The sequence below is a fragment of the Archocentrus centrarchus genome, unplaced genomic scaffold (assembly GCF_007364275.1).
Source record: "Archocentrus centrarchus isolate MPI-CPG fArcCen1 unplaced genomic scaffold, fArcCen1 scaffold_43_ctg1, whole genome shotgun sequence".
NCBI classification, from domain to species: domain Eukaryota; kingdom Metazoa; phylum Chordata; class Actinopteri; order Cichliformes; family Cichlidae; genus Archocentrus; species Archocentrus centrarchus.
Genome location: NW_022060269.1, coordinates 1445420 through 1517508, shown reverse-complemented (window position 1 = coordinate 1517508; position 72089 = coordinate 1445420). Strand labels below are relative to the sequence as shown.

Sequence of the window (72089 nt, the reverse complement as noted above, 5' to 3'; positions counted from 1 at the left end):
GATTAAATATATCCCCTTATTAAAAACAATAGAGAATGATCTCACACGTTGGAACAGTTTACCTATATCACTCATGGGGAGAGTTGCTGCCATTAAAATGATTCATTTACCAAAAATTAATTATCTATTTTCACTGATCCCTAATAAACCTTCTCTTCCTTGGTTTAAGTCACTAGATTCAAACATCTCAAAATTTTTATGGAAAAACAAACCATCAAGAATAAGCTTAAAAACTTTACAAAAGCCAAAACAAAGTGGAGGTCTGGAATTACCAAACTTTTATTACTATTTCTTAAGCAGTAGATTGCAGTATATTTCAAAGTGGATCAAATCCAGTTCATTAGACAACCCATGACTGGATCTAGAACAGGCGTTTTGTGGAAAAATCAAAATCTCGGATCTACCTTTCATTAGCCCTAGTATTAAACATCATAACTGCTATAAAAGCCTCAGTATAAATACCTCTCTGACAGGTTGGTGGGAATTTTTTAAAATAACTAAATCATCACTTATCCCCTGTATACTAACACCCATTTGGAACAATCCAGATATTTGTCAGAAAAAGAAAATGCTGAATTTTCCGTTATGGCGTGATAAGGGTGTAAATAATTTAGAACATATTATCCAAGATGGAAACCTTATTACATTCCAAGAACGTATGTCAAAATATAGAATTGGCAACGGTAGATTTCTGGAATATCAACAACTTAAGTCCATCTTACAGGGAAGATTTAACCATAATCAGTTGAATCTAGAAATGCCTACACGGGTAACAGAATTTCTTAACCTCTGTACCCCAAAATTGTTGTCAAAATTATATAAATTATTACTAAAAACTGATGATTCACTTTCCCTCCCAATTGCAAAATGGGAGCGTGATCTTTCTGTTAACCTGGATCAAAATTTATGGACAGAAATATGTTTAAATATCTTCAAAATGACTAAAAGACCCCAAGTACAACTTTTACAATATAAAATTCTCCATAGAACACACTATACTAGACAAAGGATGTTCCAAATGGGCCTTACACACTCAAACATATGCACCCACTGTACAAGCAATTCAGAGGAGAATTATCTACACGCTCTGTGGTCCTGTGTACCTGTTCAGAGATTTTGGCAGAGGATATGCGAAGACCTATCCACATGGTTTAGCTGTCATGTGCCAACTTCCCCCAGACTATGCATCTTAGGTGACATCAGTGAATTAGTAATGTAGTCACATATATCACACATAGTTCTTACCGCCTTGTGCATCGCTAAGAAAACTATCCTCATGAATTGGAAGTCAAAAAATAAACTATGTATTACTCAATACAGAAATTTATTAGTAGATCATGTTAGTTTAGAGAGAATGTCTGCTTCATCTAAAGATCAATTGGAGGAATTTGACTCTCTTTGGTTCCCACTGATCAGCTCCATTACTTAGTGGGGGTGGTTGGCTGTTGGTTCTGCTCCTGATGTGCTTAGTAGGTGGTCGGGTGAGGACTCTGGGGGCCCGTGTAGCTGGTGGCCTCCTGAGACTGGAGTCCTGGGGTGACCTTCTGGTGATGTCTGTGTACCTGTTCTAGTTGATGGTGGTGAGGCCTTGGATGGTGCTGCCTTACGGTCCTGGGGTGTGGGCCGGGGTGCTTGGAGTGGTGGTGCCGGCCCTCGGTCGGTTGGCTGGTCTTCCCTGTGTGGCTTGGGGGCTGGGCCCTGGGGCCCGGGCCCCGGGGCTGTGCCGGCTCCCGGTGGGTCCCCCCTGGCGCTGGGGGGGTCTCTGCTGTCCCGGGCGCGCCACCAGGTGGGGTGGGTTGACCTGACCTACGTCGGGATGTCCGGTCTGCGCTTTTGGGGCCCTGGGGTGCCTGCGCTGCGGGGGGGTGGGGTAGGGTGGGGGGTGGGGGCCGCGGTGGAGTGGTTGGTGGGGACGGGGCACTGTATTTCCAACTCAGGCCAGCATGTCCTGTCGCTTGTTTGTGTCTATTGTTGAGTGAATGGACGTCTATTTTGAGTGGGCTACCCTCTGCGGTGGGGGTGTTGGCGCCAGTCTCAGGTGCTGCAGTGCTCTGGGATGCTGTCACCGCGGCCCCGGGCTCACCCCTCCCTGCCCTGTGCTGGGGTGTGGGAGGTCGGGGTGCCTATTGAGCCAGTGGACAGCTGGCTCTCTTCTTCCAGGTTGGGTGGGTTTTTTTTTTTTTTTTTTTTTTTTCTCCCCCCCTTCCTGGTCATATCTCCCCCCCCTCCACACACAGTTTCTCACACACACACACACACACGTAGGGTGGAGAGGCTACGTGCAGAGCCACGCGGCCACTTGCCTCTCTTTTTTTAATTGCACTATAGTCATTATAATTCACAACACATACACACATACTACACGATATACATAGGACTTTTGGGGCAGGCATGTTACATAGAGGTTGATGAGATGGGGCCGCTGGCCCCATTCAGATCCTCTTTACTGTCTGTCCCCAAATTTTATTTGCACTTTAGACATGGAGGGTTTTGGGGGGGCAGTGTGGGCGAGCACTGACGTCCAACAGTTAGTGCTTGTGGCACAACTGCCCCCTCAATTTTAACTACACCCTATACACCTCATTCATTCACAACATAAACACATACACTTACAAGTTGGGCGGGGAGAGGGGGGGTGGGTCATCTCACACCCCGATTTCTTACACCTTGCCCGGGGTGGGGGTCGGGTGGTTCCTTAGGGCCGGGCTGGCGGCATCTTGGGGTCACTGTTGGCCCTGGGGTGGTTTCCACTCGCCCCATCCTCAGAGGGTGGGTAGCTATGGATGAATGTGTGTCTTTGTATTTGTCACAGTCTTCGTGAGTATGGGTGGGCGAGTGGATGTGTACGTATGGTGTATCTATGTTTATATGTGTGTGGGTGAGTGTGTTTGTGCATAAGTGCATAAATGTGCTTGCGGGTGTGCGTGTGTTTGTATGCTTGGCTGGACCTGGGTCTGGGCCTGTGCCTTACCTCCTGGCCGCTCCTTGCTGGTTGCCCCCCCCCCCCCCCCCCCCTGCCCCCCTGGGGTGTGGGTACCTCCGGGTTCCTGGGTGGGGCTGGATGTTCTGATGTGGGTGGTGACCTGCTTCCCTGGGGGCTGCGGCGCGGGGCTGCATTGGCTTCTTCGGCGTAGGGGGGGGCTCTGTGGGGGCTTGGGCGGCCCTCAGGTGCCGGGGGCCCTGGGGCCCTGCTGCCAGCCATGCAGGGGGGCTGGCCGCTGGGGGGGGCTGGCTTCTCGTTGCCTCTGGTGTCCTTGCTCCTTGACTGTGGGGACTCCGTCTGAGACCTCCCTCCCCCGTCTGCTGGGAGGGGTGTACGGTTGTCTTTAGAATGAGTGGCCGCGGGTCTTCGTAGGTCTTGATGGGCTGCTGGTGGCCTGTGCTACCTGGGGTTCTCTTTGCCTGCCTCTAGCTTCTGGTGGGCGGGGCTGAGGCTTTCTGCCTTCATTGGTAAGCACATTTCATGACACAAATACATACACCCACATAATAACAAATGGTTGGTTTGTGTAACTATGCTTATTCTTTTATTTTGTTTTCGCCATACAATCTTTAATTTTGCAAATATTGTCAATATCTTGTTTAACAAGTGACGAACTATTTGGTTTACCTACTTGCACTCTTTCCTGTTTATTTTTTCTATTTTTCCCCCCTTTTTTCTCTTTTTCCCTCTTTTCCTTTCTCTTTTCTTTCTTTTCTCTTTTCTGTTTCTTAAGCCTGTCATTTCTGGCACAATTTGTTAAACAGCATGTTAAAAATAATTCAAATAAAATAAAGGGTCACACAGTAACAAGAGGAGCCTATAGAGAACCTATAGAGCTCATCTTGAAATAGCAAATATGTTTGGCACAACAATGCATTCAGATCACAGTTCTGTTTGCAAGATCTGCCAGACATGACAGGCTAAAAAAAAAAAAAAAAAAAAAAAAAAAAAAAAAGCACTTAGCTTAGTAAACATGGAAGTGCTTGTATGAATGGGAGTGCATGGGTGAATGTAAAACGTGTTGTATAAGCGCTTTGAGTGCTCATACTGAGTAGAAAAGCGCTATATGAGAACTAGTCCATTTACCATTCACTGTTCTACATGACAGGCTGTGGCATCTTCTGCCTGAGGGTAGGAGAGAGAACAGTTTGTGGCAGGGATGATTGGGGTGTCCAATGGGTGGCAGCATGACCCCAATAATTTTTATCGCTGATTTAACCAGTCTCCTCAGTGCCTTCCTGTCTGAGCCACTGCTGCTTTCATGCCACAGAGAGATGCTACTGGTGAGCACACTCTCAATGGTGCCCCTGTAGAAGGCAGTGGGGATCAATGGACTAAGGTGTGCTCTCTTTTGCCTGCTCAAGAAGTGCAGGTGCTGTTGGGCCTTTTTGACAGTGGAGTTGATGTGCAGCGACCAGGTGAGAGAGTCTGCCACATGGACCCCAGGGAATTTGATGTGTGGGACTATCTCCACAGCAGTGTTCTTGATGTAGAGTGGGGTATGCACATACCATTTCCTCCTGAAGTCATTTACCAGGTCTTTCGTTTTTTCCACATTCAGAAACAAGTTGTTGTTGCTGCGCAATAAAGTTTCATCTCCTCTCCGTAGTACTTCTCTTCACTTCCCTGGATGAGACCCACTTCCCTGGATGAGACCCACCACTGTTGTGTCGTCCGCATACTTAGAGTAATTTGTATTGCACTTGGCACAGCAGTTGTAGGTCATCAAGGTGTAAAGTAGGGGACCGAGAACACATCCCTGAGGGGAGCCTGTGCTCAGCATAATTGTGTCCAACCTGTTATTTTCTCCCTGTACCTGTCTGTTAAAAAATCCAGTATCCAGTTTCGCAGGGGAGTGGACAATCCAAGTTGGCCCAGTTTGTTAATCAGATGCTGTGCAATTATAGTATTAAATGCTGAGCTAAAATCCAGGAACAGCATCTGGACCAATGCGTTCTTTTCCAGGTGTCTCGGGGTCAGATGGAGTGCAGTGGATAGGGCATCTTCAGTTGAGCAGTTTGGGTGGTATGCAAATTGAAATGGATCAAGTGAAGGGGGAAGGCTGGAGATGATGTGACCTTTGACCAGCCTTTCAAAGCACTTCATAATTATGGGTGTTAGTGCTACTGGGCGATAGTCATTCAGAGATGTTACTGTGGGTTTCTTAGGAACCGGGATGATTGCTGAGGCTTTGTAGCTAGATGGTACAACTGCTTGATGCAGGGAGATGTTGAATATCTCTGTCAGGACATGGGTCAGTTGTTCAGCACACTCCCTCAGGACACAGCCTGGGATCTGGTCAGGACCAGCAGCTTTTCTTGGATCGATTCCCTTTAGGGTCCGGAGAACTTCACCTGGGTCAAGACAAAGTACCTGTTCCTCGTCATGTGGAGTGGCCTTCACCGCAGGCGTGTTGTTAAGGGCCTCAAATTAAAAGTTTTGAGTTGGTTCAGGAAGTCAAAGTTCGCATCACAGGAATGGGAAGTGGTCTTGTAGTCAGTGACAGATTTAATTCCCTGCCACAGTCTCCTGCTGTTCCTGTGGTCCTGAAAGTGATCCTGAATTTTGTGACCATAGTCCCTTTTAGCCGGTCTGACTGCTTTATTCAGCCTGGCTCTTGCTGTCCTGAGGGCAGTTGTATCTCCACATTTGAAGGCAGAGTCTCTCGATCTCAGAAGGGCTTGCACCTCCGTAGTCATCCAAGGTTTCTCATTTCCCCTTACTATGATGTGTTTTATTGCACAGACATCTTCAATGCATTTCTGAATGTAACTTGATACAGTCATAGCATATTCCTCGGTGTCAACCTCCTGGTCCTTAGTGGCAGCCTCTTTAAACATGGACCACTCAGTGCTTTCAAAGCAGCCCTGCAATGCTGTCATGGCTCCTGTAGGCCATACCCTCACCAGTTTTGAGGAGGGCCTTGTTCTGGTAAGCATAGGTCTGTATGCTGGTGTTAACATAACAGAAATATGGTCTGATGAGCCTAGGTAAGGGTGAGGGGCTGCACTGAATGCTGGCTTAATATTCATGTATGCATGATCCAGTATGTTGTTACCCCTGGTCGCAAAGTCCACATGTTGGTAAAAATGGGGGAGAACCTTGTTCATGTTTGCCTGGTTGAAATCCCCAGCAACAATGAAAACTCCCTCAGGATAGGTGTTTTGCAGGTCATTCATATAGTGATAGAGGATATCCAAGGATATTTTTGTATTTGCATCAGGAGGAACATAAACAGCAATTATGAAAATGACTGAAAATTCCCATGGGAGGTAGAAGGGGCGGAATTTAACTGACAGAACCTCAGTATCGGGTGAACAATGTGTATCGGGTGAACAATGTGAGAAGGTCGTTTTTGTGTCCTTGCACCATCTATTATTGCTGTAGATGCATAAACCCCCACCTCGTGTCTTACCACTGAGAGCGCTGCTCCAATCAGCAAGGTGGGTTGTTAGTCCTGCAATGTTAATGGTGTCCTCCGAAACTGTCGTTCAACCAAGTCTCAGTAAAGACTAATGTGCAGCAGTCTCTCACCTCTCTTTTTGATGTAATGTCCAGCCTGACGTAATCCAGTTTGTTCTCTAATGAGCGAGTATTTGACAGCAGAACTGAAGGGAGTAGAGTTCTGCGAGGGTTAGCTTTAGCCCCGCCGCGAGCACCCCACATCTGTTTCCGCATAGACCGCCGCCTCCGTCTCCTCTGGAAGCGTGCACCACTGGTGACGGTTGCTGGCGCAAAACAGGCCTCACCCCGTGTGCACAGTAGACCAAGGGCTTCCAATAAATCCGTGGTGTTCGAGTTTATAAAATCCATTTTGCGTTCAGTATTTATTTACAGAAGGCTGTGCCAATCATACATCCTCTTTTCTCTGCTGATCCGTTTATCGCTGTTATTGTCGTGAGCCCATGCAGCCGCTGCCAACACGGGCGCCGCCATTAATCCATTATTATTCTAAATTGCCTTAATTGGAGGGGAAGGCGAAATGTCAAAAAAGTAACTTAAAGGGCCAAACTGTATGTCATTTTTGACATAAATTCGCGGACTGGAAGTGGGCGGGGCCGGATGCGGCCCACGGGCCGCAAGTTTGGAGACCCCTGGTGTATAGCATATAGTGTGAATTACCTTTTATTCTCCTTATTTATATGTGTAAATGTATATATGGCTGCAGGTACAAAATACATTTCACTGTGCATTGTACTGTGTATAATTGCGCATGTGACAAACACTATCTTATCTTATCTCTGGAAAACATCATCTCTGGTTCCTGTGCAAAAGAAAGTGTGCCCCAGCTTACTCACTGACTTCGGGCTGATTGCTGTAACATCGCACATGGTATGTCTCCTCCTACATTTACTCAAACCCAGGTTAAACATGCACTGGACCCCCTGCAGTTTGCCAATCAGAAGAAGGTGATGTGGAGGATGCTATCCTCTAACTTTTCCACCAGACTTATTCCTACCTTGACAAGGAGAGTGTCATGGTCAGGGGCTGTGTGCGGGAAGGGGAAGGACACAAATGCAGGACATACGCAGACTTAACCTAAAACTGTTTTATTTACAGGAACTCGAATAATACAAAACACAAAAGCTTGAAATCTCCACCAGGGCAAAAAGAAACCGGAAGCCTGGGAGAAAGCAAAAAAAACCCCACACAGCTAAGAGGGAAACACTGGGGAAAACAATGATGACGACGCAACAATGAACAGAGGAAAACTAAGGGCTTAAATACACACAAGGGGATTAGGGCAAGTGAAAACAACAGGGGACAGGTGAACCAAATGAACCTAATGACAAAGGGGAAGCAAAACTAACCACAAAGCACAGGGAACACGAGACTGTCAAAATAAAACAGGAACTGACTAAACATAGCAGACGCAGACCTAACACTGAAAACTTAACAAAGGGAACATTACACAAAAACAACAAGGGAAACTAAACAGCATACTCAAACAACAATATAGCTATAAACTATAAGAAACATAACCTGAAAAGTACAACAAAAGAAAGCTACACAAAAGAAACTCAAAACGCTGGGCCACCGGCCCAGGACCATGACAGAGAGTGGCACTGAGGATTTTGTTTTTTGATTTCTCCAGTGTCTTCAATACTATAGAGCCCCCTCTACAGAGAGACAAGCTGAACAGGATGCAAGTTAACCCCCACCTGGTGACCTGGGTTATGGATTACCTCACCGGCAGACCGCTGTACGTAGGGCTGAGGGACTATACATCTGAGACTGGGATTAGCAGTACCAATGCACCACAGGGGACTGTCATCTCTCCTTTCTTGTTCACACTGTACACATCTGACTTCCAGTACAACTGTGTGATGTGTCATATGCAGAAATTCTCAGATGACACGGCCATTGTTGGGTATGTCAGGAGTGGACAGGAGGATGAGTACAGGAGACTGGAGGATGACTTTGTGGAATGGTGCCAACTGAAGTAACCGCTGCTGAACACGGCCAAGACGAAGGAGATGGTAGTGGACTTCTGTAGGTCTGGACCACCCCCACAGCCAGTCTTCATTGGGGGGACTGATGTGGAGATGGTGAGGACCTACAATTACACCGGTCTGCAGCTGGACAACTGGACTGGTCAGTACGCACAGACACACTGTACAGGAAGGGGCAGCGCTGGCTTTACTTCCTGAGGAGATTGGGGTCCTTCAACATCTGCAGAGAACTATTGCAGATGTTTTACCAGTCTATAATTGCCAGCATCCTCTTCTATGTGGTGGTGTGCCGGGGAGGCAGCATTAGAAAGAGAGACGCGCTGAGGCTGGATAAGTTGGTCGGGTGGGCTGGGTCAAAGGTCGGAGTGGAGCTGGACTCTCTGACTACAGTGGCAGAGTGAAGGACACTGGACAAACTGCTCTCTATCATGGAGAATGACAGTCACCCATTACACAGCAGAATAATGAAACAGAGGAGTATGTTCAGTGGAAGGCTGCTCTCACAGAACTGCTCAATGGACAGATTTAAGAAATCATTTGACTCTTTAATGCTTCACTTGGGGGACGATAACATATAATCATAACATCATTACATGTGTTGATATTTGGCACTCTATGAAACAGACACTTTATCACTTTACTACTGTATATCACTGTACTGCATTGTTTTCACGTCTGCCTCTGTGCATTTATATACTGGACTCATTCAAATCCCTGTATTATTTGTTTTGTTTCCTTATCTCAAAGTACTAAGCCCCTGTACAGCTTAGTATAGTTTGTATAATAGTATAGTTTGTATACTTAGTATAGTTTGTATAGTTAGTATAGTTAGTCTGCATTGTTAGTATTGGTTGTATAATTTTTTACCTCCATTGTTTGGATTCTATTTATTGTGCGTATTAAGCTGCTGGATGCCCTAATTTCCTTCAGGATCAATAAAGTATCTATCTGATCTGATCCACTGCAGCAATGATGTGGATGGACTGCTCATCACCATTGCAGCAGTGCAATATATACACCAGGTAATTAGGAAGATAGGACTCACCAGGACACAGCTGAACAAAATCTACCTAACAGGACAAAGGAAACAAAACAAAATGCAAAGCAGATTACACTTAAATGCAATTAAATGTTTTGCCTTACATTCACATCTTCAGCCAATTTAGAATCACCACTTTGCCTAATATTCACGTTTTTAGAGTGTGAGAGGAACCCAGAGTGCCTAGAGAAAACTCTGTAAGCATTTCCACATTGTAAAGACTAGTGACCAGGAGATTTCAACCCTGTGCTGATCACAGCACAGCTAAGACCCCTATACTGTGAATTCTGCAGATTAAACACTATCCTTAAACTTGCACTGAGAGCAGTCATTTTGTATGAGGCATCATCTATGGAAAGATCTAAAAAAACTATGGTGCTGCAGAAAATGGTCCAGAGGTGTATGAGAAGATGACATGATTGGGGGACTGACCAAATTTTAAATTGGGTAAGGTTTTAAACTTTTATAGGCACATTCCTGGAACTTTATTACACCTCATATTCATTGTTATTTTCTCTTGGAAACCAGCTGGATATTGTCTATACTGCAGGCATTCTGATAGCTAAGTCTGACAACAGGTATTTAGCACCCCCAATAAAATGCAAATTAGAAAAACAAATGTATATCCTTGCTTAGGTTCTCATTTGGAAACCATAGACAAAGTTTTGTACTGCTGTCATTTAGCTGTCAGCTTTACTTGCTTTTCTCTTTTCTTGTTCTTTTAAGCCGTTGCATTTTCATTAATCTGCATAGTCATGCTATAACTGGCTCACTGCACCCTTTGCTTATTTTTAGAGTTTATGGTTCACAGAAAAGAATCAGATATATTCCTGGAGTGTAAATGTCCCTTCCTTTCCTCATTTTTCATTGACCCTTTCTTTAACAGCTGATGAACCAATTTATTTCCAGTATGCTTACAGATGCCTGCTCCCTTGCAGACACCTGCTCCCTTTGCATCAGTGGCCATAATATTTTTTTTCTTTGACATTTGGGCCATTATTGTGTCCTGTTCCTCCTCAAACTAGTGAATCACTGTGAAAATGTGCTGTACGTTTTCTTTTGTTTAATGAGAGAATATATTATTCCTCTTCATCTTGGTTAACTCAGGCTAATTTTTAAGTCATTGCTGCTGTGATAACATAAAACATGTAGTCTGAATCAACCACATTCTTTTGCTGTCTTAGTGTTAATACTGAAGCTGGAGTATATTAGATGATATTTGAGCTCCATCTAGTGTTGATTATCAGGGGTTAAAGTGGGCTGGACAGCGTTCCGGTACCTTCAATAAAGGAGTAATTATTCTGATAGTCAGGGTAATGCATAATACTGTAAAAATAGAGATCATTTTTCATCTGTTGCAGCCTGACAATGCTTACAGCTGACAGCATTGAGATAAAAGTAATAAGAAAACAATCATATCATGTGATTTGCTTACAGCACTACAGAAGAGCAGCCAGTATAAATGGATTAACTTTTTAAAGAGGCAGGTAATTTCAAATTCATCTTTTCAAACATCTTTGTGCAGTTTGTAACATGTCTTGGTAGCTAGCTGTGCAATTCCTGTATTTCCCAAAGAAAAAAATGCTAATGTGTGATGCTCTCAGAGATGGACAAAGATGTGGGAAAGACAGGACAGGCAAGGAAGAGAAGTGATTTTTTTTTTCAGCGGTAACTGCTCAACAAGTGACATTTGATAAACTGGTATTTTGCTTACTTGCAAAATCCTAATAAATTTCATTTTTTTGTTTGTTTAATTGGATATTGACACCATACATTATGTGTTGCTGAATTATGTTTTGTGTCTTGCAAAACAATTTGAAGCAGAATGATTTTGTGTTATTCAAAAGTTGCATGAAAAACCAGACAGTTTATTACTGGCTAAAGTGATTAGTTTGCAGGATTGTGGTAATGGGCTATATGTGACTGGTGCAGTGGTCAGTGTTGGGTTACATCCAGGGCAGCAGACATGTATATATTTAAGGTGATTATGCTTTATACGGTCTAGGGGTTGGAAATCAGCTGTGATAGTGCATGAAACAAATTCTTATATACTGTTAAACTCAGTTGGCTAAAGCCACAAAGAGCAATGATGATCAGAGTAGCAGCACATGTCAAGTGATCACAACTTATAGAGAAATTAAAATCTACTGAATCTTATTATATGACTTATTTATATGGGCTTTTTTTTCTCTCACACTGCAATCTCACACTGCAATATTATATATATATATATATATATATATCTCATGTGCTTAGTGAGTACCTCAGGCAGCAGAAACCCAAGAAAGAAGTGGAGGAAGAACAGGAACCATCATGCAAGGACAGGCCTCTGCATGGCATGTACCACCAGCAGATTGAAGAAGTGGCTGGTGTAGAGAAATCCTACCAATGGCTGGACAAAGCTGGACTAACAGACAGCACAGAGGTACCAATCATGGCAGCACAAGAACAAGCTCTAAGCACAAGATCGATAGAGGCTGAGGTTTACCACACCAGGAAAGACCCCAGGTGCAGGGTGTGCAGAAATGCCCCTGAGACAATTCAGCACATAACAGCAGGGTGCAAGATGCTAGCAGGCAGGGCATACATGGAACGTCATAACCAAGTGGTGGCCATAGTATACAGGAACATCTGTGCCAAGTATGATCTGGAAGTCCCGAGGTCAAAATGGGACACGCCCCCAAGGGTGGTCGAGAACAACAGACCTAGGATCCTGTGGGACTTGCAGATACAGACAGACAAACTTGTGGTGCTAACCAACCAGACATCGTAGTGGTGGACAAAGGAACAAAGTCATGGTGATAGATGTTGCAATACCAAGTGATGGGAACATCAAGAAGAAGGAACACAAGAAGTTCGACAAATACCAAACGGCTCAGAGAGGAGCTGGAAAGGATGTGGAAGATGAAGGTAACAGTGGTCCCCGTGGTAATCAGAACACTCGGGGCAGTGATCCCCAAACTGGGAGAGTGGCTTCAACAGATTCCTGGAACAACATCTGAGATCCCTGTCCAGAAGAGCGCAATACTGGGAACAGCTAAGATACTGCGCAGGACCCTCAAGATCCCAGGCCTTTGGTAGAGGACCCGAACTTAGAGGGCAAAATAGACTGCCCGTAGGGGCGAGCTGGGATTTATATATATATATATATATATATATATATATATATATATATATATATATATATATATATATATATATATATATATATATATATGTATATATATGTATATATATATATAAATGTATATATGGGGCTGGGTCCTTCGAAGGATGCCGCCCCTGAATTTGGACACAGCTACGGAGATGACGGAAGAGACTATGGGAAATTTAAATACAAGAAACTTCCAGATGGAAGTACAAACAAAAATGCTGAGATTGCTTATCACAGGAGCACTTCCACCCTTTATTAGTCTGTGTAGTAGACTGGTGGGAAAATAAACAAGATTTTGTGTAAGTGTAAGCTTATGTATATTGATTCATTCATCAATCAAACTTAAATTAATATTTCTCATGTTAAATATTGAAATGTGATTAAAATGCGATTAATTTCGATTAATTAATTACAAAGCTTTTGATTAATTAGATTAATTTTTTTAATCGAGTCCCACCCCTAATATTTACATAACCTTTTACATGTTTACCATGGTTACATAACCAAATTCAAGCTTTTTGGCAACAGAAGAGAGGAAGGAAAAGAAATCCTTCTCTTCCGTTGAAGGAAGAGAAATCCTAAGATTGACCCAAAGAACACCATCCCCACAGTCAAGCACAGAGAGGGAAACATGCTTTGGGGCTATTTTTCTGCTAAAGGTACAGAATGATGCATTGAGGGGCCAGTGTACTGGGCCATGCACCATAAAATCTTTGACAAAAGCCTCCTTCCCTCATCCAGAACACTGAAGATGGGTTGTGCATGGGTCTTCCAGTATGACAATGACCCAAAACATGATGCCAAGGCAACAAAGCAGTGGCTAAAGAAGATGCGCATAAGGTCCTGGAGAGGCCTAGCCAGTCTCCATACCTCAGCCCTATAGAAAATCTGTGGAGGGAGCCAACGGCCAGCCAAGGAACCTAAAGGATTTAGAGAGTTTCTGTAAAGAGGAGTGGGCCAAAATCCCTCCTGAGATGTGTGCAAACCTGGCAACCAACTACAACAAATCTCTTAGCACTGTGCTTGCCAACAAGTACAGTACTAAATCATGTTTTGCTTGGAGATCAAATATTTATTTCACTCAATGATATGGAAATCAATTTAAAACTTTTATGTGATTTTTTATTTCAGGGGTTTTGGTTGATATTCTGTATCTTTCCATTAAAATAAAAGTTCTATAAAAAATTAGAGACTGTACTCTTCTTTGGAAATGAGCAAATTTACAAATTCAGCAGGGGGTCAAATAATTATTTTTCCCACTATAAATAAAATTTCATTGAATTCTTGGAATTTTTTGATGATATTATTGTACTGCAGATGATGAAATTCAAAGACTTTGCAATCTTACATTAAACAATATTATTCTGAAATCTTCCACAATTTGTAGATCCAGTTTTTGAATATTGGTGAATCTCTGCCCATCTTTATTTTTGATAAACTCTGCCTCGCTAAGATTCAAATTTTTACCCAGTCATTTTACCAGTTAAGCTAAGTAGCTGCAGAATGTTCCTCCAGCTGCTTCTTTTTAGTACCATACTGGGTTCTAGCTGGAAAAATTTTGCTAGCCTGTGCTATCAGTACCGATCGGACAAATCGGTACTGAGCACTTGGTAGTGCTAATGGCCACATTACTAGCTAACTGTGATGATAGTGATCCATTCTGTTAGCTAACAATGGAAATTCTCAGTCCAGCAAAGCAGAACCTCAGCATGGTGCAGTGGCAGGCAATCGGGCGGTAGCCAGAACCCTGCCACATTACTATTCCAGACTTTTGTTGAACCTGTCCCAAATATTTTAAGATGTGTTGCTGCCATCAAATTCGAACAGAGCTAATATTTTTCATGAAATCATAAAATATCTCTGTTTAAATGTTTGATCTGTTTCCTATAGTCTACTGTGAATAAAATATGGGTTTATGAAATTCTGTTTTTATTTACATTTTGGAGTCTGGTTTGGCAGCACAGTGGCATGGTGGTTGGCGCTGTTGCCTCACAGCAAAAAGGTACTGGTCTAAATCTACCTTGGCTGGGGGCTTTCTGTGTGGAGTTTGCATGTTTTCCTCATGTTTGCGTGGGTTTCCTCCCATTCCCACAGTCCAAAGACATGCACTTAGTGGAGTCAGGTTAACTAGTGATTCTAAATTTCCCATAGGTGTGAATGTGAGCGTGAATGGTTTTCTGTCTCTGTGTTAGCCCTGCAACAGGCTGGTGACCTGTCCAGGGTGTACCCTGCTTCTCATCCTATCAGAGCTGGGATTGGTCCCCCCCCCACGTCCCTGAAATCTACCTAGATATTATCTGCCATACTGAAAGGCACTGAGTAGTGGGGACAATGTTGTGCTTACAATTGAAATATGGACATCAAGAGCCACAGAGGCATATTTAACCTCCTGACATCTGAGCTCCTGTTTTCGATGAATTTTCAATTTCTCCTAGATATTTGTGATTAGATGGACCTGATATGTATATAAACTAAGCTTCCTCTTTGAACAGGAATTTGTATTTTGTTACATGGTTGTTACATAATTTTGTGAGAAAAAAGATGTCCTCAGATGTGGACACTGGGATTGTTTTATAGTATAACACAACAAAAACAAAATGACTTAAAGTATAAAATACTGGTAAATGGACTAGTTCTTATATAGCGCTTTTCTACTCAGTATGAGCACTCATACAACCTGTGCATTCACCCATGCACTCCCATTCATACAAGCACTTCCATTTATACGAAGCTAAATGCTTTTTAATTAACTAACATTCACAGGCATTCATACTCCGACAGAACGGTCGGAGAGCAACTTGGGGTTAAGTATCTTGCCCAAGGACACATTGGCATGTAGCCCGGAGTAGCCAGGATTCGAACCGCTGACCTTCCGATCAGTAGGTGACCTGCTCTACCTACTGAGCTACAGCCACCCCACTGAGCTACAGCCACCACAGCTACTATTGAGCACAATGAAGTATAAGGTGCAGCAAAGCCAAAATGTAATGTCCCCATATGTGGACGCAGGGTCTCAGGAGGTTAACAGTCTCATGCCACATCATGGGTGAAAACTGGCAAATGCTGGCATGTGTGCAAGAAATGTGCTCTTTTCCTGGACAACACTGCAGACAATATTTGTTCACAATTAACCAGAATCGTGGAAGAATGCAGCATAACAGACAAGATTCTGGCTGTAGTAACATGGTTGCTGTTGTGTGAAAAGCAGGTTGGGCACACTACCCATGTTTTTCACATACTTTGAAATTGGCGGTAAAAGACTCTTTCAAGGCTCACCCAGACTAACTTGAGATTCAGCAGAGAAGGAGTGCTATCGTTGCTTTCTTTCACCACAGCACTAAAGCTGCAGGCAAGCTCAAAGACATTCAGAAGCAACACAAGTTCCCTGAACACAAACTAATTCAAGCAGCTGAGGCATGGTAAAAGGAGGCAGTTACTACAGTCCTCTGTCTCCTTGGAAAGAGCTCACTTTGCTTAAGTGAGGAAGAATGGTCTGTCATCTGTCTCTCTATGAAAGCATTGAGACCATTTGAGGAAGTAACCAGGGACACAGCGACTGAAAAACATGTTTCAGTTCAAAAGTGATCCTCCTGGTGTCACTGCTTCTCAGAACCATTGCAACCTCTGAGATCCAATATAGCAAGCTGCACAATGTCACCGTTGTTTCAAGGGTATTGAATCTTTTTATGGTCTTGCTGTCAGCACTTACCTGGACATTAGATTTAAAAACCTGGGATTATGTGACTCTGCAAATGCTGAGCCTGTAACAGCTCGACTTGTCACCAAAATGTGAGTCAGACCTCGGCACCTTTATCATCTGCATCAACCCAAGCTCCCATCAGCTCTGCCCGAGCTCCTGCAACTACTTCTAGCTCGTCTGCTGCATCCCCACCTACAGCAAAAAGTGGGATATGAACAAAATTTGACTCTCAAGTCCTTGCATCTCAGCAGCATCAGACAACTGGCACTGATGCCTTAATTGAAATGCTCAGATACTAGGAAGGGAGGCCAATTCCTCTGAATCAGAGACCACTACTTTGGTGGAAAAACAGTGCACCAGAATTTCCCTCTCTGCTCAACCTTACCAAAAAAAAAAACACCTGGGAGTGGTTGCAACATCAGTGCCAGCTGAAAGGAATTTTTCAAATGCAATACTGATACTAAGACAGAGGCGATGTACAGTACAATTAAAGCGATATGGTCATTTTGAACTTTTTAAAATTTTGCAGTGTAATATCTTGGGTGCTATAAACCCTATGTAACTGTAGAACCTTGACTTTTCCTAAGTATGTGTACATTTTATTCTAACATTTTCATTTTATTAAAACTACAAGAAACAAGAGAGTTATGAATGTTTCGACCTAGAACTCCCATAGGTGGTCATTCTGACCACAATACATTATTTACATAAATTTATAATAAATAAATATATGTTTAAATATAATTTGCAATTCAATTCAATTGAATTTTATTTATATAGCACCAAATCACAACAAACACTCGCCTCAAGATGCTTCATATTGGAAGGTAAAGACCCTACAATAATTACAGAGAAAACCCAACAGTCAAAATGAGCAACTATTTGGCAACAGTAGGAAAATCAATAAAAGATCAAAGAATACATGGATCTGTAATGTTACCAATCAACTAAGGATGGTCGTGGCCATGGTCATAGCAGTCATATTAACCATATGCATATACAGCATAATTTGGTGAAATTGGATGCTCGGTTGGTAGAGCAGGTCGCCTACTAATCGAAAGGTTGGTGGTTCAATTCCCGGCTGCTCTGGGCTGCATGCCAAATTATCCTTGGGCAAGATACTGAACCCCAAGTTATTCTCCAACACAAGCGTTGGAGAGTGAATGTGTGTGAATGTTAGATAATAAGGACTTAGCTTATTTACATATGGAAGTGCTTGTATGAATGGGGTGTGAATGGGAGAATGCAAACATATTGTATAAGTGCTTTGAGTGCTCAATTAGAGTAGAAAAGTGCTATATAAGAACTAGTCCATTTACCATGTACTTCTGATAGCTACCAATTACTGCCTACTGTCAATGGGCAAAGTGTTGTTCCTGGTATTCTCAAGCACTTGAAAAAATGTGACTGCACTTTATTTAAACCTTAGTTTAGTTGTCTCCTTTGGAGGTGGTTGTTGACCCATTGTTCTTCATCATCATATGAGCCAAGGTGTGAAAAAAATGTGTGAGTCATTACCACTAAAGGTTTACTGTGAAACCACATTGAGACCTTTGAGACCTTGTTACATCAGGTGACCTCAATAGGTCACCTGAAGCAAGATGTGAGTTGGGTTTGAGGAACCTGGAAAGGAATCTCTGGGCTGTATTGTAGGACAGCTGTCATACAGTAAGCCACCACCTCTGTTCAATGATTTCACAGTGGACATAAATGGCCTTTTTCACTCCTCTTTCAAACCATCTTTGTTCTCGGTCCAAAATATGAACAGTGGCATCCTCAAAAGACGTGGTTATCCCAACTGGGCCTTCATCAAATCACTGAAGAGGCACAGGAAAGAAAGTCAGACACCAGCTAACATTATTGCTTATGTAGCAGGTTTGTCACAGAAATTCAGGAGAATTTTCTCCAAGGATGACATCTCAGGCACACTCTAAGACAAAAGCTGGTCCCAAGGACAAAACTTTCAAACACAAGCTAAGCAACATAGTGTATGCTGTGCAGTGGAGCACAGAGTCCTCAAGCCTCTACATTGGAGAAACTAAACAGCCACTCCACAAAGGCATGACATAACATAGAAGGGCCACCTCAGCACGACAAGACTCAGCTGTACTTCTGCACCTAAAGAATGAAGGACACTGTGAGGATGCCAGTGTTCACATTTTGGACCAGGAAGGTGGGATAATTTGAAAGAGGAGTAATAGAAGCCATCAATGTCCACTGTGAACAACCATCACTGAACAGAGATTGTAGCTTACACCAGTAAGCCTACAGTGTAGTGAGATCCATCCCCAGGTACCTCAGCCCCACTCACATCTGACAGCTGGGATAGGCTCCAGCCCCCCGCGACCCTATACAGGATAAGCGGAAAAGAATGGATGGATGGAATAAAATCTAGCTTGGATTTGAAGGCTCTGACATTTGTGTACATTTGATACACAAACTTGTCTTTCCCTTATAGCTTCATGTTCAGCTCATTCAGGTGTGTCAGTATGTCCACAGCAAAAGCTAAATAACAAAACCAATCTGTGTCACTCAGCTCAGGAAAATTGCCACCTTTCTCAAGTAGCTTCATAAATGAGATAATCTCCTGTTTGAACTCCCGCACTTGTAGACATACTTTCCCCAGCGGACATTAGAGTAGCAAAGCAAGTCCTGGTGATCAGTGTCAGTTTCTTCAAGAAACTTGATAAAATAACGATGTTGAAGTCCCCTCACTCGAATAAAGTTAATTAGTTTTTCAACTGGCTTCACTACATGGTCAAGCTGCAATACGAATTTACACAGTGCTTCTTGGTGGATTATGCAGTGTATGAAAATTAGCTCCTGCTCAGGGTTGTCCTCTTTCACCCTCTCCTGGATTCTTTTGACATTTCTTTCCAGTCAAATTTGGCGATTAATCTGTGGTAATGTTGGCAAGCATACTCCAATTTAGCTTGTGCCACTTGATGACCCCCAACACGCTGTCATACAAGTGTGCCTAATGCGCCACCTGGTGGAATGCCAGCCATTACAGGACAATTTGGTAGTAGTTGCTTTAAAGCAGGTGGGTACAGTGGCTTGTGTAAGGGACATGTTGAAAATGTCTGCAAAGACATCAGCTAACTCAGCTAAGCATGCTGAGAGCTTTTGTCCGGGGATGTTGTCCAGGACAGCTGCCTTGCGTGGCTTTATTTTTCTTGAGTCCTGCAGACTTTTGCCAATGAGACTGTGAATGGTGCGTTTTGTGTGCCCCTCTCAGTTAAAACACCTCTGTGTGTCTCAGTGTTGAGGGCTTCAAAGTGAGCATAGAAATCATTCAGTGCATCTGGTAGTGAATTGTGGAAGTTGATTTCCCTTGTCCTCTTGTTCTGATAATCTGTAATAGGTTGCCAAAAGCATCAAGTGTCAGCAGTGTTTTTAAAGCACTCCAGCCTTCATCTGTATTGCCTCTTATCTTCCTTGATAGCAGTGAGCAGGCCATACCTAGTCTCTTTGTATCCATCAGCATCACCAAAGACAAATGCAGATGACCTGGCTTGTAGCAGGGATTGAATTTCATGGTTTATCCACGACTTTTGGTTGGGATGTGTCCTGTGCCCGGTGTCCTGCAGGACACCGGGCCATGAGGCCTGGATTTGAGAACCACTGCTCTAGATCAACAGAGCAGTCCTCACACACAGCAGCAGCTTCAAAAACATCCTAGTCAGTACTATTAAAGCAGTCCTGTAACACCATGTCTGTGTGCTTGTTTTATATTTAAACATGTTTACTCATTGGGATGCTTGCTTGAGGACTTGTCTGTATGCTGGATAGAGGAACAAGGAGATGTGGTCAGACTGTCCAAAGTGGGGGCAGAGGGCAGCTTTGCAAGCATCCTTCATATTGGTGTACACATGATCCAATGTACATGTTGGTGGTACTGTGTTTTGGAAGGATGGATTTTAAACTGCAGAGATTGAAGTCACCAGCAACTATAAATACAGCATCTAGGTTTGTGTTTTCTTGTTTACTGATGACTTCATGCAGCAGCCCAAGCACGGACTTCAAATTTATGTGTGGCGGAATGTAAACAGCAAGTAGAAACACAGAAGTAAATTCCCTTGATAAATAAAAGGGTCTCCAAGAAAATAAATGCACAGCATTCTCTAATTTCTCATTGTGTTGTGATCATGGTCCTGAGCTCATCCAGCTTGTTTTCAAGTGAGCATACGTTCACCAATAGTAGGCTAGGTAGCACTGGCCTGCTAGCTCTAGCCTTTATCCTGACATGTAACCCACCTCTCTTTCCTGTCTTCTGCTTCTGTCATGCTCTCCCTTGTCGGCGATGTACACTGGATGCCAGTGCTACCGCACGTCGTTTGAGCGTATCCGATTGCAGTAAGTAGTCCAAGTCAGACAGACTGCCAGATGAACTAAAATCTGAAACTTTACTAATGGTTTTACCAATTTCCAGCAGTTTCTCTCTGCTGTACGTTATTAGTGTGGCCGTGTTCTCTACATTTAAAAATACGAATAGTACTAAAATAATATGAACAAAACGCTGGTTACATGAGACGTGTACACAGACATCTGCCACAGTGGGCACCATCTTATTCCAGAATTCATGTTTCTCTTCTGAGATCCAACCTGTAGGGCATACACACTGACAACATATTAGAAAGCATTGCATTAATTTTCATTGTTATTCAGATGATACTCAGCTTTATCTATCAATGAAGCCAGATGATGCACATCAATTAGTTAAACTGCAAGAATGTCTTATAGACATTAAGGCCTGGATGACCTCTAATTTCCTGCTTCTAAATTCAGATAAAACTGAAATTCTTGTACTTGGCCCCACAAATCTTAGAAACATGGTGTCAAACCAGATACTTACTCTGGATGGCATTACTTTGGCCTCCAGTAACACTGTGAGAAATCTTGGAGTCATTTTTGACCAGGATATGTCCTTCAATGCACATATTAAACAAATACGTAGGACCACTTTTTTGCATTTGCGCAATATTTCTAAAATTAGAAACATCCTTTCTCAGAGTGATGCTGAAAAGCTACATGGGTTGGACAATGAAACTGAAACACCTGTCATTTTAGTGTGGGAGGTTTCATGGCTAAATTGGACCAGCCTGGTGGCCAATATTCATTAATTGCACATTGCACCAGTAAGAGCAGAGTGGGAAGGTCCAATTAGCAGGGTAAGAGCACAGTTTTGCTCAAAATATTGCAATGCACAAAACATTATGGGTGACATACCAGAGTTCAAAAGAGGACAGATTTTGGTGCACGTCTTGCTGGTGCATCTGTGACCAAGACAGCAAGTCTCTGTGATGTATCAAGGGCCACGGTATCCAGGGTAATGTCAGCATACCACCAAGAAGGATGAACCACATCCAACAGGATTAACTGTGGACGCAAGAGGAAGCTGTCTGAAAGGGATGTTGTGGTCTAAAACCAGGTGTTTCAGTTTCATTGTCCAACCCCTGTAATTCATGCATTTATTACTTCTAGGCTGCACTATTGTAATTCATTATTATCAGGCTGTCCTAAAAGCTCCCTGAAAAGCCTTCAGCTGATCCAAAATGCTGCAGCTAGAGTACTGACAGGGACTAGAAAGAGAGAGCAGATTTCTCCCATATTGGCTTCTCTTCATTGGCTCCCTGTTAAATCTACAATAGAATTTAAAATCCTTCTCCTCACATACAAGGTCTTGAATAATCAGGCCCCATCTTATCTCAAAGACCTCATAGTACCATATCACCCCAATAGAGCACTTCGCTCTCAGACTGCTGGCTTACTTGTGGTTCCTAGGATACTTAAGAGTAGAATGGGAGGCAGAGCCTTCAGCTTTCAGGCCCCTCTTCTGTGGAACCAGCTTCCAGCTTGGATTCAGGAGACAGACACCCTCTCTATTTTTAAGATTAGGCTTAAAACTTTCCTTTATGATCAAGCTTATAGTTAGGGCTGGATCAGGTGACCCTGAACCACCCCTTAGTTATGCTGCTATAGGCCAAGTCTGCTGGGTGGTTCCCATAATGCAATGTTCCTTTTCATCCACCTTATTTACTTTGTTTATACTCCACTCTGCATTTAATCATTAATTGATATTAATCTCTGGCTCTCTTCCACAGCATGTCTTTCTCTCCCCTCAGCCCAACTGGTCACAGCAGATGACCCCCCCTCCCTGAGCCTGGTTCTGCTGGAGGTTTCTTCCTGTTAAAAAGGAGTTTTTCCTTCCCACTGTCGCCAAGTGCTGCTCATAGGGGGTCGTTTTGACTGTTGGGTTTTCTCTGTATTATTGTAGGGCCTTTACCCACAATATAACGCACCTTGAGGCAACTTTGTTGTGATCTGGGGCTATATAAATTGGATTGGATTGGATTGGAAGATAACTGGGGACAAAGTTGTGGCTAAGAAGCCTGCAGTTAACAAACCATGGAAGAAACTGGAGAAGAATAGAGCATCAAACCAGAGCAATATGACAAAATGGTAACACCCTGCAATGCAGTTGTTCTAAAGTCAGGGTCAGAAAGTCAGGTCAGTAAAATACGTCTAGACTTCTTTGTGCTTTTGGAAAACTTTTTACTATCAAGAATGTAGAGTGGTTACTGTTCTAATTTTGATGATTATTTACAGAGATGTTTAATAATAAAGATGTTTTTGTTTAATGTTATTTTGTTATTTGGAATAAAATCATAATAAAACAGTGTTACACCCATGGCTAATTCCTTTATATTTTTTAATCAAGTTCACCAATATGAGAAAAAAAAAAAAAAAAAAAAATTATATATATATATATATATATATATATATATATATATATATATATATATATATATATATATATATATATATATATATATATATATAATTCTCTTATTTTGATCTCTATGACAGTATCTATAGTGGACAGTGGGACACCAGTTAAAGTCTGCTGGGGATCTGAAGATAGACCTGCTACATCCTCCAACAAGCATAGCAGGTCTATTAGAATACTGACTTGCCATGCATATTGGAGGACACAGCATTGCTGTCACTATAATTTATCAAGAGCCACCATGATCATCTCTCATCTAATCTCTCTGCTCTCCATGTCTGTGTGCTGGAATCACTTTTTTTCAGTCAAGAGTGCTGTTTAGGGAGCTGAGCTAAATGTAGGCCAGTGGACTCAACGTGACTCATGTTTGAGAAGCTGACACAGATAGCAGCTAAGCTGACAATCAGACAACTCCATCACTGCAAAAACAGAGACAACCTAATCAACCCCATTGCTTCACTGCAGTCCAGTGGGAATGGCTTCATTTTTAAATTAGGCTATTTTAACATATACCTCTGCTGATTATAGTTCAGAGGTAAATATTTTACCTCAAACCTCCGCTTTTTTCGCAAAATAAAACAGCCACAACTAGCTTCTCTGCCATCACACTTTTGAGGTGTTTGGGGTCAGCTGGCATCTGTCATTGGGATACTTTTAACAGTTGGCAACAACTTGGACTGTTCTGTTACTACCACCCTATCCCACCCACTCATGGTGACAGTCCCAGACTGGTGACAGAAAGAAATTGCAAAATGCAACACAATGTGCTACGATGAAAAAAATGGCACATAAATAAGATAAATAAAAAAAAACAAAAATTTCCATTTATTCTTTTCCACTTATCCTGTTCAGGGTTGTAGAAGCCTATCCCTGCTGTCACAGGGCACCAGCCTAACACAGAGCAACACACAACCATTCACACCTATGGGCAATTTAGAATCACCAATTAACTTAACCCCAGTAACTGCAAGTCTTCAGACTGTAGGAACCACCCCACACAGACACAGGGAAAACATGCAAACTCCACACAGGAAGGCCCAGGCCAAAGTGGATTTGAACCCACACCTTCTAGATGTTATTCTAGCTGCAAAGCAGCAGTGCTAACCACCACACCACTGTGCATTGTGTAGGTCTAGCCAGCAGCTTGTTTGATGTTATTGTTTCCAAAGGAACTGACTTGTTTTTAGAATGGGTTCAGATCAGTGACGTGCAGTCAGGGGAGGCAGGTGAGGCACGGCCTCACCTGTCATCGTGGAAATATAAAATTAAAAAATAAATTAAATGGTTATATTCATTCAGTGATTTGTATTTTAAAGTTCTTTTCCATTTAACTACACCATTTTTAGATTAGTTTTTTCAAAATCGCTGAATTTTCGCATTTGCCGGTCAAATACTAAGAGACGAACGGTGAGGCACCAGCCCGGCGAGCCGCACCACGGATTGCGCAATCCGTGGTGCGGCTCAGTATAGTCATTGCCAATGACTACTAACTGTGCTGGCATGCTATGCAGTGAGACCGGATTACTTTCCCTTTGCATGTGGCTATTAAAATGTTCTAACACTTTTACTATATGAACTAAATTTCTATATTTAGCTGGTGTATATAATGCACAGTTTTTTTTTTTGTTTTTTTCATTAACAACTGTATGTGTGTGTAATGCATTCTTGTGTTGAGCGATCATGAAACTGCTGCGAAGAGACACTAGGTGAGGCACGCAGTTCTCGTGCCTCATGGTAGGGGGCGCTGGTGATCCCAGGGACTCTACGACTCCTCGGTGGCAAGCTACCATAAACAGTTTAGCAAGGCCAGTTAGTTTTTCCTGTTGCTTGGCCTTATGTTCAACATGAAAGATTACATAACTCAACTGAAAGAATTTTCTAAACTGGACTTTCAATCGAAGCAGAAGATAATAATTAAAGGAAGACCAACACCGGAGCTAAAAGGTTTGCTTCAGACTATGTTAATGTTAAACAAAACAACTGTTGCCAATCAAATGGTGAATAAGCTATATGTTTGTAAATCTGATGTGATGACGTCAGTGCCTCACCAGTCACGACCCTCACCGCACGTCACTGGTTCAGATAGTTTCTGCACCTACACTTGGCAAGTTTAGCTTTAGCATAATGTGTTGTTGTCAGTGGTGAATATCAGATCACATAGACTGATGCAGGTTCAAAGGCTTCTTTTGTTTATTTTTTTGACAGAGTAAGTCTATGACATCCAGACTTCTCCTTGTGTTTATCCAGTTCACAAGCAGTGGTGGAGCTGGAGCCAGCTGCTATAGGGTGCAGGGTACACCCTGGACAGGTCGCCAGTCTATGGCAGGGCTAAATGTAGTGATTCTTTATAAATGACTCCTTGTAAGACAATTCAGTAAATAGGACGTTAAAGCTATGTGATCCGGGTTTTCTCTGTTCAAAGTATTCATCTTTTTTTCTCACCCTCCCCTTCTTGTTAAGAGGAGGGGGGGAAACCACTCTCTCTCACACACACACACACACACACGGCACCACTGCTGATGTGAGACTCCAGTCATGTCGATCCTCCTCAGCATTAACAATACCATCATCTCCATGACGTTTCTTCAAAAACGTGAGTAAAAGCCACTTTTAAAATGCAACTTTTCCCTTCTTTTCTCTTCAACTTGCTGCAATCTGCTCTTTCTGACGTGATTTCTTTCTACCGATCAAAACATATTTGCATTTCGTAACGAAACAGGCTGCCGCGTTTTAGTTGCGCAACGGTGGATGCTGTCGGGGAAAAGCATCGGTTGTAGCAATCATTTAAAAAGACACCACATTAATGTGTCGTTACATCACAGAAATAATTTGAAAGAGCAGTTTGTTTGCTTTTTCATTTTCTTTTCTTCGATAACAGCGATGGTACCTCTTTCCAGTCTATGCGCCATACATAGACCGCAGTATCCGTGTGGACACTGCAGGCGAATAGAGAAAAAATGACATGCAGTTGGTACATCTGGAGTGTTTGTGTATGTGTGATTATTTACAAAGAAGCTATGGAGATGCGTGGCTTTAGCAATTGCAATTCACGTATGGCCTTCATGTGTTGTCGGGATTTGGAACACTTTTACCTGAGCTAATTTCCTCTGAGAGTGTAGTGGGGGGCTTTTCAGAACCACAGTTTCATCCTGTCAGCCCCCCCCCCCCCCCCCCCACAACAGAACTAGATATGTTCTCAGTTGATACATGTATGACCCTACATATGAAATTGCCATGCTTTTAAAACAAGTTGATGGCCTATTTATATCTATACAGTTAAACACATTTTTCATAGTTTAGTACTGTGGCCGCTCTTTTCCAAAAACAATGATTCACTGAGATTATTTAAGCTTACTGTTTGAGCTAAAATAAATAAAAGTAACTGTATAATAAAACTCACTGACCATTGTGGTGCATGCATTACTGAAAGACAACAGATGTACAATAACATATTGCTGGCTTACTTGTGGTTCCTAGGATATTAAGAGTAGAATGGGAGGCAGAGCCTTCAGCTTTCAGGCTCCTCTTCTGTGGAACCAGCTCCCAGTTTAGATTTGGGAGTCAGACATCCTCTCTATTTTTAAGATTAGGCTTAAAACTTTCCTTTATGATCAAGCTTATAGTTAGGGCTGGATCAGGTGACCCTGAACCACCCTTTAGTTATGCTGCAATAGGCCTAGGCTGCTGGGGGGTTTCTTTTCATTCAACTCTTTTCACTCTGTACCCCACTCTGCATTTAATCATTATTAATTAATTAAGTTATTATTAATCCATGTCTCTCTCCCCTCAGCCCAACCAGTCTCGGCAGATGACCCCCCCTCCCTGAGCCTGGTTCTGCTGGAGGTTTCTTCCTTTTAAAAGGGAGTTTTTCCTTCCCACTGTCACCAGGTGCTGCTCAATAGGGGGTCGTTTTGACTGTTGGATTTTCTCTGTATTATTTTAGGGTCTTTACCCACAATACAAAGTGCCTTGAGGTGACTGTTTGTTGTGATTTGGTGCTATATAAATTGAGTTTCCATTACTGAGCAGCCGCATCCAAGCCTTACATAACCAAGCATAATGCAAAGCATCAGATGCATTGGTGTAAAGCAAGACACCACTGGACTCTAGAGCAGTGGAGACTTGTTCTCTGGAGTGACACACCTCCCTGTGTGGCAATCCCATAGATGAGTCTGTGTTTGTGGTTTCCAGGAGAACGGTACTTGTCTGACTGCATTTTGCCAAGTCTAAAGTTTGATGAATGGGGGTATTAAGGAAGCAAATGGCAGAACTTGTTTGAGCAGACTTGTAGGAATGGGATCTAATAGACATGTTGATGGTTTGGAGGAAGTGAATATTGAAGTTAAAAGATCATGACTGATTAAACTTAACAGAGCATAAACTCACCACTATCTTTTGGCCCTCAAAAGGTACCCATAGTTACCTCGAAGTCTAAAAATTAGCCCTACAGGTTACATACACTTACTGGACACTTTATTAGGTACACCTTCTAGTATTGGGTTGGACCACATTTTCTTTCAGAACTGCCTTAATTATTTGTGACACGGATTCAACAGAGCCCTGGTAACATTTCAGGGCGTTGTCATAAAGAGAATTTGGTTCATATTGACATGACAGCACTTGCACATTTATGATGTGAATCTCCGCTTCTACCACATCTACTGGTGGGTTCTATTGGTTTGAGAGCTGGTGACTGTGGACTGTTTATCACTCAAATTCGGCAACTGCAATGCTCCTGTATTTAAAAGAAGCTGGCTGAAATTTACTTGGCTTTTACCTGTCACTTCTCCTCACTGCACTTTCCATGTAAAAACCTAAAAGTAGCTTGAGGTGGGCAGTCTGCTCATTCTCCACGTACAACAGTAGTTGGATGAATTCCAACATGTTTGAGGAGCAGCAGAGAACTCCACTGTACATTGTTTGCTTCAGAAGCCAGAGGGAGAGAAACTGGGTTTGGAAAACAAGTTTGAAGTTTCTATGTGTGTCTGTGTGTGGGAGAAAAATGTAGAACATGACCAACACCCAGTGACGTGCAGTCAGGGGAGGCAGGTGAGGCACGGCCTCACCTGTCATCGTGGAAATATAAAATTAAAAAATAAATTAAATGGTTATATTCATTCAGTGATTTGTATTTTAAAGTTCTTTTCCATTTAACTACACCATTTTTAGATTAGTTTTTTCAAAATCGCTGAATTTTCGCATTTGCCGGTCAAATACTAAGAGACGAACGGTGAGGCACCAGCCCGGCGAGCCGCACCACGGATTGCGCAATCCGTGGTGCGGCTCAGTATAGTCATTGCCAATGACTACTAACTGTGCTGGCATGCTATGCAGTGAGACCGGATTACTTTCCGGTCTCACTGCACTTTTACTATATGAACTAAATTTCCATATTTTAGCTGGTGTATATAATGCACAGTTTATTTTTTGTTTTTTTCATTAACAACTGTATGTGTGTGTAATGCATTCTTGTGTTGAGCGATCATGAAACTGCTGCGAAGAGACTCTAGGTGAGGCACGCAGTTCTCGTGCCTCATGGTAGGGGGCGCTGGTGATCCCAGGGACTCTACGACTCCTCGGCGGCAAGCTACCATAAACAGTTAGCAAGGCCAGTTAGTTTTTCCTGTTGCTTGGCCTTATGTTCAACATGGAAGATTACATAACTCAACTGAAAGAATTTTCTAAACTGGACTTTCAATCGAAGCAGAAGATAATAATTAAAGGAAGACCAACACCGGAGCTAAAAGGTTTGCTTCAGACTATGTTAATGTTAAACAAAACAACTGTTGCCAATCAAATGGTGAATAAGCTATATGTTTGTAAATCTGATGTGATGACGTCAGTGCCTCACCAGTCACGACCCTCACCGCACGTCACTGCCAACACCGTGTACAAACCTAAGACCTGCCAATTCAAAAAGAATAAGAAAATAATGTTTTTACACCAGTTCATCAGTACTAAGTGTAATATTTTAACCCCTTCATTTGGGATACAATTTCCATTTTTCACATCATTGTACTATACAATATATTTTTTTTTAGCTAAATGTTATGTGCAGATACAACACGATACTTCAATTATTCATAGACTAATGTTAGGTGGCTTAAAAAAAACACAAAAACATTCCTTATCAGGTTAAAGGACTGGACTAAAAATGAGTGAAGAAGCAGCAAATGTCTAAAGAAGAAAGACGATCTGCTGCTCCACAATGCTTTCAAAAATTAGCAGAAAGCCTGGCTCATTGAACTGCACCGTCAAGCATGTGAGACACATATGGAAGACTCACCAGTGGTTCCTGGATTTTGTTGTTTTTGAGTATTGAATTTTTGTTTCTGAGATGAATTAAATAAGTAAATGGAACAATAAATGAAATGAGCACCTGGTGGATAATCTTTGCAAAATTGTCAGTCGTGTGCCCAGAGACTGTTACTATTGCAGCACAACATTTAGCTAATTTTCTTTAAGTTTTATTTTTAGGCCTTCTGTACAGGAACAGTAGAGAGAAAGACACTCGGCAAATGATCTCTTTTTGGAATTTGAACCAGGGGGCTGCTGCTCAGGGCAGGTGCCACATGGTTGCACTCCCAACTACTCGGCAATGTGGCTGTCCTAAAGCACTTTTATACGGCTGTGAGGATAGAGTATTTTAACAACAGATTTATCTGGCCACAGTTATATAATAAGTTAAAAGTAGTGCAAATATGACATGTTATCTTGTCGTGTTTCTTTATTTCTTCATCACAAATAAGATTAAATCAGCGGTATACAGTGACTTGCTTCACTCTGCATGGATACCTTCAATTTTCTGCACTCTTTCTTCTTTGAGAAATTATAAAAAAAAAAAAAAATAGTTATCAACATAGTTAACTACCTGTATGGTAAATGTACCCATTGCTACGTTTACCATTCAGTCAAGGTAGCAATTACTGAATGCTTGGAGTGCAGCTATGTGGCTCCTGCCCTTGAGCAGCAGCTCCCGGGTCATTCCATATGAGGTTGACCAAAAAGCCAAAATCCTTCCCAGGTCATCGACTCAGATTTAAGTAAAAATTATTTTGAAAGTACCTCTATGTGCATAATGAACACATGCAAAATTATAGGCCTCAGCTCCAAAGGGTTTCTGAGATATGGCCCTCCAAACACTGGGTGCCGTGCCCTATGTTTGACCTTGTGAATCATGATTTTCAATTTTCTAACATTTCAACAGGTAATATCTCCCACACGAATAATATGCTTAGCCTGAAAATTGGTGTCCTGGGTAATTTTTGCCCAGACTTTCAGAATCTGCATCCTGAATGTTGCATCTTCTCTCTTTCTCAAGTTATTAACCCCTTAAAAATTAATATTCTTACCGGCGAAAATAAAAAATTCAGATTTCAAAGTCCTCCCATGATCCCAGGATCTCTCTCAGAGACCACTTAATGCCATATTCCTATTATTTCAGGACAGGTGTGTGTGGGTTTAGGGAAGATTAGCTCTGTAGAAAGCATGAAATTGGAATTAAGGGACTCAGAAAAGGGTTCCGGGTGAAAAACATTACTTTTTTGCTTGTTTTTGCCTGTCCAGTTGGGCACCTGGGCAATTGCCCAAGGTAATGGCACTTGGTCAACATAATTTTACATATCTTAACTACATTTCCTCAAAAGTTCTACTTGTTCTATTCACACAATCATACTCCAATGAACACACCAGGAGCAAATTGGGGTTCAGTATATTGCCCCAGGGTACTTTGGCACACAGACTGGAGCAGCCAGGGACTGAACCATCCGTCTTTCAATTAGTGGATGACCTGCTCTACCTTCTGAGCCGCAGTCACCCTCAGGGAAACAGCATAGACTGAAGTTACACTTTAATTTAGGGGAACTAATTATTAAATAACTTCCGAAGGCAGCACTGGGGTTGGCCAGTTGGATGTGAGCCTTTTACAGTGAGTGTTTTTGTTGTCTCTGCACACACATAAATATATTGCAGTTGCTGCTTGTTGAACTAATGGTGGCTGGTCTGAAAATTTTAACATACCTCCTAAGACAAGCTTTAAAATGGATGGATTTATAATGGATTCTTTTCATCCAGTTTGATCCTTTTTGGTAATTGTGCTAATAGACAAACAGGGAGTGACAGTGTTCGGAATTACTTTTATGCTGGAAACTGAACAAAAACCTTGGTTTAAGTGCTTAATTCTTTGCCTATTGTGGATCTTTCTGTGTTCACAGAACTGTTTTTTCAATTTTAACAAACCCTAGTGTTCAGATGATATTTGTCTTTTATAAAATTACTGTTTTTCTTTAATTACATATTTCATTTGTCTACTTTATTATCTCAGATACTACAAAATCCAAATAAAACAGTGATGAAGCCACTCTGTGTAACATGGATGTACAGTCCAGTGGGCTCTGTGTATGACTGTAGTAGTTCTTAGTACATGAATAAATTAAATAACCATATGATGAAAACATATGGGCCTGCTTTGATCTGCCCTTGGCTGACACTGAATATGCTTGTGTGAAAACAGAAGCAGCTAATAATAGAGTGAATTGATTTGAAAATTGAGAAGCAGAGTGAGGAAGAGGAAATCAAAGGCAGTGTGGCAGTGTGTGTGTGGGCTGAATGTGTGGGTGAGAGGCAGGGTTTGTGGGCTGAGAGAGTGGGAGTTATCTGCAGAGAGATGTTTTGAGCCATCTCCCTCTCTGCTGCTACAGCTGTCATTACACATGCACACACATACGTTGAACATGGGAGTTTAGTGCATGTGTGCACTTATTTGTGAAGGGGGGGGTGTGTGTTTTACATTACTATGCTATAAACTTGTCCTTGACTAAGTCACTAGTCTCAGATGTTGAGTTTGGCCTTTGGCAGCAGCACCTACAGTGTAACAAAAACAGTTTTCTCTGCTATTACTCTTGTTAACTTCACCAATATGTTCACATGAAAAAATATATACATGTTCATCTGCCCAGTCCAGGCAGAAGGTGAAATAGTCACAACAAAACAGTGTATTTATTTGTGTACATAAAAATGAATTGTTTTGGTTACAGTCTTTGAAACTGATGAATGTCAGGAGTAAAAAATGTTTCATGTCTGAGCACAAGGGCTCTTTACATGTCACCATGGCAACAAAGAAAACAGCTTTGAAAAAAAGTGGCAAACCAAACCAAATATATTTATTGTCTGAACAAGCTGATTTTATTGGCTAAATCGTGTACCTAAACATAACCAAGTAGATCTTGGGAATGCAATAACTCAATAACAACGTCACGTAATTTTCAAATTGATGCGATAGATGCATCTACAAACAATCTTGGAGGAGTTAGTTCTTACCATAATAATGCCAATCACAGAAAGTGACAGTATTCTCAGTGGTTTATATTTATTATGATTTTAGCATTTCTTATTCCTGCCACAAAGAAGCCCATTTAAAATATGCCAAATAGCACAGAGACAAGTGAGGGAGCTGACTTGCCACTTAGTTCCCATCACTTAGTCTTAGACCTTACTTCTATGTATCAAACTGCAGGTACTGATGTTAGCTCTTCTTCTATTCTCTTTGGTCTTTACCTTACACTATTAAGTGCCTTGAGATGACTGTTGTGATTCAGCACTATATAAATAAAATTGAATTGAACTGAATTGCAGCTTCATTGAATTTGTGTCACGGCCGGCAATGAAACGGGTGAGGAAGGACCAAAACGCAAGACTCCAGAGAACGGCATAACTTAAAAGGTTTGTCTCCCTTTAGAAGGGAGACGAAGGGAAGACACAGGGAACACTGGGACACGCTGGCACAATAACATCAACGACACGACAAAGAACACATGGAAACTGAGGGCTTGAATACACAATGGGTAATCAGGGTAAGAGGAAACAGCAGGGCACAGCAGGTGAGGCAAATGAAACTAATAACACAGGGGAAGCAAAACTAAACAACGCACAGGGAAAACCAGACTGTCAAAATAAACAGGAAGTGACTAACCAAGGAACATGCAGACTCAACACGGGGAACAGGCACACAGACTCAGGACAGAGACGCAGACTAGTCACAACACCAGGAGACACAAGGAACCAGAAATCGCTGAGGGCAAATACAAAAGACAACAAAACATAACTCGAGAAACAAAAACAATATCAAGAAAACATAAGACACTGGGCCACCGGACTGGACTAGTTCTTAGATAGCGCTTTTCCACTCAGTATGAGCACTCAAAGTGCTTATACAACACATTTTACATTGACCCATGCATACAAGCACTTCCATGTTTACTAAGCTAAGTGCTTTTAATTATCTAACATTCATATACATTCATACTCCGACGGTTGCGTCGGAGAGCAACTTGGGGTTAAGTATCTTGCCCAAGGATACATTGGCATGTAGCCTGGAGTAGTCAGGAATCGAACCGCTGACCTTCCGATCAGTAGGCGACTTGCTCTACCTACTGAACTACAGCCAGTAGGTAGAGCATGTGTAGTGGCACGTGCTGCAGGTTCTGATTACAGGTTCTGATTGCTGGAGCAGAACTATCCTTGCCAGCTGTAGTCCAAGTCAGTGAAACTGTAGTCTGTCCAACCTTGGGATGACAGACTTATTGGAGAATGAATAACAGTGACTGGGGAGTGGGGGAACTGTCCACTGAAGAAAAAATTAAATAAAAAAAAATGCTAAAATATAATTGAATTCACTGCCCAAGAAAAATCAGTATGTCGGCTGCTGCAAACCTTTATCCTGTCTCTTGCAGGTGTAGTTTGGAAATGAGATCTGCTCTTTTATTTTAAAGGCTCAGTTTTCCTATGTAACCACAGAAACCACCAGTGAGAAGCAGGGGGCTGCAGAGTGAGGAAGTACTGTGTGTTAGCAGATGGGAAACACCCAAACCTTTGGCAGGCAGGCTCGGTAGGCTCCTGGCTGGACAAACACTTATTCTCTGGCTTTCTCCTCTGCCAGGATTTGGGGTTTGGCAGATTTATTGCTGCTGGTGTTCCTGCTGTGTAAAATGTGAAGGGTCATGCTGAGCTGACATGGCTACTAGTTTTCTGTTTGTCCATCCAGTCCAGTTTGTTGCACTGCTTTTCTCAGATATAAGTGGCTGCTTAACTCTCCCCCCTTCTGTCTCTTCCCCATGTAGCTAACTGATGATGGAGCTGTTTGGCAGAGGAGAACTGGAGCTGCTAGGTGGAGGAGAGGGGCTCAGAGACGATGTGGGTGTGCATGGTATCAGCTGGTCATCCAGTCGGCTGCCAGATGACATGTACCCAGCATCAGGGTTGGCCCTGGCTGCTGCTTACCATGACATCAAGATCCGATTAGCCAGTCTGGAGAGGGAGAACAGCAGCATTAAGAGGAAACTCAAACACTACGAAGTCAAGGTAGGGAGCGGCACGCACACACACACACACGCACACACACACACACACACACACACACACGCAAAATACTAACATTCCCACATTGGGAATGCATTGTTTGTGCTCTGCCCCACAGTTTCCTATGATTACTGAATTTGGAGAGGAGAGAGTAATGTGTTGTTCCTGTGAGCCCATTGTCAAAGATACCAGTGTAATCCAGTTGCAGACCACCAACCTGCAACAGAGGATCAACTCCCTCACTCAGGAGGTAAAAGTTAATACAGTATATCTCTTCAATTTATAGTAGTAGGTTGTAGGTTGGCTGAGTCCTATTACATGGTTTATCCTGTCTGCTTCATGACACCCATTAAAAGTATCTAACTGCATCTGCAATTCCATTCTGCGCTCCCAGTACCAAACATGTTCAGTGTTGGATACAAGATCTTAATAGAATAGAATAGAATACAATAGACTGCACTGCACTACAATCAGGTCAACAAATACTTGCACAGTAACGCAATATTTGTAATTTTGCCTCTGTGTACCATCACAGTGGATTTTAAGTACAGTCAAGTTGTGCTTGATGTGCAGACTTACAGCTTTAATTCAAGGGGTTTAAGAGAAGTATTGCATTATTTTCTTTAGGAATTCTAACCTTTTTTATACAAAGTTCAGAGTGGACTCTGGATCCCCAGGTTGAAAAAAAAATACAGGATTAAAAATAAATCCTAGGGGTTACCTCTTCTATACCTGCAACAACAAAGCAATAGCACACACTTGAGTAATCACAAAACTTATGATGCCTTAAAATGATGGAACTTTTCCTGGTCAAACCAAGCTGTAAAACGATTCGTCTTAATCATATTAATCTGCAGTGTGAGCATGTTTAAAGCCATAGAACATCCAGTCCCCCTGACATTAGGGAGGGCTGTATTCTAGTCTGTTATATACAACCAAAAAAAGTTGCAGAGTTTCCAAAAGAGTTGAGAGGCTGAGTAAAATGTAAATTGAAACAGAATACAATGATTTGCAAATCATTCAGAGCCTATATACAAAGTAAGTAAGTAGTGCAAACACAACAGGCCATATTATTTACTGCAGGAATTCTCCCATTTTATTATTGCGGCCACCTAACACCTCCATCCCTCCCCCACCCGTCACCCCTACAGTTAGGAAACGGTGCCGTTTCGGCCTCCCGTTTACACAGAGACGTTTCAGATAGCGTTCTCTGTTTACACGGAAACGCTAGAAACAGTGAAAACAATGTAGTTCCCATTGCCAGGCCACAAGATGGCGGTGATTTTTTTGCAAAGCTTGTTTACACAACACGTGCGTGCATGGACGGACTCAGTGGGGAGTGCAACAAAGATCTGATCACTATTTAAAAAATGGTCAATGTGAGAAGCTTTGTGTGGACTGATGACAAGGTTGGATTGCTGGTGAACACAACACTAAATTATAAAACTGGAAAAACACAGGAAAATATTGACTGGCACTCGAAGTAAGCAGATTTTTAAGTTCAAGTTTAAGTTAAGTTCAAAAGACTGAGCAGCCAAAGAAGCACTTGTGAATCCGCCACTGTGATTGTTGTTCATCTATTAGCGCATGCACGGAAAACTGTGGCTGTCACAATCATAGTGCACATGTGCGAGTGCCCCTGTTTCCAAAAAGCATCGTTTTTATCTGTTTACAGGTAAACAGAGGCCGGAGCATTTCAGAAATGCTCCAATCTGGAGGCTGTTTCAAAAAAGTATAATTTTTCACTCCGTTCTCGTGAAAAATGGAGGATAAAATGTATTAAAATGACGCAGTTTCCACTGGAAACGTTGTCGTGTAAACAGGGCCATAGTCTCACTGCTGACTAGGCCCTGATGGGGTCTCCCCCAGGGTGCTTAAAACCCAGCTTTGTGGAGTACTGCGCCATGTCTTCAACATGAGCCTGAGGCCCCATTTGATAATGCTGCTGTTCCTATTGCCAGGCCACCAGCTGGCGGTGTGGATATAGGAGCTGCAACTATAGTGCGCATGTGCGAGTGCCCCCATTTCCAAGATAATTTTCATCTGTTTGCACGGAGACGGAGGCTGTAGCATTTCAGAAATGCTCCACTCTGGAGCCCGTTTCCAAAATATATTGTTTTCACTATGTTCTCATGTAAACGGGAGGCTGAAGTGCATCAAAATGTACTTGTTTTCATTTTGAAACGGTGTCATGTAAATGGGGCCTGAGTCTCCAGATGGTCCCTGTGGTGTGGAAGATGTCTTGCGTTGTTCCTGTTTCGAAGATGCTGCAACCCAGTGACATCAAGGACTACCAGCCAGTGGCACTGACGTCCCACATAATGAAAACCATGGAGAGGCTCATCCTGGATCAGCTCCAGCACATGGTCCAGCTATTTCTGGACCCCCTCGAGTTTGCCTATCAGCCCTGCCTGGGAGTTGAGGATCCTTTCATCTATCTGCTAAACCAAGTCTGCGCTCACCTGGACAAGCTGTCCAGTCATGTTTTTTGACTTCTCAATTGCATTCAACCCCATTTGGCCTGCTCTTCTGGAGGACAAGTTGACAGTGATGCAAGGAGATGCCCCCTTTGTGATCTGGATTGTTGACTACCTGACTGGCAGACCACAGTTTGTATGCCTGCAGCACTGTGTGTCTGACAGAGTAGTTAGTAACATTGGAGCCCCACAGGGAACTGTCCTCTCTCCCTTCCTGTTCACCCTCTATGCCACAGACTTCAGCTACTGTGGGGTGGCTGTGGCTCAGGAGGTAGAGCAGGTCACCTACTAATCAGAAGGTTGGCGGTTCAATTCCTGGCTGCTCTGGGCTGTGTGCCAAAGTATCCTTGGGCAAGATACTGAACCCTAAGTTGCTCTCTGATGCAAGCATTGAAATGTGAACCCCTGCTGAACTGTCTCAGTGACATTAAGTCCTGGATGAGAAACAATTTCCTAAATCTTAATGAAAGCAAAACCGAGGTCATATGCTTTGGTAAATTTGACCCCTCAAGCTACTCCTCTGGCACTCCGAGTCATTTGGCTCCTCACTGTCGTGATGCTGTGATGGAAGTGCTTGTATGAATGAGTGAATGTAAACATGTATAAGTGCTTAGTAGAAAAGAAGTAGTTTAAGTGCTTAGTAGAAAAGAAGTAGTTTAAGTTCTTAGTAGAAAAGAAGTAGTTTACCTGTCCATTTACTGCACAGAGACCTGCCATCTTTTCTGATGAATCTTCAATAGTTGGATGTATCTACAGGGTGACGAGGACAGCGGGACAGTGAAGGACTTTGTCGCATGGTGCAAACTGAACCATATAGAGCTCAACATAACAAAGGAACTGGTGGTGGACCTAAAGAGGAACAGGACACCCATGACCCCTGTGTCCATCGGGGGGGGTCAGTGTAGACACTGTAGAGAACTACTGATGTCTGGGAGTGCATATTGACAGTAAACTGGACTGTGCTAAGAACACTGATGCCCTATACAGGAAGGGCCAAAGTCATCTCTATTTTTTGAGGTGCCTAAGGTCCTTTATCATCTGCTGGGCTATGCTCAGGAACTTCTATGAGTCTGTGGTGGCAAGTACTATGTGGCTGTAGCTCAGGAGGTAGAGCAGGTCACCTACTGATTGGAAAGTCGGAAGTTTGATTCCTGGCTACTCCAGGCTACATGCCAATGTATCCTTGGGCAAGATAGTTAACCCCAAGTTGCTCTCTGACGCAAGCATTAGAGTGTGAATGTGTGTGAATGTTAGATAATAAAAGCACTTAGCTTAGTTAATCATGGAAGTGCTTGTATGAATGGGTGTGAATGAGGTAAATGTAATCATGTTGTGTAAGTGCTTTGAGTGCTCAGACAGAGTAGAAAGCGCTATATAAGAACTAGTCCATTTACTATGCTCTATGCTGCTGCATGCTGAGGGTGGCAAATGCCAACAGTCTCAACAAATTGATCCAGAAAGGCAGTAATGATGTGGGAGTGGAGCTGGACTCTCTGATGGCAGTGTTGGAGAGCAGGATGCTGTCTAAGCTGCAGGTCATTATGAGCAATGGCTCCCACCTACTCTGAGACACAGTGATAAGACACAAGAACACATTTAATTCAAGACTCGTCCCACGAAAATGCACCACACGAGGTCATTTCTACTTGTGGCCATCAAACTCTATAACTCCTCCCTCAATGGGTGATACTATGGTTCATCTAGGTAATTTATTAGGTGTGCAATAACTCAGAGGTGCAATGATTTTAACTGCTTGTACAGTATGATTGAGATTTATATTTATTATCACAGCCACTGTCTTTACTACATTCATAAAAATCCTTGTGTACATATTACAAATGTCTCTTTTTGTGTGTAATTTATTAAATTGTTTTTGGTTCAAAACTTATTTAAATTATTAGAGTGTTTATTCTTTTTATATGATAAATGGTTGCAGCTGTAACAACTGAAATTTCTGTCTGGGATCAATAAAGTATTTCTGATTCTGATATATCGATACTGAAGCTGAGAGATTTGCTAAATGTCTTGAGGTCGTTGTACTATTTTTTTTTAACTTTTCCAAATGTTTACAGTGAATATCATATCAGGACTGCAGACAGGCGAGTTTTGTACCCACACTCTTACTACAGAGCCATGCTGTGGGAATAGGTGCAGAATGTGGTTTTGTGATGTATTAATGAGATAAGCAAGACCTTGCCAGAAAAATGAGCTGTCTGGATGGCAGCATGTGTTGCTCCAAACCTGTAGTATACTGACAATATTCATCATTAATTGAAATTGTTAGAAATATTTCTACCCTATCTCAGCTCCAAAAGAGCAAGGAGAGAGAAGAGAGGCTGGAGGAAGTGATCCAGGCTTACGAGAAGATTCACCTGGAGAAAAGCAATGTCCAGAGAGACCTAGACAAGATGGTAAATACAGACACACAAAGTTTTTTACTGTAATTCACTTTTTATGTTGCAGTATTTCCTAGTAGTTTGGGTTTCAGTTGCAGCTTGCTGTGTTTCTGTTTGTGTGTGCCAGACAACTCTAGTGGAGCAGCATGTGGACAGGATCCGCAACCTTGAGTCAGCTCTCAGACAGAGAGAAAGTTCCCTTCAGAAACTCAACACTCAGCTGCACAGCAAAGACTTGCATCAGTCTCAACTCCATGTCAGCCTAGATGTACCCAGAGGTGGGTTCTTTTTGGATCAGGCACAGGCCAGGTCTACTTAAGGTAGTATTTATGGTAGCAGCAGGAGCAGTATCTTCATCTTGAAACTAATAGAACCTGTACCATTTGTTATTGTCATAGTTTGGGGATTTGAAATCACTCACTTTCATACATTCTACTGTTTTACATACTCTGCTTGCATCTCTCCCACCAGTGATGCTAGTGGAGGAGACAAGTAAGAGACAATGCTGAGTGAGGTGTGAAGGCAACAGGCATTAAACAAAACGTATGTAAAAATAAATCTCAACTAAATATAATGTGTGACACAGCTGCGTCATAAAATGTTTTGATATAGCCTAACTAAAGCTATATTGATTTTTCAAACTCAGATGTCAAACAAGTGTAAGTGCTCTTGACATCTGTTATATTTGTGGCTGCTTTTATATAAATGTACAAGATGGTACAGCATGACAAAATGTCATTTTTTTAATCATACACAACAACAATGAAGTGCAGAAAGTTTGAATATGAATTGACACTTTAAAATAACTGAAACAAATACTAAAACCATACACCATTACATCCTTTATTTTAGGGCTTCCTGCAGCCTCCTCCTCTGCTCTGTACTCCAGATGCATTTTAGAAGTTGAAATGTCCTTCAGCAGGGTGCACTGAGACTGATTTCCAGGTCACAAACATGAGGACCGAGGAAACACAAAATGCAGAAATTTGAAAAGCCCTCAGCATCCCATCAGTCTTTATACACATACATGCACACATTTTTAAAAAAATCTCCCTCTCACCCCACGGAGGGTGGTATGTATGTTCCTCCAGCTTGGGCCCTCTAACAAAGGGAGTTTTTAGGTTCTATGCAGTACCTTAGCTGTTGCTTGGGCTGCACTTTTCTGGACACAGACCACTGATGATGTTCATGTAATCTGCTGGAGTCACTCTTCCAGATTCAGGGTTCAGCCCCTCGCACTTCTGTTTTCTTTCGTGCTCTTTCTTCCTGATGTTGCCGTCCGCTGGGATAGCCTATCACAACTATTGTTTTCTGCCACCATATATATATAGTATTGTATTATTGTATTACTATATTGGAATTAGCACATCATTGTTAGTTGGCATTTTCATTTCTTAGGTTTTTTGAATTGTTTTTTTTTTTTTTTTTTTTTTTTTTTTTTTTTTTTTAGCCTGTCATGTCTGGTAGATCTTGCAAGCAGAACTGTGATCTGAATGCGTTGTTGTGCCAAACATATTTGCTATTTCAAGATGAGCTCTATAGGTTCTCAATAGGCTCTTCTTGTTGATGTTTTAACCCTTTATTTTATTTATCTGAGTTATTTTTCCACATACTATGTAACAGCCAGAGCTGACAGGCTGAAGAAGAGGAAAATAAAGAGAAGAAAAAGGGAGAGAGAAAGGGAGCAAAAAAAAAAAAAAAAAAAAAAAGGGGAAAGAGCACAAGTCTATTAATCAGATTTTTGAATTGTTTTTTGAATTTTTGAATTGCTTTGTAGATCATAAAAATACATTTAAAATTTCTCCTATTCTATATCCCTCCTTTGAGACATAACAATGTTATGTCTCAATAATTCAGCTTATCTATCAAAAGGCAACCTGACTCTTTGTATTATTATTATTGATTTATTATGATAATCATTAATTTGTTAACACATTCAAAATTCAAAATGATCAGTGCTCTCATTTCTTATATTCATTCAAATCAAAAAGTTATAAACAAATCTGCCAAATAAATAAATTTGAATGCACAAAAGTGTAAATCACATACTTTTATTTATCATATATTTTCATAAAGAGGTTTTTAATTCTCGATGTTTTGCTTTGTAGCTGTGAGGCAGCTCAAGGTCTGGCACTTTGTCTTGTGTGTCCAACTCAGGTGTGGTCACAAAATATTCACAAGCACTGCTTTACTTATTCTAACTTTTCTTTTTAAGGTTTCAGTAAAACATGGTTCTCATAGAAACTTTATCTTGAAATTTGACAACCATAAGTGAAAACAATGGCCTCTCATAAATATATTAATCAAAGTTTACATTCAACTACTCAATTTGGGAGGATTAAGGGATTAGTATGTTATACTAGTTTTATTTCAGGAAAATCAATTACAAAGAAAGATTTTTGACACCCCCAATTACTATTTTATTGTAATTATCATTAATCACACTGTCCTAAATTATCAGACTTGAAAGAAAAAAAGAAGGAAAAAACCTACAAAATTTAAAACACCTATAACACTTTTGTCTTTTCTTTGGGTTTAAACTTTTTAGTTCTGCTCATGTTAAAGCATAACAATTTTATATATTTTCTAATCATATTCCAATAATATATGAGTTCCAGTGGTTTTGATATGAATTTCAACAAGTTTCAAGCTGTTCTGTTTTTTTGTTTTTTTCTTAAAATTGTCTATAAAAATGTTTGTCCCAAAGAAACAACAATAACTTAGAGGACTTGTAATTGATTTGTCTCTCACTCACACACACCAACTCAGACAGACACACACATGTCAATCCTCAGAGACACACGCACACACACTCCATATGCTAAAACTTTGCAACCATTGTTTTCCTTTTTCTCTTTTCTCTCTTTCTCTCTCACTCCGAGACACACACACGAACATACATACAGACGCACACACACAGAGCAATGCTCAGAGTCACACACACGCTCACACCAATTCCCAGACACACACATGTGAGCACAGATACACACAGTAACAGACACTTATTTCTTTTTCCTTTCCTATGTAATCCAGTTTGGGAATTTTTCCCAGATTCCTGACCTTCTGTTTTCAGATGTATAAATCAAGCAAATGATTTATCTAAACTTTTACTTTAGCTAAGAAATGAGCAAAGGACAACTCTCATTTTTTATGTTTACTATAACCTTAATATTTTTCCTTTGGACTTTATCCATCCATCCATTCGCTTCCGCACATCCCGTTAAGGGTCGTGGGGGGGCTGGAGCCTATCCCAGCTGTCATAGGGCAAGAGGCAGGGTACACCCTGAACAGGTCGCCAGCCTGTTGCAGGGCCAACACAGAGGGACAGACGACCTTTCACACTCACATTCATGCTCTCATTCACACCTATGGGCAATTTAGATTAGCCAATTAACCTAACCCCAGTAAGTGCATGTCTTTGGAATGTGGGAGGAAACCGGAGTACCCGGAGGAAACCCACACAAGCACGGGGAGAACATGCAAACTCCACACAGAGAGAGGGAGAGGCCTGGGCCAAGGTGGAATCGAACCCAGGCCTTCCAGATGGTATTCTAACTGTGAAGCAGCAGTGCTAACCACTACGCCACCATGCTGCCCTTTGGACTTTATACATCTTTAATTTTGTTTTACCAGTTTCTTTGAGGATTTCATCCTGTTTTCATTCAGTTCAGAATCAGCCCACACACACACACACACACACACACACAAGCACACACGCACACACACACATGAATTAGAGGTGCCAGCACTCCAGGACACCACTTAATCTACCACTCAACTTAAAGCATTCAAAGGCCTCAATCTTTCATATTTTTAGTTGCAACTTTAACTAAACTAATTTCTAACAATTTCATGCCAATTTCTTAGTTTCTGTTTTGTTCATACAACAGTTTTGTAACAACTTTTCCTGCCAGTGTATACCATGAAAAGATTGCCCGAAAGATTGGTTATGTTCAATTCTTATTTCGTCTGAGAGAGAGCTTTGAGTCTATTAGACAAGTATGTCATTCTTTAAGTCTTTAATCTGGGTACAACGCCTCCGGTCAAGCTTGACATATAGAGCAGCTCTATTAATGTCTTTCAGTGATTTCAACAGGCCACCACCAAGGCGCGACTCAAAAAATAAACAATACTCTCTAGACTCTACCGCACAAATATCACCACTCATCATCTTTAATGGTATAAACCCAATTCTCACATAACCATGTTATGGATTTTAGGAGTTTTCCAATCTCACACACTTCACGGTTTTAATAAATAATTTAATCAATAGCCTAGTGCTAACATGGGGTGGCTGTAGCTCAGTAGGTAGAGCAGGTCACCTACTGATTGGAAGGTCAGCGGTTCGAATCCTGGCTACTCCAGGCTACATGCCAATGTATCCTTGGGCAAGATACTTAACCCCAAGTTGCTCTCCGACCGTTCTGTCGGAGTATGAATGCATGTGAATGTTAGTTAATTAAAAAGCATTTAGCTTCGTATAAATGGAAGTGCTTGTATGAATGGGAGTGCATGGGTGAATGCACAGGTTGTATAAGCGCTTTGAGTGCTCATACTGAGTAGAAAAGCGCTATTTAAGAACTAGTCCTTTTACCATTTAACATCCAGTTTTACGTTTCCAGTACCTCTCTAAACTCTTTATTACTCATTTCAACTCGTATCACTTTGCATACTTTATTTCATTTAACCACTATTTTTAATTCTTGATGTTTACTGTTCTTCTGATGCTTCGATATTTCCAAGCTTTAAACAGCTTATTTAACAGATTCTCTAAAATGTATTCTCTCATGACCTTACCTCCCCCTCACTCACAAAAAAATCCAATTCAGCAGACTTCGGTTATGTAAATGACAGGCTCCTGTTGACCCATTTTGCTGAGGCCTCACTGTGAGTGTTTGAGGAGTTAAAGTCCTGAGGTGGGTCGTGGAGAAAATATTCCCCTTTGTCCTCTTATGCCAATCATTCTCCTTCAGAAATCATGTCGGGGTCACCATATGTTTGTTTATTTGTGAAGGAAGAAACCTGAAACACTGGAATTAAAAAATTAAGACATTTAATATATTAAAGCATCAGAAAATATCACACATGTACATGCAGGGATCAGAGTTCTGGAAGAGACAGGCCTGTGTGTGCTCTGTCTCCCTTCCCCTCTGAGCCCATAACCATAACATTTTTATATTGCTACTAGCTACACACAAACAGCGTCTATGTGCTGTGGTTTGGCCTTCGTCATTGGTCCATTTAGTGCTGGTCATGACTCAGATTTCTCCCATCAGCAATAAAATCCTGTACAAAAAGCACATCTTTTACCCTTAATCAATACAGAGCAATTTTATCCAGGTTAATAACAGAACATGGTGATGTTTTAATTGTACTGTAATCGTACTGTGGCCGAACCTTCAAGGATAAGATAAACTGAGACTGGGAAGTTAGTCTGGCACTTTCTAATGTCTAATGTATTTATTTATTTATTAAATTGTCTGTTGTTTGCTTCAGCCACTGTTTATTAATTAATTTCCTGGAGTTGACTTTTAAACATTTGTCATTTTATTCTTTGGGTAAAATGTAAACCCCAACAAATACCAAATCCCAAAGTCAAGGCAGGAGCAAAAATCCCAAAATAAAAAACAAAAGGGAAACCGCCGGACAGAGCACACACCTTGCACTAACGACGAAAACGTGGACATCCCCATACACCAATGAGACAGAGGAAGCAAAACTGAACACAACACACAAGGAGCAGTCAAAATAAAAACAGGAAAAGACTAAGACTGGAACACAGACACAGCTGACTTCACACACAAGGGGCTGAGGACACGTAAACAAAACACAGACTCGATACAACACAGGAAGTAAACCTAAACATGGAACACATGAGACAAGGAACAATGACATGGAGGGACAAAACAGGCGTTGGAACACAGACGCAGGGATCACAAGAAGAACAATGGGAAGCAGGTATGAAATACAGTAACTACAATTATAAGGAACTAAGGATCAAAACCTATTAGCAAACTCAGAACAGAAGAATTATAACAATGAAAAAACAAAACACAACACACTGGGCAAACGGCCCACCATTCACAAATTGTCACTAGTTGTCTTTTGCATTGTTTTTCTGTTTTTATCAGTGTGTCCTCCAATATAGGACTTTACAGGATGGTGTAGGGTTTTTTCAGATGCTGATTCAGTTTTATGGTAAGTTCGAAAAAACATGCTGGAAGTGGGTTGACAGACCATTTTTCCAAAAATATATCTTAAAATGTGTTTTATATATGAAGCTATAATTCCACAGCAAACATATAAGCTTTAGACCATATTTTTTCAGCAAATTAGAGATGGTAAAGGTCCACAGTGCTTTGAGATGGAATGGCACATTGTTTTGTGAAAGAACTGCTGTGTATCTTTTTCCTTCATATACACAGCACTCTCTCTTTGTTGACCATTTATATTTTCTCTTCAGACAAATTACTTCTAAATTACTACTTCTCAGTAATTTTCTTGCCAGTGTTTAATAAATTCATGGATTAATGAAAATTGTTATAAAGGCATTCAGAATATCAGAATCCCATCCTCATTTGGTTTTGTTTTTATTTTTTAGAGGGTCGGGGGCCGACACTGCAGAGCTCCCGCAGTCTGGATGCCCTGTCAGACCTGAAACTGCAGAGGTTGGAGGCTGAGTTGGAAGGGGCACGGAACCAGGCCGAGGGGGCCTGTCAGAGGGAGAAGGAGCTGAAGGCTGAGCTCCAGAGGCTGCAGCATGAGGTAGTCAAGCTGCAGGAAGCACAAAGACAGGTAGGTCTCAAGTGCTTTAAATTCTTACCTAGTTACAATGAAGTACAGATGGACTACAAGACATTGTGACATTACATCTGCTGTGAGTTCAGCAAAACACACTTAGAACCACACCCAACATCACTGATAGATGTGGTTATGGGTGATACAGAATTTCAGCATTTAGATAAATCTTTCAAATATGGATATGTGTGGTTTTGTTAATTCCCTTAAAGGCCATAGACTGTATATAAAAGATTGACATAGCCACTGTGACATCACCCCTTGTCTTTGGACTCCCCAATTTGAATGTGTCAACATTACCATTTTGGCTGTTAATTTTACAGTGATTTTTTAATTTTATTTAATTTTTTTTTTTTTTTGGAGTCAAAAGTTGCCATATTTGGATGAGAGGATGAGCAAGCTTGGCTAGTAACCTGACCTGTCCACAGGAGAAGAGGAACTACAGTTTTTGTCGCTCTCATGTCAGGTTATTTTTCAGTCCTAAAGGTTACCTCTTGCTGCAGACTTTCAGAGTCATATTGGTTGAAAAACTGCAGATAAAAAAATAAGATTTAGTTTATAAACAGGCCCAAATGCCTGCTTATAAACTACATCACTGGAACCATTACGTCCTTTCTTTGAACTTTTTGTTCACACCTTGTATCATCTCATCAGTTATTTCTTCTACTAAAAATAAAGCACCCAGAAGATACAGAGGAAAGTCCAGACTGAAGTTTTTTATATTTTTTTACTCCTGCATAGGAGATTTATTTAAGTGTTCCCAAACATTTATAATTTATACATATTTAAAATTTTCAATCACATTTCATGTTCTTCATCAGTGGTTGGTATTCCTAACCACAGATCTGTGTGTGTCTATGTCAGTCACAGGACCTGTCTTCCCACTGTGAACACTGTGATGTTGAATGGATAAAGAAAGCCGGGGATGAACAGTGAGTCTTATTACAAAGAATAATATTTAGATAGAAGTCTATAGTTCATTGTCTCAGGTGTGTGTGTGTGTGTGTGTGTGTGTGTGTGTGTGTGTGTGTGTGTGTGTGTGTGTGTGTGTGTGTGTGTGTGTGTGTGTGTGTGTGTGTGTGCGCGCGCGCTTCAGGGTGAACCTGGCATTAGCTTACACAGAGCTCACAGAGGAGCTTGGTCGTGTCCGCAGTCAGGCTGTAAAACAGAGTGACCTTCTGCAACATGTCTCACAGGAGCCTGGTAAGTCACCTGAAAGAGTTACTGTTTTATACATTTTGGTCAGAGAGGCTGTCCTGCTGCTTCACTATATTGCCAAAAGTATTTGCTCGTCTGGCTTCACACACATATGAAGTTGAGTGGCATCCCATTCTTAATCCACAGGGTTTAATATGATGACAGCCCACACTTTGCATCTATAACAGTTTCAACTCTTCTGTGAAGGCTTTCTATAATTTTTGACCTTTTTTCCAGAAGCGCATTTGTGAGGTCAGACACTGATGTTGGACGAGTCTTCGATCCACCAGTCAAGTTCTTCCATGTATTTATGGACCTTGCTTTGTGCACTGGTTGGAACAGCAAATACCCAAATGGTTCTCCCAAAGTTGGGAACATGAAATTGTCCAAAATTGTGGACTATTTGGTAGCAAGGAAATTTCATGACTGGATTGATGGACAGGTGACATCCTATCATGGTACCATTCTGGAATTTGGTACGCTTCTGAGAGTGACCCATTCTTTCATAAATGTCTGCAGAAACAGTCTGCATGCCTAGGAGCTTAGTTATAGACACCTGTGGCCATGGAAGTGATTGGAACACCTGAATTCTCCCAAACCCTCCCAAATGGCCACACTCTTCACCCTATCTTTAAGGGAGAGGCTAGCCACCCTTTGGAGGAAGCTCATTTCTGCCGCTTTTATTCACGATCTTATTCTTTAGGTCACTACCCAAAGCTTATAGCCATAGGTGAGGGTAGCGATGTAGATCGACCGGTAAATCAACAACTTCGCTTTTACGCTCAACTCCCTCTTCACCACAACAGACCGGTGCAGCGTCTGCTTCCTCCCATCCCCCGCCCTTACCCACCCTAGCGCTCCCATGCTATTTGCTATATGTGCTTACTATGCAGAGGATTTTTTAACCTCATACTGTGCCCCCTTTGGGGCAAAATATGAGATGCTTTTTTTATCCTCACCTATCCTATTGTGTATGCTTTGCTCCCTCTTATTTTGTAATTGCAGCGCCTCTCGGTGGTGGCAGCAAGGTCGCAGACACTTATCTCCCTATGTTTCTCTGGTTTGTCTTTTCTTGGATGGGTGTTCTGTTAACTATCATTTCCCCATTGTGGGATCAATAAAGTATCATCATCATCATCATCATCATCATCACTGCAGATGCTGCCCCAATCCATCTGTTGATCTCCTGTTCTGCTCTCCCCATCACTTGTGAACAAGGCCCAAAGATACTTGAACTCCTCCACCTGGGGCAGGAACTCAGCCCTGAGCTAGAGATGGCACTCCACCCATTTCCGGCTGAGGACCTCAGACTTAGAGGTGCTGATTCTCATTCCAGCCACTTCACACTCGGCTGCGATCCCTTCCACTGCGAGCTGGAGGCCACTACCTGATGAAGCCAGCAGGACCACATCATCCGCAAAAATGGGCAAACTTCCATGCACACTCAAACACCCTCGAGAGGATAAAGAGCTGGTTCAGTTTTCCACGACCAGGACGAAAACTCGGCCTGTCGGTACTAGGGATGCGCCGATCCGATATTCAGTATCGGTATCGGTCCGATACTGGCCTAACTGGATCGGATATCGGAGAGAAAAAAAAAATGTAATCCGATACATTAAATAACGTTTCGCTCACATTAGCTGCATTACAGTGCTCCGTCGTCTTCTTCTTCTTGTGGGTTTGCGGCTAACCAAACCAGCTTAGAGCTGCATTACCACCACCTACTGGATTGGAGTGGGGGATCAGGAGTTAGGAAAAAACCCTCCGCACATTCTATAAAGTTCGCCGTTGCTGCGACGGATTCCCTTTGACACTGAGCGATCATCGCTGACATGTTGTTCCACCTCCACCGCTCTCTGTCTTGTTTGTGTGTTGTGCTTGCTGTGCTGAGAATCAGCTCCCGAACATACTGCTAGCGAGCGCAGCTATTAGCACTGGTGACCGTCCGGTACCGGAAGAACCCCTTCCCCGTCAAAATATTTTTGATACCTTAATCCCTGATTTGTGACTAAATATAGACCTACAGTAGAAACGTATTTAGGAGAATGCTTGTAAATATAAAGCATTACAGGATTACGCTCACGCAGCCCCCAGTTTGTCAACATAAACACTGATGACAAAACAGCAGCAGTCAGCTGATTTACGAGCAGGCGGAGCCGGCTCAGATGGAGCAGAAGGAAATTTTTTTTTCGTCTTTTTCGTCCCTGTAACCTCCATAAACCTTTACTGAGAAACAGCTGTAGGTCCTTCATCAACCACCTGATCAGTAAGTGAAGAAAAGAGAACTTTGTAGCTGCTCCATCCACCCTGTTTGTTTCACACAGGGAAAAACTGCAGTACAGAAGTTAAAATATGCAGATGAACCGTTGAAAAAAAGTATTTCTTATCCAGTTACTTAGGTAATCAATATAAACAGAATAGTCAATTGCTAAAATAATCAATAGTTGCAGCCCTAATGAAATTTGCAACATACCATAAGCCAATGCATCACCTTCTCACACAGAAGCAACAGGATTCAGGTGATAGTTATTGTTGTAAGTAAGTAAAATTTATTTATATAACATTTTTCACAGACAGAAAGGCACTGTACAATAATTAAAACACAATATCAACCCCCCACCCTCACCCCCAGAAAACACTATGTTGAAAACATAATAACATTACCATATTAAAAGAATAAAAATAAAGTCAGAAACCAGAAAGCCTGGTTAAACAGAAAAGTTTTCAACTATTTTTTAAATGATGCCACAGAGACAGCTAAATGGAGCTGGAGTGGTAAACAGTTCCAGAGCTTTTGGTGCCACTGCCTAAAAAGCTCTGTCCACCATGGTCCTTAGTCTTGTATGTGGGACAACTAAAAGACTTTGATTTTGTTGTGTGAGAGACTGTTGACTTCTTTTTTTTTTTTTTTTTTTTTAATGTTTTTAAATGCCTAGATAAATTTTAAATATTGGATTTATATCGGTATCGGCCGATATCCAAATTTAAAAGATCGGTATCGGACATAAAAAAGTGGTATCGTGCCACCCCGTCAGCTGCCTCTGGAGTCCCACAGGCTAGCCAAGCCTGAAAAGACTCCTTCTTCAGCTAGATTCCTCCCTTCCCCCCTGGTGACCACCGTCTGGTTCAGGGATTACCACCACAACAGGCACCAACCACCTTGTGGCCAGAGCTCTGATCAGCAGCCTCAACAATGGAGGAGCAGAACACGGTCCATTCAGACTCAATGTCCTCAGCCTCCCTCGGAATGATGTTGAAGTTCCCCTGCCACCTTATCCAACTCACTACCAGATGGTGATCAGTTGACAGCTCAGCTCCTCTCTTCACCCAAGTGTCCAGAATACATGGCCGCAGATCTGGTGATACGATTACGAAATCGATCATCGACCTGTGACCTAGGGTGTCCCAGTGCCACATGCACTTATGGACATCTTTATGTTTAAACATGGTGTTCATAACTGTGGTTTGCACAGAAGTCCAATAACAAAACATCATTTGGGTTCAGATTGGGCAGGCCGTTCCTCCCAATCATGCCCCTCCAGGTCTCACTGTCATTGCCCATGTGAGTGTTGAAGTCTCCCAGAAGGATGATGAAGTCACCGGATGGAGCACCCTCGAGCACCTCGCCCAGCAACTCCAAAAAGAGTGGGTACTATGAACTGTTATTCGGCACATAAGTGCAAACAACAGTCTGGACCTGTTCCCCGGCCCGATGGCGCAGGGAAGCACCAGTGAAAACCAGTGAAAACTCCGACGTACAGGCCGCAAGCTGATGGGGGGTGTACAAGAATATCCACCCCAGCTCGCTGCCTCTCATCAGGGGCAACTCCTCACACAGTAGCTCAGGCTCCTTCCCTACCAGAGAGGTGACATTGTCCCATGTCCCAATAGCCAGTCTCTATAACCAGGGATCTGTCCGCCAGGGCATCCGTCCTTGGCCACAGCCCGACACACACTGTGCCCGACCCCTATGATGCATCCTGTGGGTGGCGGGCCTACAAGGATGGCAGGCCCATGTCATCTCTTTGGGCTGTGCCCGGCCGGGCATCATGGGCTAATGGCCAGCTTGTGCTGTTTATTTCCAGTGCAGTGTCTCTGCATTTCTGTCTTCGTCTAGTTGTTTCCTGTTTTACTTTGATAGTCCCTTGTTCCAGGTGCTTTGTGTTTAGTTTTGCTTCCCCTTGTCTCGTCTATGTAATTAGTTTCAACTGTGCCCCTCACCTGTTGCTTGTTCCCTAATTTTCCCTCTGTGTATTTACTGTCTCAGTCTTCCCCTTTTCTCTTGTCAGATTGTTGTTGTCTCTATGACTGTGTCCTACTCCCCAGCTCTCCGTATCTCTAGTGTTTCTACTTTAGTTCCCAGTTTAGGTTTATTTGTCAGTTCTTTTACCTTGGTTTATTTGCCACTTATGTTCTGCCTCAATAAATGCTCACTTTTCATCACTCATACCTACCTTCTCCTGAGTCCTGCATCTGGGTTCTAACCTTCACACAAGCCACACGGTCTGCTCACGCACTGTGACAGTGTGTTCTGGACGCTCGGGTGAAGAGAGGAGCTGAGCTGTCAATCGATCACCGCCTGGCGGTGAGTTGGATCAGGTGGTGGGGGAGGATGCTGGACAGACCCGCCACACCTAAACATATTGTGAGGGTGCACTGGGAATGCTTGGCACAGGCCCCCAGTCCACGGGATCTTAAACTTCCATCTCCGGCAGAACTTCAACATCATTCCGAGAGAGGCTGAGGACTGTGAGTCTGAATGGACCGTGTTCTGCTCCTCCATTGTTGAGGCTGCTGATCAGAGCTCTGGCCACAAGGTGGTTGGTGCCTGTTGTGGTGGTAATCCCTGAACCAGATGGTGGTCACCGGAGGTGAAGGGAGGCATCAAGCCGAAGAAGGAGTCTTTTCAGGATTGGTTGGCCTGTGGGACTCTGGAGGCAAATGACAGGTACCGGCAGGCCAAGCTGGATGCCGCTTGGGCAGTGACCGAAGCAAAAACTCAGGTGTGGGGGGAGTTTATGAAGCCATGGGAACAGACTTTCGGATGGCCTTGAGGCAATTTTTACAAACCGTCAGGCAACTCAGGAGGGGACAGCGGTGCTCTACTCACATGGTTTATAGTGCTGGTGGGGTGCTGCTAACTTCAACTGAGACTTTAGTCGGGTGGTGTAAGGAATGCTTCAAGGACGTCCTTAATCCCACTGACATGCCTTCTGTAGTGGAAGCAGAGTCTGGGGATGAGGGGGATGACTCGCCCATCACTGGGGGAGAGATCACTGAGGTGGTTAAACAACTCCTTGGTGGCACGGCCCTTGGGGTGCATGAGATTCGCCCTGAGTTCCTGAAGACTGGATGTTGTAGGGCTGTCTTGGTTGATACCCCTCTGCAATATTGTGTGGAGGTCTAGGGTAGTGCCACTGGACTGGCAGACTGGAGTGGTGGTCCCCATCTTTAAGAAGGGAGACTGGAGGGTGTGCTCCAACTATCAGGGGATCCCACTTCTCAGCCTCCCCGGTAAGGTCAATGGAAAGGAGGGTCCATTCATTAGTCCATTAGTTGAAACTGCGGAACAATGCAGTTTTCATTCTGGTCATCCTGGTCACAGAACGTTGGACCAGTTTTTCATCCTCTCAAGGATATTTGAGTGTGCATGGGAGTTTGCCCATCCAGTCTACATGTATTTTTTGGACTTGGAGATGGCATTTGACCATGTCCCTTGGGGTATCCTGTGGGGGCTGCTGCAGGAGTATGGGATGTCTGGCCCATTGTGGGCCATTCAGCACAACCTAAGCAAGAGCTTGGTCCATATTTCTGGCAATAAGTCAAACTCGTTCCGAGCGGGTGTTGGAAAAAACAGGGCTGGCCTTTTCGCCCATTCCGTTCCTAATTTTATGGACAGAATTTCTAGGCATAGCCAAGTGGCGGAAGGCTTCTGCCTTTGTGGCCTCAGAATCTCTGCTCATCTCTGCTTTTTGCAGATGATACGGTCCTGCTGGCTTTATCAGGTGGTGGCCTCCAGCTCACAGTGGAATGGTTCGCAGCCAAGTGTAAAGCGGCTGGCATGAGAATCAATCAAGTCTGAGGCTGTGGTCCTCTGCCGTGTCCAGCCAGTTGAGGTGGTTCAGGCATCTGACTAGGATGCCTCCTAGGTACCTCTTGGGTGAGGTATTCCGGGCATGTCCAACCAGGAGGAGGCCCCGGACCAGACCTAGGATATGCTGGAGAGATTATATCTCTTGTCTAGCCTGGGAATGCCTTGGGGTTCCCCCAGACAAGCTGGAGGAGGTGGCTGGGAAGAACGAGGTCTGGGCTTCTTTGCTTAGGGTGCTGCCCCCACGAAAAAGGCCCTGGATAAGTGGAAGAAATTGGTTGGATGGATGGATGGATGGATGGATGGATGGATGGATGGATGGATGGATGGATGGATGGATGGATGGAGAAGCAGTAATAAACAGCTACTTTCTTTCATCCTACTTGACAGTCATTTATAGCAACTTTTGTTAGCTGAGGACATGCTGAGCTAAACACCTTAATGTGTTGAATCATGAGAGAAAAGTTCAAACCTGCTTTGAGGCACATCACTCTATGGGAAGTATAATCAGTAATCTGTATAACCTAGGGCACTGAAAATTCAGAATTCTACTTGGTTGGAAGGTATGAAGTAACTTACTGGACACATGTCAGCACCCGTAGTAAACTTAAGTTAAGCCCCTCCTGGACAAACCCTACAAGCACTAAGTTAGCTAATGATCCTGCCTGCTATTTCTGTTAACAGCCCACTTTAGCAATTAGAATTATAGTTGATGGATAGCTCTACATTAATTGTCTGCAACATTAATTTCCACCCCCTCAGTCTTACCCCCTCACTCAGCCACTCTCTACTGGTTTAGTCACTTTTCTGCTGGAAACCTTGAACTATGTAGTAATGTATCATTTTGTTTACATATTATTTTAAGGTGTAATATTGAGACAAAGCAGAAATTGTCTACAAGTCTGTTATTTCCTCTCATCCTTCTCCAGTCTCTCGCTCTCCCACAACTCCACAACATCTATCCCCAACCTCCTCCCAGCATGCCTCACTCTCCCCTGACAGACTCCTCCCCACTCCATCAGCTCCTCTGTCCCCAAGTGATGGACCCACCTCCTATTCCCATCGGCCAACCAGCAGCCATCTACGAGCCAAGTTCCAGGGTCGCCGTAGTTATTCAGAGGTGAGGCTACACATTTTGGTAGAACATTTTAAGACCGTGAAAAAAAACTAATCTAAATATGTAATACTAAGTAATGTAATTTTTATGTATTTTATTTAAGTGATGCACAGTGATCTTTTCCTCCTCTCTATTTCCAAGGTATCTGACACTTCAGCCATCCAAAAGCCCCTGGCTCGCCTGTTCAGGGACCCAGTATCTACACTTCCCAAACCCAGGCCCATCCTTGGGGAGACACAGGCTTACAGCCAAACCAAAACTCAGCTCCGTACCTCATTAGTGGGTCTGGTCAGACCAGCATCAGCACACGGAGCTGGAGGGGAGAGAGGTGAGGGAGTGGGTGGAGAAAGAGGTGGGGGCAGTAGCCTGAGCAGCAGTCCTCATCACTGCGTTCTAGACTTGGACTTTCCTCTGGCGGCTGAGGTGAGAGGTAGAACTTATATTCACTCACTCACTTCCCTTGTTGTTAACAGTCTTGTTTTTCAGATGAACAGTTGGTAACCCATTTTAACAGTGTTGGTTGCTTTTGTCATTGCACAGTCCATACTTATTCCATAGTTTATTGAAGATTTTTATTAAGCTTGAGCAGACTGAGTCAGATAAAAATTATAAATTTTTTGGTTTTTGGTTACCCGGGATATTTTTGATGTAGTGGGCTTGAAGGATCTCTGGAGCTTGAAAAAAGGCTACTGGACTTTTTCGGATGAGAAGTAAAACGTTTTCAAGAAAATGGACAAAGTCCAGTTGTCTTTTTTCAAACTCCTTAGACTACCATGACCTGCATGACTGAGAACCTACATAGACATACGCTTCTAAGGCCCCTTTTACACAGGCCTAGAGAGCTCCATAAATTGACTACCTTGCTAATATCAACTGCAATTGTCCACTCTTGGTCAAATTCCCATTTGGCTACATTAGATAAAACTGTCTATCTTGTGGCCAGTGTTTGCTACTGCTAGCATGCTTGCTAAATGCAGACAAATTGCTTGATACACAATGTAGCAGCTACCTAGTTAATTGAGTCTGTGCTGTGCTGGGAGCTAGTTGTTAAACTTTGTGATTAGTAAATTCCTTTATAAGTTACATTTGGCTAGTGGATTGTCAGAGAATAGTAATCACTCTACAGTAATGCTATGAGAAACTAAAAAAGTCAGTATTACATGTACTGACATCATAAGTACATCTACTGCCCCTGGCTGCAACAATGATTTTTATGTTAAAAAACAAAAACAAAACAACACTATACTGTCCACTTTCCCTATCTTGCTACTTTTCCACCGCCGAGGTGCCAGTGCTCATGCCAGTGCTAGCGTCGGTTTCAATGAACTGGTGAAACGTGTTTCTGTGAACTGCTCCTTTACATACGAGTGTGGGCCAGTTCTTGTCTGGACATGGAAGCCGAAGAGCGCAAATGTGGTAGAACACGCTCCCCTTTCTTGTGCTGCGAACACTCCAAACAAAATTACTGTAGCATCTGTGTGCAGCCCAGAGGTAAACACAGACAGCGATTATGAGCAAGATGACAAGTACGCACTTTGCGTCCTTTTATCTGTGATATGAACTGATACAAAGCAGCAAGTTCAACCTTAGGGCCCAACCTAATCTACAGCCATGAAAATCACTTCACTTTTCTCCTGTAATACACACCATTCAGTGTTTGGGTTTGTAGAGTACTTTATAAATATGGACTGCGTGGAGAAGAGTCTGTTTGAATCAGGTACACTGTTGGTTTACCGGACCAACAAGCCAAAGTTGACGCTGATTTTTCCTTGTGGGTGTACAGATTTTCAATCCTGTTATGTTGTAAACCGGTTGGATGTGCTTGGGAAACAAGAGTATTTTATTGTGTAAAATAGTGCTGATCGCATCTTGTGGACATCTGCTCTGCAAGGAGAGGACAGCCTCGACTTCAGCTTGTCATCCCGTGAACAACAACTTGACCTGACACAAACATCCTCTCCTCCATGCAGTCTAAGTATCTGCAAACACAAACATAGTTGCAGCATTGCTGAAGCTAATGGGGATCTTAATAAACAAAATGAAACATTACAGGTAATAGCTGCATTGTCCTGTTTCAGTACAGCTAGTCAACAACAATGAACCAGTTACTGCTGAAGAGACAGAGAGTGAAAGTGGACAGAATAACGCTGCTTTTTTTTTTGTGTTTTGGTAAATGGACTGGTTCTGATATAGCCCTTTTAGCCCTTCTAGTGCTTTATACAACATGCCTCATTCACCTATTCACACCCATATATACAAGCACTTTTTTGCTATGTGTAAGTGCTTTCTATCTAACATTCACACATCGGAGAGCAGTAGAGCAGGGATCCTCAAATCCAGGCCTTGAGGTCCGGTGTCCTGCAGGTTTTAGATGTGTCCCTGATCCAACACACTTGATTCAAATGGCTGAATTACCACCTCAGTATGCAGTCAAGTTGTCCAGAGTCCTGCTATTTGACTCAGGTGTGTTGGATCAGGGACACATCTAAAACCTGCAGGACACCGGACCTTGAGGCCTGGATTTCATGATCCCTGCAGTAGAGGTTCAGGACCTTGCCCAAGGATACTTTGGCATGCAGATTGGAGTAGCCGGGGATTGAACCACAAACCTTCCAATTACTGGGTGACCTGCTCTACCTCCTGAGTTACAGCCACCCTGTCTCCCTCCCCTCACTCCCAAACCAGTGATGGCAATGCCCGTCATGAGCCTGGTTCTGCCAGAGGTTTCTTCTTGTTAAAAGGAAGTTTTTCCTTCCCACTTTCACCAAGTGAATGCTCATAGGGTGTCGTTTTGATTGTTGGGATTTCTCTGTAATTATTGTAGCGTTTTTAACTCATAATATAAAGTGCTTTGAGGCAATTGCTTGTTGCGATTTAGCACTAGTTAAATAAAACTGAATCAAACTGAAATTGAATTGAATTTTAACATAAAACTCATTGTTGCAGCCAGGGGCAGTACAAAAGTGATCCCCCTTAGGCTGCATATTAGTTTTAGTTTCTTTGTTTTCCACTGAGTTATTGGTTTTTTTCACTAGTTAGCTAACATAAACTAATGTAAGTCTAGTAGCATCAACCAACCACCAATCTTGTGATGTCACATTCTGTACTGGCACAAGATGATGCTACAGCTGCTCTAAAAACTTTGACTTTAAACACCATCCATCCATCCATCCATCCATTCTCTCCCACTTATCCGGGGCCGGGTCGCGGGGGCAGGAGCCTAAGCAAAGAAGCCCAGGCTTCCCTCTCCCCAGCCACCTCCTCCAGGTCATCCAGAGGGACCCCAAGGCGTTCCCAGGCCAGCCGAGAGATATAATCCCTCCAGCGTGTCCTGGGTCCACCACGGGGCCTCCTCCCGGTGGGACATGCCCAGAACACCTCACCCAAGAGGCGGCCAGGATCAGCATCCTAATCAGATGCCCGAGCCACCTCAACTGGCTCCTTTCGATGTGGGGGAGCAGAGGCTTTACTCTGAGTCCCTCCCGGATGGCTGCACTCCTCACCTTATCTCTAAGGGAGAGACCAGCCACCCTTCGAAGGAAACTCATTTCTGCCGCTTATATTCTCAATCTTATTCTTTCGGTCACTACCCAAAGCTCGTGACCATAGGTGAGGGTAGGAACATAGATCGACCGGTAAATCGAGAGCTTCGCTTTTACACTAAGCTCTCTCTTCACCACGACAGACCGGTGCAGCGTCCGCATCACTGCAGAAGCAGCCCCGAGCCGTCTGTCGATCTCTCGCTCCCTTCTCCCATCACTCGTGAACAAGACCCCGAGATACTTGAACTCCTCCACTTGGGGCAAGAACTCGTTCCTGAGCCGGAGATGGCACTCCACCTTTTTCTGGCTGAGTACCATGGCCTCAGACTTAGAGGTGCTGATTCTCATGCCGGCCGCTTCACACTCGGCTGTGAACCATTCCACTGCGAGCTGGAGGCCCCCCCCTGATGAAGCCAACAGAACCGCATCATCCGCAAAAAGCAGAGATGAGACTCTGAGGCCACCAAGGAAGAAGCCTTCCGCCACCTGGCTACGCCTAGAAATTCTGTCCATAAAAATTATGAACAGAATCTGTGACAAAGGGCAGCCCTGGCGGAGTCCAACACCCACAGGAAACGAATCCGACTTATTACTGGCTATACGGACCAAGCTCTCACTGTGGTTGTACAAAGACTGAATGGCCCACAACAACGGGCCAGACATGCGTTGAGGTGAGCCCAACTATATCTAGCTGGTATCTCTCAACCTCACGCACTAGCTCAGGCTCCTTCCCCACCAGAGAGGTGACATTCCATGTCCCAGTAGCCAGTTTCGATAGCCGGGGATCGGTCCGCCAGGGCCTCCGCCCTCGGCCACCGCCCAACACAGACTGCACGCGACCCCTACAACACCTTCTGCGGGTGGTGGGCCTACAGGAGGGCGGGCCCATGTAACCTCTTCGGGCTGTGCCCGGCCGAGCACCACGGGCTGATGCCCGGCCACCAGATGCTCTCCCTCGAGCTCCCTCCCCAGGCCTGGCTCCAGGGTGGGGCCCCGGTAACCCTATTCCGGGCAGGGTAAACTGTTCCCTTGCTGTTTCAATCATAGGGGTCTTCTGAACCGCTCTTCCAGACTTTAAACACTTATTTCTTAAATCCAGCTTCACAGACTGAGTTAAATCTATGGCATTTTTAGAGTAGGGCCCCATGATGTAAATTTAGCAAGTAAAAACTAAGTAAAATTTTATTTACATAGCACCTCTCAAGCCAAAAATCACAAAGTGCTTCACAACAGTAAAACAAAGTGCTACTGGAGTAAAACAAACAAACAAATAAAAAATAAAATAAAATAAATTTTAAGAAATCTAACCAAACGCAAGTCTAAAAAGATGAGTCTTTAGCTGTTTTTTAAAAGACACCACCGAATCCGCAGTTCTTATACACAAGGAGATAGAGTTCCACAGTCAGGGAGCTACTGTAACAAAAGCACTGTCTCCTTTAGTTTTCAGCCTTGTGTAATGTAAGGCCAGTAGGCCCTTATCACATGACCTCGGAGACCTCGGGGGAATGTACAGATGCAAAAGTTCACTGATATAAGTTGGTGCTTCACCATGAAGAGTTCTATAAGTCAGGAACAGAATCTTAAACTGGACTCTGAAATTAATGGGGAGCCAGTGCAGCTGGATCAGTAACAGTGTGGCGTGAGAATACTTGGAAGATTTTGTCAGAAGCCTTGCAGCAACATTCTGAACAACCTGGAGAAGCTCCAGGGAGTTTTTGCAAAGACAAGTAACTAAAGCATTACAGTAATCCAGACGTGAGGAAATGAATGCATGGATAGTAATCTCAAGTTCAGAATGTTTTACAATGGGACTTAACTTAGCAAGGTTCGTTAAATGATAGAAAGAGTAAACCAGAGATTTGACATGGGTATCTAAAGAGAACACAGAGTCAAAGGTTACCCCGAGGTTCCTGATGGAAGATTTAACAAATTTGCCAAGAGGACGAAGAGCTTCCATTATCCTCGGCATAAATCTATCAGGGGCAAAAACGAGGACTTAAGTTTTTACGTCATTAAGTTGGAGAAAGTTATCAGCCATCCAACTTTTAATAGATTCTAAGCATATAATCAGCAACTGCAGTTTAGAGATATGTTCAGGCTTAAAGGAAATATATAGCTGGATGTCGTCAGCATAACAGTGATAAGAAATGCCCTCAAAAGTGCTCAGGATATGCTGAAAGGAAGCAAATACAATAAAGAATAATGAGGGCTCTAGGACAGAACCGTGGGGCACACCACAAGCAAGGGTGGCTGGAGAGAACCTGTACGTAGAGCCAGCCACACAGAAGCATTGTTCAGATAGATATAAAGTGAACCACTCTCAGGCAGACCCAGATACACCCACCCAGTGTCTCAGCCTATCGGGCAAGATTTGATGGTCAGCAGTATTGAAGGCCAAGGTAAGGTCCAACATCAACAAAACAGAATATTCTCCTCCATCACTTCGCCACAAAATGTCACTGGAAACTCTAACAAGAGCTGTTTCTGTGGAATGAACCCTACGAAAACTGGACTGACATTTGTCGAGGATATTGTGTTTGTCCAGGAAGGCTGTAAGCTGCTTAGATACAACCTTTTCCAGAATCTTAGATAGAAAGGGTAATTTTGAAATTGGTCTATAACTGTTGAAGATAGAAGGGTCAAGCTTGGGTTTTTTTTAAAAGTGGGTGAATAACAGCATTCTTAAAATAAGCAGGGACTTGACCAGTTTGCCTTTATACATGCAGTGTTTCATGTCCACTTTACCCTACAACACTAACATGAGTTTTGTAACACTATCACTCTCACTTTCACATGATGCTAGTGTTCTAGGGTCAAACTACAACTCTGCCTTTCTTCTCATGAAGGTTCACCACTTCTGTCGCCTTGATGACACACCTGAACCAACACCACTGGTGACACCACCTCAGTCCTCTGATGAAGAAGAGGTGATGATAATGATTCTGATATTTTCTTGTCTTCATGTGGAGTTAGAGTTGATATTGAAGTGTGTGTGTGTGTGTGTGTGTGTGTGTGTGTGTGTGTGTGTGTGTGTGTGTGTGTGTGTGTGTGTGTGTGTGTGTGTGTGTGTGTGTGTTAATTTACAGGATGTATGTACATATCTGTCACCCGCTGCCAGTCTGCCTCAGGCACTCGGTGCTGTTGGGATTGGGTCATCGTCACCTAGGGAACAACCCCTTCACTCCTCTTTCCACTCTCCAAGGAAACAGCCCCATCATCCCTCTTTCTCAGCCCCTGAGGGCCCTACCATGCTGTCATGCCATCTGCCTCCCTATATGAATGCTGAGCATGCTCAGTCATGGCCATCTATTAATGTGAGTAGAAAACAATAATGGGGATTATATGAAGTTACCAACAGTTTTCCTGCAGGCTTTATGTGGCATTAGGCTAACTGTGGCAGAACAAAACAATTCCCACCAGAGCACCAAACACCTCTGCACTGGGAGCAGAAATGTGTAAACAAATGTTAAAAAGTATTGAGTGTGATGAAGAGTATGATCATTAAAACAATGTTTTTATGATTCATGAACTGGAAAAATTTTAAAATATATGATTACAAAGGCATTGCTGTATTCTTTTCATCTGATGCAATGGAGATACTCAACATATCAGAAAGTCATGTGACCCTACAGTCTCAATACACTGTACATCAATTCAATTCAATTCCATTTTATTTATATAAGATTAAGATTAAGATTAAGATAGTGTTTATTTGTCACATGCACAGTTATACACAGTACAATGCACAGTGAAATGTATTTTGTACCTGCAACCATATATACACACACATATAAATAAGAAGAAGAATAAAAATAAAAAAAGTAATTCACACTATACACTATACTCTAATATAGTGCCAAATCACAACAAATAGTCGCCTCAAGGCGCTTTGTATTGTGGGTAAAGACCCTACAATAATACAGAGAAAACCCAACAGTCAAAACGACCCCCTGTGAGCAGCACTTTGCGACAGTGGGAAGGAAAAACTCCCTTTAACAGGAAGAAACCTCCAGCAGAACCAGGCTCAGGGAGGGGCAGTCAACTGCCGTGACCGGTTGGGCTGAGGGGAGAGAAAAAGACATGCTGTGGAAGAGAGCCAGAGATTAATAACAATTAATGATTAAATGCAGAGTGGAGTATAAACAAAATAAATAAGGTGAATGAAAAGAAACACAAAGAAACAGTGCATTATGGGAACCCCCCAGTAGCCTAGGCCTATAGCAGCATAACTAAGGGAGGGTTCAGGGTCACCTGATCCAGCCCTAACTATAAGCTTTATCATAAAGGAAAGTTTTAAGCCTAATCTTAAAAATAGAGAGGGTGTCTGTCTCCTGAATCCAAGCTGGAAGCTGGTTCCACAGAAGAGGCGCCTGAAAGCTGAAGGCTCGGCCTCCCATTCTACTCTTAAGTATCCTAGGAACCACAAGTAAGCCAGCAGTCTGAGAGCGAAGTGCTCTGTTGGGGTGATATGGTACTATAAGGTCTTTGAGATAAGATGGGGCCTGATTATTCAAGACCTTGTATGTGAGGAGAAGGATTTTAAATTCTATTCTAGATTTAACAGGGAGCCAATGAAGAGAAGCCAATATGGGAGAAATCTGCTCTCTCTTTCTAGTCCCTGTCAGTACTCTAGCTGCAGCATTTTGGATCAGCTGAAGGCTTTTCAGGGAGCTTTTAGGACAGCCTGATAATAATGAATTACAATAATCCAGCCTAGAAGTAATAAATGCATGAATGAGCTTTTCAGCATCACTCTGAGAAAGGATGTTTCTAATTTTAGAAATATTGCGCAAATGCAAAAAAGCGGTCCTACATATTTGTTTAATATGTGCATTGAAGGACATATCCTGGTCAAAAATTACTCCAAGATTTCTCACAGTGTTACTGGAGGCCAAAGTAATGCCATCCAGAGTAAGTATCTGGTTAGACACCATGTTTCTAAGATTTGTGGGGCCGAGAACAAGAATTTCAGTTTTATCTGAATTTAGAAGCAGGAAATTAGAGGTCATCCAGGCCTTAATGTCTTTAAGACATTCCTGCAGTTTAATTAATTGATGTGTGTCATCTGGCTTCATTGATAGATAAAGCTGAGTATCATCTGCATAACAATGAAAATTGATGCAATGCTTTCTAATAATACTGCCTAAGGGAAGCATGTCTAATGTAAATAAAATTGGTCCTAGCACAGAACCCTGTGGAACTCCATAATTAACCTTAGTGTGTGAAGAAGACTCCCCATTTACATGAACAAATTGGAGTCTATGAGATAAATATGATTCAAACCACTGCAGTGCAGTACCTTTAATACCTATAGTATGCTCTAATCTCTGTAATAAAATGTTATGGTCAACAGTATCAAAGCTGCACTGAGGTCCAACAGGACAAGTACAGAGATGAGTCCACTGTCAGAGGCTCTAAGAAGATCATTTGTAACCTTCACTAATGCTGTTTCTGTACTGTGATGAATTCTGAAACCTGACTGAAACTCTTCAAATAAACCGTTCCTCTGCAGATGATCAGTTAGCTGATTTACAACTACTCTTTCAAGAATCTTTGAAAGAAAAGGAAGGTTGGAGATTGGCCTATAATTAGCTAAGACAGCTGGGTCAGTGATGGCTTTTTAAGCAGAGGTTTAATTACAGCCACCTTAAAGGCCTGTGGTACATAGCCAACTAATAAAGACAGATTGATCATTTTTAAGATTGAAGCATCAATAATTGGAAAGACTTCTTTGAACAGTCTAGTAGGAATGGGATCTAACAAACATGTTGCTGGTTTGGAGGAAGTAACTATTGAAGTTAACTCTGAAAGATCAACTGGAGCGAAAGAGTCTAAACAAATACCAGCAGTGCTGAAAGCAGCCAAACATGAAGAATAATCTTTGAGATGGTTATGAATAATTTTCAATAATTTTCATCACTTTCAACTGTTATCAGTAAAGTTGTGGTTGCAGTACTTCTGCATTTAGCTACTGCTGCAGAAGGGGAGCAAGCATTAATGTAGTATGTTAGTTATGCTCACAAAATGTGTGCTTCAACTGAACTAATCATCTTTGACAGCTGTAATTCTTCTTGTGTAGTTTCTGCAGTAAAGATGTCATGAGACATCATGAAACATTCTTTCAAACTTGGCAAAAAAGACAAAAAAAACATATCACAGAAGATTGCACAATCTTTAGAGATTCTATAGAATGGCAGGAAGGAATCTTAAAATGCTGAATAGCAATTTGTCTTTCTGGTTCCCTCGCCTGTAAATAGATGGTTTTATTAATGAGTTTTTGGTTGGATCAATGTGCGAGTTCTAAAGCCCTGGAAAGAATCTTGTTGGCTTTTTGATGAGGTACGGCTAACTTTAAGACTAAACAATCCACAACTAAGCTAAAAGATGGGTAGTTGTTGCAGCTACTTAGCTGCTACTTAGCTGCTATCAGGGCCTTTAATGTGTCTTACTCACAGTTCCCCCAAAACATGCATAAAAAGTACATTAAAATGAATGTGCAGTTGTGTTTTGCAGTAGTACTGCATGGTTTTTATAAAATCCCATGGCATGCCTGGAACACCACTGTGCCTCTGCATACCGTTTAGCTCTGATGGATGCAACCACAAAGCATATGTGCAATTTCAGGTGATTAGCTTGTTGGAATTTGCCATTATTTATGGTTGGGCTATTTGACATCTGTTTTTCCCTTTCTACTCTCTGTAGTTATGGATGGAGTCAGAGGAGAGTGCTGTTCGGAGCTGCCCTCTGTGTCCGCTGACCTTCCCGACGAATTACCCTGACGATGCCCTCATCAAACACATTGACTCCCACTTGGAGAACAGCAAGATCTGACCTGCCATTTTTATAATAACAATTCATTTTAAACCCGTTTTACCTGAGATGGACATCGAGCCTGTCTTGGTTTTTATTCTTATCCAGAAATGGTTTGATGAGCCTGCATGAGTCTTTTCATTACCCAGCATCTCGCACTCTCCAACCATTGTATGGCCATTACCCGCCTCACTGAAGTGGATGCATCAGTCAGACTGTGGGATCAAACCAGTCACAGCCCATTATTTCCTTTTCCGTAACCAAGAACATACATTGCATATTATTTTTCATAAAGCACTGTATCAGCATTAGTGTATCACGTGGTACGTTTCTTTCATTCACAGCCAAACTAATATTTGTACATATGAGAAATAGCAGGTATAGATAATAATGCCATAACAGTATGAAAGACTGATGCACACAGGAGCAGCTGGCACTCCTTTGGCAGTGTCACATATGCTGGTCTGACCGCTGTTCTAGACACAGAAGACAAGACATTTAACATGTTTTCAATCCTTACATGCAACCGAGCACTTGGCTGCCACTGCTCTCATGTTGTAGATGATCAAATTGGCAGTTTAGAAAGATCTGATGCAGCCTTTCAATCTGCAAACATGTAACTATTTTGAGGTCTAATCTGGGCATGAATAGCACATTTGGTTTGGTTCTGTGACAAAGGATTAAATGCAACATAGTAGATAAGTGTGAGTACAGGTTAAAAAACAAGCAGCTGGCCAAGTTGGGGAATAGGTTAAAATGTGCAGAAAATAGGTGAACACAATGATGAGACAGATAGTTTTGTTTTAATTATATTTAAAAAAGTAAATGGTCCTGAATATAAATGTGATCAAATAGGGAAAAAAATGCACCATTACCATCTTCTGGTGTGATAATGAAAGTGCCTTCTTAAACCACAATTTTTATTTGAAAAAAGGGATTTGCAGAAGCTCGTCTCAGCCACCAAAATGTTTGATGTTATGCGCTAATTATAAATTTGTATCATTCATTATGACAGGTTTTCCCATTGTGAGATTATGAGATCTCTGCAGAGGTGAAGGGTGCAAAGTTAGACCCATAGAGCCACAGTAGCCACATTAACCCTTTAACATTGTCTGTAAGAAAAAAACTATAGAACATTTATTTCTTAACATTTTTATATACCATGGGCAATAATAACAGTATAACAATTTTTTTATAACAAATCATGCATGTTTTAATATGCCGTTATCAGTGGTTGAGACACCTGTTCGTGGTAAAAAAAAAAACACACCTGAAAATACAAATGAATACAGATTTTTTTATTAAATAATCTTTAGGTCTCCTTTATTTTTGGCTGTTTCTAAATTTGAAATTACAAACCATATGCTGATGTAATGCTAGGAACACTCCTACCTACATATGTGAGTTTGATACCATGAAATTTGTATTAGCAACAATGCCATGATTTTCACTTGCTCGTTATTCACCATATTTACAATATTTACAATACTTAAACACAACACCAATTACATTAATATGGCATTTATTTGTTCTAAGATAATAAATATTACATTTTTCCCTTTCCTATAAAGGAACAGATCAACTTTTCATTTTATTTTTCTTTTATTCTATTGAGTTACATAATTCAGCAAGACCTGCAAACATCAACCTGAGTTATGTCTGTTCCAAGCAGCAGTTTCCATGACGGAAAAATACAGCCAAATGCAAAAGTGCAGCTGCAGCCTGTATAATGGTCACTTGAAGTGGCTTCAGAAGTGAGCCAGTCTAGAGGTTTTAACCCAAATATGGTAAAACAAATTTTGAAACTTCAAAATAAGCTACAAATTTGGCTACATCCACATAAAGAACACTGAACCAATGATGTGAATTTTAATATATGCCGAAGTCCATCGTTTATATACAGTTTATAGTCTCAATTGACTTTTTTTTTGGTTCCTAACTTCCTGGTTTGAGCCAAAATGAAAAAATTTGAAGGCATCTAGTAGTAAACATAACACACTTAGACTGAGTTAAGTTCAACACATCTTTAATAAGCTATAGTGATTCAAAATGTGCTTTAATTTTACCAAAATAATTTTATAAATCTCTTTAAGACATTGAACACTGACCACTCATGAGTTTATGTAAATGAAATGTATCTCCACATTGTTTCCAGTTGTAATGAAAATGCAGTGGGAAGTCAGAATCAGTGACCAGACACTTCCAAAATAAAGTATCAAGTCTTATCATGGCCACTGCATCTGGGCTCCTGTGCTGAAGACTTGGACTCCTGTCTAGAACTATGGGCAGATACTTTTACGCTTAGCTGCTGTTGTTTTATGGCTGAAAAACAAACTTACTTAACAATGAGAGACTCTAATATTAATAAAGAAAAACCTTCAGTGTAACTCGTCATATTCCTAAGGATGAATGCATCCTGGCTATTGGAAATGGAATGGAATTTGAATTCAAGCTGATTTACTGAGTTTGATTTACAAAGCCAACAGAAAGGTTCAGGAGTGGAAAGCTTCCTGTTAAGTACATCTTCCTTTCATTCATCGTTATAGTTTCAGAAACATTGTGACAAGCCAAGTCCCGATCAATGTAGCATTACAAAATGGGAAAACATGGATACAGTTTGATCCCTGTGAGTGTTTATAATATAGTTTGTGTACAAACACTTGTATAGGGTAGATGCTGTGTAGCTGTGACACATACAGATACTTGATTTCACAAGTTCAGTCACAGTATGATAATGTATGAGTGGGATGAATGAAAACTATGTGAAAAGATGAGGGATTTAGATAAATCTAACAAATAGGTCTTTGGTGTTTCTTTTCTGTTTTTGTCTTTTGTGGATGGAAAATACTTGATTCTTCATCACTTTAACTTACAGAAAATGGGAAGAAGGAGAACTCTTTCTTTCTTTTTAGGTTAACATAATTTAAAAGTTGTCTGTTTCACTTAATTTGCTAGGTAGATGTTGCTGTTAAACCGAGTTTCCATTAACACTTCTCCTTTTAGCTGCTCACTTTAGAGGCCACCACAGTGCCACCAACTGCCTCCATCTCACACTATCCCTAGCATCCTCTTGTCAGCTCCATATTCAGCGTCCTTTGTCCAATGTATCCACTATCTCTTATCTGCACATCTCCAAACCCTCTCAGCCACGGCTCTCTAACTTTATCTCCAAAAAGCTTGACCTGTGCAATCTCTCTGTTATACTCATTTCTAATCGACTCCCAATGAAAATTTTAGCATCTTCAACTCTGCCAGCTCAAGCTGGGCCTCCTGTCTTTTGGTCAGTGCCAAAATCTCCAAACCATACATCATAACAGGTTTCACTAATGTCTTGTAAACCTTCCCTTTCACCCTTCTTACTATCTTTCTCTCACAAACCATTTCCATTCTACTCTTAAGTATCCTAGGAACCACAAGTAAGCCAGCAGTCTGAGAGCAGAGTGTTCTGTTGGGGTGATATGGTACTATGAGGTCTTTGAGATAAGATGGGACCTGATTATTCAAGACCTTGTATGTAAGGAGAAGGATTTTAAATTTGATTCTTGATTTAACAGAAGAGAAGCCAATATGGGAGACATATGGTCTTTCTTTCTAGTCCCTGTCAGAAATCTAGCTTCAGCATTTTGGAACAACTGAAAGCTTTTAAGGGAGGTTTTTAGGACAACCTGATAGTAATTCAATTCAATTTTATTTATATAGTTTCAAATCATAACAACAGTTACCTCAAGGTGCTTTAAATTTTAAAGTAGAGACCCTACAATAATTCAGAGAAAACCCCCAAAAAACCCCTATGAGCAAACCCTGGAAACAGTGGGAAGGAACAACAGCAGGAAGAAACCTCCGGCAGATCCAGGCTCAGGGAGGGGCAGCCATCCTTCACAACCAGTTGAGGTGAAGAAGAAACAGTGCATCATGGAAACCCCCCAGCAGCGGTGGCCTATTGCAGCATAACTAAAGGGGGGTTCAGGATCATGTGAATGGGTGTGTTGCAGAGTGGGGAAAAGCAATTTTTAAAACATGAACAGGTTGGTGGTGTACCAGGGGGCTTCTGTTTAAGGCTATGCTTCCTCCTCACAGTCATCCTGCCAGCCTGTTTTCCCAGGTGCTCTGGAAAATCTGCTGGGGATTAGGTATGAATTATAATAATCCAGCTTAGAACTAATAAATGCATGAACTAGTTACTCAGGGTCACTCTGAGACAGGAGGTTTCTAATTTTAGAGATAAAAAGCAGTTCTACATATTTGTTTAATATATACATTGAAGGACAAATCCTGGTCAAAAATGAATCAAGATTTCTCACAGTGTTACTGGAAGCCAAGGTAACACCATCCAGAGTAAGTATGTGGTTAGACCCCTTTTTCCAAGATTTTTAGGACCGAGCACAACAACTTCAGTTTTATCTGAATTTAGAAGCAGGAAATTAGAGGTCATCCAGGCCTTAATGTCTTTAAGACATTCCTGCAGTTTAACTGTGACATCTGGCTTTATGGATAGATAAAGCTGGGTATCATGTGCATAACAATGAAAGTGTATGCTATGCCTGCTAATAGCATTGCCTGTGACTGTATAATGTAAATAGAACTGGCCCTAGTATGACATCCTGTGGAAGTCTGTGAAGAAGACTCCCCATTTACATGAACAAATTGAAGCCTATTAGATAAATATGATTCAAACCACTGCAGTGCAGTACCTTTAATACCTATAGTATGCTCTAATCTCTGTAATAAAATGTTATGGTCAACAGTATCAAAAGCTGCACTGAGGTCCAACAGGACAAGAACAGAGATGAGTCCACTGTCAGAGGCTGTAAGAAGATCATTTGTAACCTTCACTAATGCTGTTTCTGTACTGTGATGAATTCTGAAACCTGACTGAAACTCTTCAAATAAACCGTTCCTCTGCAGATGATCAGTTAGCTGTTTTACAACTACTCTTTCAAGAGTCTTTGAGAGAAAAGGAAGGTTGGAGATTGGCCTATAATTAGCTAGGACAGCTGGGTCAGTGATGGCTTTTTAAGTAGAGGTTTAATTACAGCCACCTTGAAGGCCTGTGGTACATAGCCCATTACTACAGATAGAGTGGTCATTTTTAAGATTGAAGCTTTAATTAATGGTAGGACATCTTTGAACAGATTTGTAGGAAGTCTAAGGGATAGCGGTCTGTAGTTTGGAAGAAGTCATTCTTAAGAGAGAGAGAGAGTTTTAACAAATACCAGTAGTAATAAAAGTAGCTGCATGTAATGATATGTCTGTGAGATGGTTATGAATAATATTTTCTCTAGTGTTTAAATTTTTATTTGTGAAGAAATCCATGAAGTCACTACTAGTTAAAGTGAAAGGAATACTCGGCTCTACAGAGCTCTGACTCTTTGTCAGCCTGGCTAGAGTGCTGAAAACAAACTTGGGGTTGTTCTTATTTTCTTCAATTAGTGATGAATAGTAAGATGTTCTAGCTTTACGGAGGGCTTTTATATAGAGCAACAAACTATTTTTCCAGGCTAAATGAAAATCTAAATTATTGAGTCACTAGTTCCTCTCCAGCTTACAGTTTATCTGCTTTGTGCATTTGTGAGTTATACCAGGGAGTCAGGCACTTCTGATTTGAGGCTCTCTTTTTAACAGGAGCCACAATATCCAGGCTAATCTGCAGTGAGGGTGTAAAACTATTGCTTGCCAAAGTATCCTTGGGCAAGGAGTTCAGGGAGTTTTTGGGACAACCTGATAGTAACTCAATTCAGTTATATTTATATAATGCCAAATCACAAGTCGCCTCAAGGTGCTTTATATTGTGAGTTAAAGACCCTATATAATACAGAATAAGCCCCAACAATTAAACGACCATCTATGAGAAAGCACCTGGCGACAGTGGGATGAAAAAACTCAACTTTAACAGGAAGAAATCTCCAGCAGAATCAGACTCCGGGACAGGCAGCCATCTTCCACAACCAGTTGGGGCTAAGGGGAGGGAGACAGGACAAAAGACATGCTGCGGAAGAGAGGCAGAGATTAATAATAATTAATGATGGTGTATAAACACAAATAGAGTTAGAAGACTTGAGTGAAGAAGAAACACTCAGTGCATCACCCTCAGCAGCCTAGGAATATTGTTGCATAAGGGCAGGGTTCACACTCACCTGATCCAGCCCTAACTATAAACTTTATCAAAAAAGGAAAGTTTTAAGCATAATCTTAAAAATAGAGAGAGTCTCTTTCTCTCCTGAACTGGTTCCACAGAAGGATCTGCCTCCCATTCTACTTTTAAATATCCTAGGAACCACAAGTAAACCTACAGTCTGAGAGCAAAGTGCTTTATTGGGGTGATACGGTACTATGAGGTCTTTAAGATAATTGCTTTATGTTCCTTCCACTTCCTGAAATATGTACTCACAGCCATTTCTGTCCTTTTTGCGAAATCCATTACATCTCTCCTTAACACCACACTTACCCAACGCCTCCTCACCATCTCTGTTCCCTTCACCTACATGTCCATTAAAGTCTTAAAGAACCTTCATAACAGTACTTAAGTTTCTGGAAGTCTGCTTACAAACATGTCATCCTTTGTCTTTGTCCAAAGTCTTCCGGAAGTCTGTGATACTTTCTGAACAAAATATGTCTCTGAGGAGTTCTACGCAGCATATGGGGTGGCTGTAGCTCAGTAGGTAGAGCAGGTCACCTACTGATTGGAAGGTCAGTGGTTCAATTCCTGGCTACTGCAGGCTGCGTGCCAATGTATCCTTGGGCAAGATACTTAACCCCAAGTTGCTCTCCGACCGTTCCGTCGGAGTATGAATGTGAGTGAATGTTAGACGATTAAAGCACTTAGCTTCATAAAAATGGAAGTGCTTGTATGAATGGGAGTGCATGGGTGAATGCAAACAGGTTGTATAAGTGCTTTGAGTGCTCATACTGAGTATTATATACTTCAAACTTTAATCTTTGATTAACAAGGATTTGAAGACAGCCAGCAGGGGGTGCTCTTTGTCTACTCCCTCCCTCTTTTCCTGAATACTTCACTGTTGCATTACTGTTTACAGCAGGAAGGCTTTCGAACTAATAAATCACATGATAGACCTGAAAAAGATGATGAATGTAAAAAAGAAAAAAAAACAAAAAAGAAAACAGTTTAAATCTAATGTGTTATGAATTATGAAGTTACAAATACATAAAAATGCAAAAAGGAATGTGAG

The 72089-nt window shown here is 42.1% G+C and overlaps 1 protein-coding gene across 2 annotated transcripts; it reads left to right on the top strand.

Moving 5' to 3' along the window:
* Positions 1-25599: 25599 nt before the first annotated feature.
* On the top strand, positions 25600-67248 carry LOC115777106 (TANK-binding kinase 1-binding protein 1-like). 2 transcript variants are annotated; one of them, XM_030724938.1, is made up of 13 exons: positions 25600-25712; positions 34237-34477; positions 34593-34724; positions 39258-39362; positions 39475-39625; positions 45949-46142; positions 47010-47077; positions 47242-47348; positions 54363-54553; positions 54692-54973; positions 60939-61019; positions 61179-61406; positions 64795-67248. In XM_030724938.1, exons 2-13 carry the CDS (start codon positions 34244-34246, stop codon positions 64921-64923), a joined length of 1902 nt encoding a protein of 633 aa, XP_030580798.1. In that variant the 5' UTR covers positions 25600-25712; positions 34237-34243; the 3' UTR covers positions 64924-67248. The 2 variants fall into 2 exon arrangements, with proteins under 2 accessions (XP_030580798.1, XP_030580799.1); XM_030724939.1 differs by lacking the exon at positions 25600-25712 and adding an exon at positions 26961-27007.
* Positions 67249-72089: the final 4841 nt, after the last annotated feature.

Excerpts from the sequence above, each read along its gene's own strand:
- LOC115777106 (XM_030724938.1), top strand. The coding sequence starts at position 34,244 with ATGATGGAGCTGTTTGGCAGAGGAGAACTGGAGCTGCTAGGTGGAGGA. Across the intron at positions 39,363-39,474 it reads AGAGAGACCTAGACAAGATG|ACAACTCTAGTGGAGCAGCA; the intron begins GTAAATACAGAC and ends TGTGTGTGCCAG. Across the intron at positions 54,554-54,691 it reads GTCGCCGTAGTTATTCAGAG|GTATCTGACACTTCAGCCAT; the intron begins GTGAGGCTACAC and ends TCTATTTCCAAG.